Source organism: Electrophorus electricus, chromosome 10, assembly GCF_041902795.1.
Source record: "Electrophorus electricus isolate QZ-2024a chromosome 10, ASM4190279v1, whole genome shotgun sequence".
In the NCBI taxonomy this organism is placed as follows: domain Eukaryota; kingdom Metazoa; phylum Chordata; class Actinopteri; order Gymnotiformes; family Gymnotidae; genus Electrophorus; species Electrophorus electricus.
In genome coordinates, this window is record NC_137506.1 from 24,252,241 (window position 1) to 24,321,319 (window position 69,079).

General features: G+C 38.9%; 3 protein-coding genes across 7 annotated transcripts; 2 read left to right on the forward strand and 1 right to left on the reverse strand.

The window, feature by feature from the left end:
- Window positions 1-1,292: 1,292 nt before the first annotated feature.
- ccdc9b (coiled-coil domain containing 9B) lies at window positions 1,293-29,736 on the forward strand. 5 transcript variants are annotated; one of them, XR_014125488.1, is made up of 15 exons: window positions 1,293-1,549; window positions 10,793-10,900; window positions 12,634-12,738; window positions 13,633-13,776; window positions 14,209-14,358; window positions 16,961-17,035; window positions 20,493-20,677; window positions 23,072-23,121; window positions 23,419-23,472; window positions 24,042-24,138; window positions 24,812-24,845; window positions 25,240-25,891; window positions 26,226-26,380; window positions 26,596-26,678; window positions 28,378-29,736. XR_014125488.1 is itself a non-coding variant. In XM_081721196.1 (15 exons), exons 3-15 carry the CDS (start codon window positions 10,808-10,810, stop codon window positions 28,402-28,404), a joined length of 1,749 nt encoding a protein of 582 aa, XP_081577322.1. In that variant the 5' UTR covers window positions 1,293-1,549; window positions 3,607-3,752; window positions 10,793-10,807; the 3' UTR covers window positions 28,405-29,736. The 5 variants fall into 5 exon arrangements, 4 of the variants coding, with proteins under 4 accessions (XP_081577322.1, XP_035388716.1, XP_035388718.1 ...); XM_081721196.1 differs by lacking the exon at window positions 26,226-26,380 and adding an exon at window positions 3,607-3,752; XM_035532823.2 differs by lacking the exon at window positions 26,226-26,380.
- Window positions 29,737-33,655: 3,919 nt separating this feature from the next.
- Window positions 33,656-35,668, reverse strand: LOC113571361 (uncharacterized). The gene has a single exon (XM_027000244.3). The coding sequence runs from the start codon at window positions 35,249-35,251 to the stop codon at window positions 34,532-34,534; it is 720 nt and encodes a 239-aa protein (XP_026856045.2). The 5' UTR covers window positions 35,252-35,668; the 3' UTR covers window positions 33,656-34,531.
- A 2,956-nt stretch (window positions 35,669-38,624) lies between these two features.
- plcb2 (phospholipase C, beta 2) lies at window positions 38,625-58,514 on the forward strand. The gene is made up of 33 exons (XM_035532899.2): window positions 38,625-38,708; window positions 39,092-39,169; window positions 39,505-39,573; window positions 40,364-40,504; window positions 41,606-41,685; window positions 41,883-41,936; window positions 42,057-42,132; window positions 42,349-42,449; window positions 43,666-43,826; window positions 44,031-44,177; window positions 44,684-44,841; window positions 45,128-45,210; window positions 45,354-45,438; window positions 45,941-46,136; window positions 46,261-46,316; window positions 46,648-46,744; window positions 46,955-47,039; window positions 47,406-47,530; window positions 47,846-47,997; window positions 48,899-49,063; window positions 49,175-49,274; window positions 49,584-49,688; window positions 49,800-49,855; window positions 50,174-50,240; window positions 50,384-50,554; window positions 50,656-50,961; window positions 51,428-51,611; window positions 52,123-52,264; window positions 54,153-54,217; window positions 54,825-54,881; window positions 55,408-55,459; window positions 56,765-56,857; window positions 57,749-58,514. Exons 1-33 carry the CDS (start codon window positions 38,625-38,627, stop codon window positions 57,917-57,919), a joined length of 3,762 nt encoding a protein of 1,253 aa, XP_035388792.2. The 3' UTR covers window positions 57,920-58,514.
- Window positions 58,515-69,079: the final 10,565 nt, after the last annotated feature.

Sequence of the window (69,079 nt, forward strand, 5' to 3'; positions counted from 1 at the left end):
TATGCCCAGAGTTCTGTGTGTGTGTGTGTGTAACGTTGAAAAGCGAGGCAGGATTCAAAGACGACCCATATTCACAGGCGTTTATTTTTAAACGTAAAAAACTAAATGTAAAACACAAACAGGTAGACCACAAAAACAAGGCAAAAGCTAAAAATAAATAAATAAACAAAATTTAAAAAACAAAACAAAAAAAACATGACAAGGCAGCTAACAATAGCATACACAGGAAAATGACTGAACAGAACCTTAAATGTACTTATGGACCAATTAACAAGGAAGGGCCATTCATCTGTTAGCTAGCTAGCTATACAGCTAGTTACTTTATTACTTATTTCTTACAGTAATAGGATAAGAGTGAAGAATAGTCTATTGCTTTGATTAGGTGCCTAGGTCTACTAGGCCTACTTGCACGTGTACGACATCAGATAGATACGGCCCTGAATGTCTCAAGATGGCGTATTACATGCAGAATAGTGATTGAACAGCCGAATTGGAATTTTCCCATTGCCTTGACAGAGCTTTGTGTGAGAGCGGTCGGATACATTTCATGTAATTTAACAGGAACACATAAACGCCACAATATTATGAGCAAGAAAGCAGGTAAAATGAAAACCTCACGGGGTAAAGTCTTGTATAGTGATTTCAAAAGCGAAGACTTCAAAGACCAAAAAGATGCCGCCCCCCACTTCACGATAATGGATTGTTTTTCAAATCTTTACATCTATGAAAAGGATAACTTGGAGGTAAGTATGTGTTTCCTGAAGGGAATATATGCACGACTTTGTAGGTCGATTTTAACATACATTTGCTCTGGTTAAAATGATCTTTTTATCTAACCAGTTATTTAGCGATTAGCTGTATAAGCTGTTCTACATGCCAAGTTTAATTGAAATTTGTCATAGACATTTTGATCATTTTACACACTTTAGATAGCTAGCTACCTTTTTTTGAATAAAATATGACAAGTTGCTTTAAACGTCGTGTCTCAGAACAATTCGCAGCTTTGTCAGTGTGGGCCGACATTCTGTCTAAAAGCGGTCGAATATTCTTGAATGTTTGCACCCTTGACAGGCAACGCCTGTATTTTAAAATTACAGATAACCCTACATCTGTCATAAAAATAAGAAAAAGGACCCCCCTGAGAGGCTAGGGTGTTCTCCAGCAGAATGGAAGCAGGGAGAGGGTGGGGTGTACGAGGTTTATTTTAACTGCGAATAAGTGCTACAGAAGGGGGGGGGGGCTAGATGGAGCACGGTGGGAGGAGTGGCGAGAGAGTGAGAGAGAGAGAGAGAGTGAGAGAGAGAGTGAGAGAGAGAGGGGCATAAAGTATGAGTGATTGTGTGCGCGCGTGCAAGGGAGAAAGTGGGCCGTTGCTATAAAATTTGTTAGCAAGGGCGCTCTTGTGTTTGTTGGTGATCTTGGCTTATAGCCCGACAGCGTTTTATTTGTAATCGAGGCATGCTCACAGACTTCATGCAGCTCTCGGTGCCTTCTCGGCTTCCTTGTGTTTGGAAGGAACCCAGCTTTTGCCGCTGACATGGATAGAGCTGTGAGTGGCTTGGTTGGTCTCTCTTTCTCTCCTTTCCATCTCTCTGTCTCACTCTCTTGTTCTCTCTTGCTAGCTCCCTTTCTCCCTCCTCCTCTCCCTCTCTTTCTGTCTGTCACTCTTTTGTTTAGCTCTGGCTGTCATCTGCGTCTCCTTCTCCCTCCTCTTCTGACGCTCATGTCTCGCTCGGGCTTTCTCTCGCTCTCTCTCTCTGGTGTTCTCTTCTAGCTGTCCAGCTAAATATGGTTTCTTGGGGCAAGTGCAGCGCTGTGGTCAGCCCTACGCTAGCTGCCATCATGCCCTCACCACATGCGCAGTGGCGAGAGCGAATGTTTGCTGCCTAAGCTGGGGAGGAGGCCAGTGTAGGGAATCTGTCGTCAGCTGATCGTCTGTGCTGATATGTTTTGGCATTTGCTTTGTAAGATTCGGAAATGGTTTGGGGGTGGGGTGGGGAGCTGTGCTTGGATTATCATGTTCTCTGTTCCTGTTTCCACACTGGTGACTCGTTTTGGCATTGCCAGCAGGGCATTCTGCCCTTCTGTGTGTGTGTACACTGTGCCCAGTGTGCAGTGTGATGTTGTGTTTGGGTACCCTGACAACCGAAGCTGATGTTTCTCTGCCTGCTAAACACTCCCCTTCTCTAAGCCCCAGCCATGATGTAAAACCCTGTCTGTTGTCTGTGTTGATCTTTGAGCATTCATTGGCTATGCATCCCCCTCTCCTTTCCCATTTGCAATGAGCACTTTTTTCTGTCTCACTAGCGCTACTATTCAGGCCCCACATAATGTGCTCACTAAGATGTCAATTTGATTTACTATAGTAACAGCACCAAGAATACAGAGAATACTAAGAAATCTACATATTCCACATTTAGCATATCTTATTTCATTAACATCAACCAATCAAATCTTGGGTCCTCAAATTTAAGGCATTTCACAGAAGACAGATTAAGATTCCTATTAAAAGCTTGCAAGTGTAATATGTTAAAAAGTTGGTTTCAGCAGCTGTTGCCTTGTGCCCTTTTTCCCAGGTTGTGTTGGCAGACTCAGCCCTCCTAGTTTGTCTGCTGGTGTGCGTGTGTGTGATGTGACTCATTATTCTGCTTTGAGTGCAAAGTCACATGGATGAGTGAGGATTCTGTCATCCCTGACGTGACCAGCTGCTTTTTGTGCTGGTTTCCCCCACCTTGCCAGTCTCTCTTTCTTTTAGCCTCTTGTTTGCTGACTGGCAAATGAAGGGGCAGCTGCAACTGAGAGACTATCACCACAGGAGCTAATTGTGGCAAATATAGTAGGAATTCTTTCTCAGATGGTGTAATTGGCAAGCATTCTTGTCTTTGTTGCTATAAGAGCTTTTGCTCATGGCTGCCTATTAGTGTTTGGTGTCTAGATTACAGACAAATGTTATTTTGATATGAGGTGATGGGTCAAGGTGAAATATATGGACTCAGGCTGGATATTTGTTTAAGCATTCTTTGAAATTCTTTTCATTCTATATATTGTATATTGCAATATATATCAATATTGCAATCAGTTGTCAATTACTATGTTGAAAATCCAGGCTAATGAGTTCATTTGTTTTTTTTACTTGTATCTTGATGTTCCTTTTCCATCTTGAGAGTGGGGGATTTGCCTAAAAGAAACATGATGGAAAAACTTTTATAGTTACTAGGTCTATTCGTTATATAGTTCAGTATAGCATGAATACACTTATTTTCACTTAAAGCCTGGCTAATATAAAATATTATTAATATTCAGGATGCTTCCTGATTGACAAATTTGTCTCGCATGCCGTCGCTTCCATTTCACATGCCACTTTGGCTTTGATGATGGGAATGCAGTGGACACACCGATGCATCCTTCTCTCTCTGAGAGTGCAATACTGAAGCCCATCAATGTTGTAGAGCCTTGCTGAAGACTTTGGTACCCTGCCATGTCAGAATGAAATGCCATGTCTGTGCCTACAGAGAAGACCTGTGGTTAAGCTTTTTGCTGCTCTCTTTGCTAACCCTTTGTGAACAGTTATTTGGATCTTGAGTTCATTTTTTATTCTGTTTTTAGGACGTGCACTGGCAGGTCGATTGCTGCTTCCAGAGCAACCCTACTTCTCCACCAGCTCTTTTCCTGTAACATAATTAATGCTGATTTTAAGAGAACATATTAAAAATGATTAATACAAAGAAGGGCTAATAGCTACACACAATCATGTAAGTATGTTCTTATAAATATTTTGATGCCAATCAGCAACCTTAACAAACAATTGACAAAAGCATCAGTTTATTAATTTATTCAAAGTTCTAGTTACGGCTAGGGGATATGGCAAAAATATGATCAGTCAAACTTTGATTTTGCTGCCAGTTTGAAGAGACCGATAATGACTGAAGCCTAAGCATTCATTAGGTAGACTTTAGAATATTTTATTTGCAAAAATAGAACAATATAATGTAAACATTTTAACTGCAAGCATGCTTTATCTGCCTTGAAATAAAGTAACATTAAATAACATTATGTACTGCTTCTACATCTCTCAAATGTTTTAAAGGTAGAAATCTGTGTAAAAAAATGCAAACCTGCAAACCAGTAATTGGTACATCCGAACTTGTTATATCATTGAAACTGTGCTTGTTATAACCTTGTTCTTTTTTTTTAAATCACTTTTCATATGGGGTAATGGCTGCAAGAGATGATATGACTTATTGTTTTGGTACAACTCCACTAGCATTGGTAAAACATGGATGGGCAAACATTGGCTGCGTTTTCCACACTGTGGTCAGGGGGATGGAACCCTTTCAGGTGATAGAAAAGATTTGTTGTGTTTCCAGTCTTGGTTTGCACCAATTAGCAACATATTTTGCAAACTGTCTTGATATGTGCTTCATTACTTTTCAGATACCCAGACCACTTCCATATAACCGATGTTTAGAGGATGATATGAGTTCACTTTCACTTTCGTTCCAGTGGCTAGTTCCACTAATTTTTCCTAGTGTTCAGAGTTTTCTTCAGTACTGGTACCTCAAACAATGGTTGGTAGGAAATAGACATGCACTTTGATATGCAAGCCAAAACAGACTGACTGGCTGTTGTCACATTTATTTCTGCTGTGTGATAGGCTGTTGCATTTATGCTTATCAAGTAAAAATGTTAAAATCATGTCATCATATTATTGTCATAAATTTGATCAAAGTTCTTTTCCAAAAATATTGTTGCTCAGCACTATCTATAATCTCTCTAAATATTTAAACTATGACAAACAAGACTTCTAGCAGAATAGTCAGTAAGAATTCAAAATATAATTATAACAAATAACACCAGAATATTAACTTTAGCATGACTTAACAGAAACCTTGAAATTCAAGTCTGATAAACACTTTTTGTCTGCTCCATTCTGACACTAAAAGATGAAGCTAAAGTAGTTCAAAATAACAGCGGATGAGTTCTAAAGACTGCTATCTCAGCTTTTTGTGTTATTTGAGAATGTCATATTGCGTTATCACTATGCCGAAGATGCACTATGTGGACAAAAATATTGGGACACACCTCTGAATCATTGAATTTGTGATGCGTAGGAGGTTAAGCAGGATGCGGGGATGAGTCGTGTAAACAGGATCACACGTTTTAGTTATACACAATATTAAAGACGTAACTCTCAGGCTATCAAATCCAAACACCAACAACAGTATCACGTAAATGGTAGACTTTTATACACGCATACTAATGACACAACGAGGAGCAGGTTTGGAACCCGGGGGGGTACACCGACGAACACACACACACACACACACACACAGGGAGACATTTGGGAGGAGGGGCCGTACCGTGACAGAGCCCCTCCTCGATGGTGCGACTCCTGGTGCACCAGCCTATCGGGCTACGGCCCCAAAACCAACGCCAAATGGCAAGGCCAGAGGACCGAGTGACCCAACACGTGCCAGCGTGAGCAAGACAGAGGGGGGTAAGGACAGGGACCAGGACAACAACAGACACAGGGACGGACACACGCACAGGCACAGACACCAAGGGGGACAAAGCAACTGGGACAGACACAGTGACAGGGATGGGTACAAAATTACACAAGGGATTATTAAGGAGTCCAGGTATGCCAGTAAGAGCCCCTGGGCTGTCCCCCAGTCGTCGGCTGGGCTGAAGTCCAACCTGCCTGTGGGGGATCGCCCCTCGCCGATTTGGGAGGCGGTAACTTTTGCTGCCCTGTTTCAGGAGGTGCACCTGCTACTTTGCCCATCTCTGGGGTGGGCACTGGTGTCGCTTCCCTCTTGCCTCTATGAGGCAAGGGACACAAATTCCAGGGTTGTGTGCCCTAGTGAAGGGAGTTTCTTCCTCGGATAAGGTTGCCACTAGATGTTTTGCACAGGATGGCTTGTTTGCATCTAAGCGATACCTCCTGGGCAGAGCCTTGTGCAGTATCGTAGGTGCCGGAAGCTTGTCGTTTGTGGAGATGGCAGATTGAATGTCACTGTCAGTGGGAGGATCCCCATAGAGGACCTTCTCCACCTCCATTGGCGGATCGTCCACATAGTCAAACCCCAAGTCCGGCCGCAGACTGATGTTGCCGCACTAACCCTCTATCTCCACAATCCGCGTAACCCTTGTAGTAGTCCATGTAGGGGTCGTAGGACCCAGCGGAGTCCACTTCTGAGTGCCGATCCTCGTAGTCCGGCTGGGGTCTGTAGGACTCCGCAGAGTCTGATCCTGAACCATACTCAGGGCCCCCCCAAAATCGTCCAGTGGCTTCCTCTCCTGTTGTGGGAGTATGGAGTGAGGCCAAGATGAATGAAGGTCTCTTTGAGGACCTTGCGGAGTCCGTTCTCCAAGTACTGGACCTCATTGTACCAGTCCCGGTAGTCCGACATGGTTTCGTATAACTCCGCCGAATCCGCACCTGGATCACACTCAGGGTCCCCCCAAAATCCTCCAGTGGCACTCTCCCCTGTTGTGGGAGTCTGGAGTGTGCCCAAAAGTATGGAGGGCTTTCCTGCGATGGCTGTGGGAGGGTGTTTAGGTCCTTTCTTCTCCTTCCTTTTTTTTTTGCCTTTCATCCCAGGCATGCTTTTGGTGGTCGGTGTTTTTGTGACGCGTAGGAGGTTAAGCAGGATGCAGGGACGAGTTGCGTAAACAGGATCACACTTTTATTTACACACACGCATACTAATGACACAATGAGGAGCAGGTGTGAAACACGGGTGGCCACACTGACGAGCGCGCACGCACACACACACACGAACACACGGGGAGACGTTCAGGAGGACGGGCCATACCCTGACAGAATTCAGCTGTTTCATTCAGTTTCAGTTGCTACATGTGTATAAAATCAAGCACCTAGCCATACCGTCTGACTTTACAGACATTTGTTAAAGAATGGGTCATTCTGCAGAGCTCACTGAATTAGAGCGTGGTATTGTAATATTGTATTGCTATTGTAATAGGATGCCATCGTTGCAAAAGTTTCTGAAATTTCTTCCTTCCTAGATTTTGCACAATCAGCTGTGAGTGGTATTATTTAAAAGTGGAAGGGTTTAGGAACCACATAACCATGAAGTGGCAGGCCACATAAAGTTACAGAGTGGGGTCGGTGAGTGCTGATGCACACAGTGCGTAAGTGGGCTTTAACTGTTTTTCCGAAACTCCCCGGCATTAAACATCAGCACAAAAACTTTGTTACAGGAGCTTCATGATTTGGGATTCCATGGTTGAGCAGCTGCTTGTGAGCTTCATCTCACCAAGTACAATGCCAAGTGTGTAAAGCACACCGCTAATGGACCTGTTCTGGAAACCTGTTCTGTGGAGTGACAAATCACGCTTCTCTATCTGGCAGTCTGATGGATGAGTCTGGCTTTGGGGAATGCAGTCAGGCATGTAACATTCTCCTGGCATTGGCGCCAACTGTAAAGCTTGGTGGAGGAGGGATAATGCTATGGGGTTGTTTTTCAAGTGTTGGCCTAGGCCCCTTAGGTCTGGTAAAGGGAATCTTAATGTTTCATACCAAGACATTTTGGACAATTGTATGCTTCCAACATTATGGGAATAGTTTGGGGAAGGACCTTTTCTGTTCCAGCTTGACTACTTCCTTGGGGAACAAAGTGATGTCCATAAAGGCATGATTGGGTAAGTTTTTGGTGCGGAAGAATTTGACAGGGCTGCAAAGAGCCCTGACCTCCACCCCTGTGGGATGAACTAGAATGGAGATTGGGAGCCAGGCCCTCTCAGTATCTGACTTCACAAATGCTCATTTAGATGAATGGGCAAAAATTCCCAAAATCCTTTGGAGACGCACTCAAAAAATCTTGTGGAAAGCTTTCCCAGAAGATTAGAACATGTTAGAGCTGCAAAGGGTGGACAAATTCCATATTAATGCCTATAGGTTTAGAATGGGATATCATAAAAGTTAATGTAATATGTAGATGTGCCAATACCTTTTTCCAAATATTGTATATCTTTCAGCCCTAGTGTAGGTCCTAGTTAGCACTTCTCTGAGACTCTAGCTGTATCTTTACTACTAAAGCTGGACACGGTTTTAGAAGTTGGGCTGCATAATATGGTGAAAAATGTCATGATACAATTATACTACCAAACATAGTGACATGCTTAGCAATATGTTAAAAGCACTGTGGCAATCCCTTCAACTGATATGATAAAACATTTGACCTGAAATTTTTAGAAAAATTACTTGCGCATGTTGCTTCACGTGAAAGATGTGACTGTTTTGATGACTCAAGAACCCTCCTCAGCAAAATCTGAGATTGGGTCAGCATGCTCACAGCACACAAGAAATGCTTTAATGTGTTGCATAGATCGTTTGCATATCGTGGAAGCAAATATTGAGATATTGATTATCAGATGGTGTACAGTACAAAAAAGTGCATTAGACTTCTGCATCTGTGTGCTGGATGTGTATTTTGTAAGGATGAAGGATTGGTGTGAGCAGTGAGCAGAGGAGACTGATTGTTGTGTACTCCTCCAATGTGAGCTGGATTCCCAGTACATTTGCTTCTGCTCTTGAATTACCCCTTTCTCTGATCTGTGAGCTTGTAGTCCCTGCAGACACTGCCTCACACTGTGTAGGCATCCTTTCTCTGCTCCCCTTTAGCCACCTGACTAGCTTCTGGTCCTTCAAGCCAGTTTGAGTGTTTAAATGATAGCATTTTTAGGGCAAATATTTACAAATGGACATTACTTGCATGCTTATATCTATGATCACATGTAGTGTTGTTTTTTTCATGGCAAAAGTATTGCATAAATTGCTTTAAATAGAATGCTCTGTTCTAGCAGGCATGCTATAGAAAGGCTAAATTCTTTCATTTGTCACATCGTGAAAACTGAATTTCCCTCATTTTGTTAAAACAGAATTTTGAAGTAATATTTAAATATTGTTGAAATTTCAAAAGGCAATATCTACTCCCCAATCTATGCAGTCTACATATGAAATCTAAGCTGCAAAAACATGTTTGGAAATCACTGTTTCTGTGTCACGAGAACAAACTAATTTCTATATCTCTGCCTATTTAGTCTACAGAAGTTTAGCCCCACCCACATTGCAGTTCTAAGGCATGTTTCAGTATGAAGAGAGGTTGAAGAATGGTCTTGGAAAAATGAATTATGACTATTTTTGTACCATTAATCAACAAAAATGTAAGTGGACATCGAGGAAATACCATATATAAAATAATATGGGCCCAGTAACTATGGACATTGTTACATTAATACTCATTATGTAACAATGAGCTTATTATTTAGACTTTTCCTAAACTTTGTTTTAATAAAAAACCCAAGTACAGAAAAAAAGTACTTTTGTGCTGTTTTATAGCTTAACTACGCAGTTTTATAAGGTCACTTGACAAATATCACTTTGCAGTAATTTTGAAATAAAGTTTGTATTTAGAACCAAAATCATTTGTGTAGGATTGCCATTGTATATGGAAATGTGTTATTCAAATAAACTTTGCCTATGGTATAGTTGGAACTCTGCTTAATCATTAAATCTTTAAAATATCAAACACCAAATCAAATTTTGACCTCCCAAAATTGAATAAAAATTGCACTAAATCTGAAAATGTGAATTGTTACACCCTAGTAATTTTTAGTGTTATTCAGCCCAGTTTTAATCATTTTAGGCACAACAAAGTGTTGCAAAGTTTTCATACATGCTGTGATTTTTATTTCGATTGTGGTCTGCATTAACCACACATTACAAAGTGCTCAAATAATCTGAAGCTACAATTTAAACAAACTAAAGTTCTAAACTTTGTACTTTATTGATTAGTAGCCACCACTCTTGAAGCAACCATAGTGAAGAATTGTATGGAAATCACTAGTTGCATTTGCTGCTTGGGAACCTGTGATGCAGATGATCCATGGACATGAACTGTGGTCAGGTTGTTGCAGTGACGGTCACTTGGGCAGCATGAGCACCTCCTGTTCATTCAGTGTGGGGGAGGGGAGCTTCTGCAGACCATGCTTCCATGGGCAATCGCGCTGACATTAACAGAATTTTTGGGACGTAAGGTGATCATGTTGCATCGTGGAAACTGACCCCAGTAATGCAGTATCCACAAGCAGGGAGTTGCACAGTTGAGTATAAGGGTTGCACTACCCAGACTCCCATGCTCCAAGATAGCCTTGAAAGAATAGTCTGGTATATGGTATTCCTGGGGGTTGGGCTGTGGTGTGAGGTGGTGATATGTAGCTAAAACTACAGAAGCGTCAAACATGTTGTTACTGCAGGAAATGGGCCAGGAGGAAGTACAACAAATGTACATCATAGACTTGACTGAAATAACTTGCAGGTTTAAAATAAGTATTAGTTTTTTTCTTAGGTTTTTTTTGTTTGTTTGTTTTTTTTAATTAAAAAAAAAACTTCTGTAGTTCTTTAAAAACCATGTTTTTTTTGGAAGCATATAATTCTTACTATTTATTGTTGTAATTAATATCTTGTTCGCTGAATATAGTAATGTGCATTCTATTTTGATTTCTGTATCATTATAGCATCCTTCACTGATGTCATGGTGAACCCCAGAGGGTTAATAAAGTATACTGCCCAAGCTTGAGCTGGTACTTAGAGCCATTTTTAGGGTAACATAATGCAAACGTCAGATACACTCAGGCTGGTACTGTTTATGTGAAGGAGTTTCACATATTTATGTCCTGCAATCTATTTAAACTTTAAGTATTGTGGCTGCGCTATAACCAAAAATGGTTTGAGTTTGAAACGGGACTAAAACGATTTTGTCCCCAGAGCCCCACAGACACAATGCTGCTGAAGAAGGAACAGAAAGACGCTGAGCTGGACCGGAAGATTGAAGCTTTGCGCAAGAAGAATGAAGCCCTCATGAAGCGCTATCAGGTGAGGTCATTGGATTGGACTCCCTAGACTGTTAGCTACTCGCAAACTGTTTTGTTTCAGAATACACTAAATTTTACAAGGCTATTCTGGGCAATAACGTTAGATTAATGTTTTGATGAGACAGATAGCTGGTTGTGTTTTATGATGGAAAGTTTGCTATAGTCATATAGTTCTCCCTTCACAAAGAATTGTATAGAGTAAATGTGGGCCTGAGAATCAGAATGTGACCAATAACACTGCTCAACAATGGTTTTGCTTGCTGCAATAAATACCTGTTATTTATTTTTGCATGCTGAATCCATGTGTTTTCAGAATCACCTTTAGTTAGTTTTTGGTTCCAGTATACTCATATGTCATTATGTATAGTATGAAAAAGCAGTACCAAGGAAAGAGGATCCCAGTGTATGTGAGTGGAGTGTATCTGCAGAAAAGTGTTGTGTAATCACTCCATTCCACCTCCACTCCAGTTTTTTCTTATTCCTGCAGTCCCTACACTCCAACTCCGCTCCAGTGTATCCATTTCCCATTCTCCATTCCCTTTCAAGCCAGATAAAATGCTTCTGTTTTAATAAAGCAGTAAGCCACAAAAGGCCATGTTTTTCAGTGATTTGATCACAGATAAGGACGTTCTGGACACAAGTAACGTGTTATTGAAAACAGAAGTAGGCTGCAAAAGGCTTTGTTCATAAAATTGTTTAAGATCCCCCTCCCACTCCAACAATAATATTGTTGTTTTTCCTTTTGTGCATCCTACAGGGACACTTCCCAGTGCACAGAAAACTGTCGTGTTTAAGATATGTCTTGTTAAATTCCAGTTATTTGTGGTAGTGATTACCACACCGTGCTCATGTTGACCATTAGGAGTTTTAGACACTTTTATTTTTTTATCATTTACGTGGACTCTGTTAAAAATACCTAGACAGCTCCAATCTTGTTAAAATGTTAAGTGCAACTTAATTATGCGCTATTGTTACGTGTTGCCCTTAAGTGGTACTAGAGCCATCTTGGAGCAAGACAAAACCCCAGTGCTCTGACTTGTGACAGCTCGCTCCTCATTCCAGGCCAAACTGCATTGCTTTGCTCCCTGCTCCACATTCATGCCGCCCCTCTCGCATACTCTGGTGGATTCCCTCTATGGTAGCAGACTACTGCTTGACTACTGCTGGAGATGCTATGAGGCCAAATATAGGCAAAACTCATACACTGTACATTTTAGAAGTACATTTGTACACATTTTAAATGCAATAACAGCCTTATTTATGAATGTTACATTAATTATATGTAAAATTTAACTACATATCACTAAATCGCATGAGATAGAACATTTCTAAAAACAGCTTTGAATTTTTTTAAGGTCCACCTTTTATATAATTTTGTTGTACAGTCTAGTATAGTCAATGCTGTAATATAAGGCAAATTTACAAGGTTAGATCTTTATTGGTAATTGTTATTTTAATACATATTTTAATACATTTTAAATTGTGGCATGCCATTCAAAATTTCCCTTAATCCAGGAATGCTAAACCCCATCATGCTGCCATGTTGGTGAAAGCCAGAGGGCCCCAGGCATGTTGCTCAAGACTAGCTTTGTTTAATAGTTAGCACCTTTTAACATTTTGAAGCAAAGTATTTAACCCATGTCCAGGGCTACAGCTACTAGAGCCAATCTTTTTGGAAGCAGTCACACCTGGCTGTGTGCATTGGTTGACTCTCAGCTCCATTGTGTCTTGAAGGAGGTGGAGGAGGATAAGAAGCGGGCAGAGCAGGAGGGCATGGCTCTGCATAGCCGGAAAGGGAAAGTTGAAGACCTCATCATCACCATCAACAAGTCCCCAACAGTGAGTGGCCTGGTGCCCTTCTTCATTTGATGCTGACACCACCTCCCAGCCCCCAATTCATGATTCATGTGGTACTGTATTATGTATTGTTTTTATTTATTGTTTTATTCACTTTGTGTACTGAAATTGTTTACAGAGATTGTCTGCTTTTCCATGACGTTGTGGCCAACACTGTATGAAAGCTGGCAAAGATTACTCTAACTGGTTATCATTAACTTAGAATCAGTAGTATTTTTGAGTTACATGTTATTTTGAAGGGTTTTAATACTGTGAACAGCCAACTGCATGTCCTTATAGAGTATTCTGATTGAAATCTGGTAAACCTTTGCAATGTATTATGTTGCTGCCAAAATGCCTAGAGGGACAGCCTAGAAGACATTTTTACTCACTAACTGACTGAGTGCCATTGTTCAAATGCACATGCACAAGGCATCTTTGTGCATCTATGCAGTAGCTAACTTGCTGGGCATCTAGCTAGTTATTGGTGCACACAAAGTGATTAGCATTTTTTATATGAGTAGTTAACACCCCATAGTTGACATGTGCATAAACAAAAGATTCAAGGGAAAAAATGTATTGTTCATGTACAAGTAATTATTATTATTTATTTACATGGAGCCTTTCTCAGACTCAAGGATGCTTTACAGACAGATATCGGCTTTTACAAACACTCACCATCCATGTTTTTGGACTGTGGGAGGAAACTGGAGACCGCGAAGGAAACCCACACAGACACAGGGAGAACATGGAAACTCCCCCCAGATAGGGACTCAAACCCAAGACCATAGCGCTGAGAAGCAAATATGCTAACCACCAAACCTTGCCCTACTTTGTAATGGTTACAAAGTGGACTAATCAATTCCTCTTTTTTTCCCCTATTCTCTTGTGGCGAAGGAAAAGCGTGTGGTGACCAAGAAGGGCTCAGGGGGCACAAGCCCCAAAAGCCCACAGGAGCAGGGAGAAACAGGGTCTGCCATTTTCAGTGCTGGCCGGGGCAAACGGAGGCAGCTGCTCGTTACAACGTCAGGAAACACCAAGGCAAGTCCTGAACTGTGTGTGTGACATATGCCTGAATTAGCAATGCAGTTTTCAAGCTTTGATATGGGAACCATGAGATGAGTAAGTGTCCTCATGCTGTGAAATGGTTTAGTTGGCAGTTGCCATAGGTACCTGTTTCTTTTGAGACTGAGTCAGGTTTAGCCTGTGGATTGGTTTCTGGAATAGGCTGGATTTTATAGTTCATTTGAATTGCTATATGAAGGTTGTGAAACAGCTTGTGTAAAACCGCTCCATTCATGTAGCGAAGGAAATTCATGCATGTGGCACAACAGACTACAATTGATGGAAATCCTTAAAATTCCCTAATTGTACTAAAATAACATACTTAAAAATGTTGTGATAAGTTTGAGTATCTTTCATTTGGTGTGAAGTGAAGTCTGTGAAGGTCTGAGACCTGCCCTGTTGTCTCAGGGGAAGAGGGTGGTCAGTGAGAGAGTGGACAAGAGTGGTCCTACAAGCCCAGTGGGCACCAAGCTCCCTATTGAGGACAAGGAAGGCCTGGCAGAAACTACTGCAGGTGGATGGCATAGCCTAAGCACCAAAGGAGGCACACAAGCCCAGGTGTGTGTGTGTGTGTGTGTGTGTGTGTGTGTGTGTGTGTGTGTGTGTGTGTGTGTGTGTGATTTTTTTTTTTTTTTATATATAATCTGCATAGACATTATGTTCTGGCATGCTGCTGTTTAACAGTATTATGTAGTTTAGTGCTAGGTCAATTCAGTTCATTTTTATTGTGGTTGTACATGTACACCGATGTACAGTATAAGGTAGAATGAGGACAATATTCAGGATCATACAGCAGACATACCAACATCAAGCGCTCTGCTGTGAGAATGAGTTGCTGTAAGATTAGATGCTTTCTGTGAACTGCCTTATTGTTCTTGAAGCTGCTAAGAGCCATATGCACAGGCCTTGTATGTTTTGCCCTCGCCTGAAACTTTGGGCCCGTGCAAGATACGGTGATAATACTGTGCATCCATGCACTGCAGGGCACACTCACATCAAAGGAAGCCTTTCCCATGGTCTCTATGGTACAGCCACGCTTCAGTCCTAGCAAGAGTCAGTGGTCCTGTTGTTGCAGCCTCTGTTGGGTACAGTACTCTGTCAGCCCCTTGGTACCATTACCTTTGGAGACACATTGTAAACAAGTCCATATGGATAAATCTCAGTTTTGCTCCCTCTCCACTTAACTCCAAACTTGCCCCCTTTTTTTAAATTCCCACTGCCTTCCTTCACATTGACTTGCGTACTCAGCTTTCTTTGTCTCAGACCCTGTTGTGCTGAATAGCTTCTAGACATGAAGGAATGTCCTGCACCCCACAGTCTCAAGAAACCCAGACTGTTGCACTTGGGGGGAGGGTCTGCTGAGACTAACCATTCTCAGTGCCACCTGTGCTTTTCAGAATTCAGCAGAGCTAATGTCTATTCAGAACCATGAAATAACCATGATTCAGCTGTTCCAAGTATTCCACTAAAAATGTAGTACTTTTGTACCACGAAGTCTACTCCTTTTATCTTTCTGTCCTCAGTCCATTAGTTGGTACCTTTTGCGACATCTGTTATATCAAAATTAATTTTGAAATGAGATCAATACCAATGTGTTTGAAGTTTTTAGTGGCCGTTATCACAATTGATAGATGGGTTCTTACTTGTTTGTATGCATTCTGCTTTGACTTGCAGCAAATCCAAGCATTTTCTTGGCATTGTTTTTCTGTAGCATTGCACAGCAGGGTGTGCTGGTTTGGACTGTAGATTTCTGTCTTGCTGATGAGAGACTCCATTAATACTAGTGGGAGTGAAGCTGAGTCACAAACGAGCGAGGCTCCCTGAATTCCTGAGCTACGTCACCAAATCGTTGGGAGCAGATCACTGCAGGATGACTCTGGTGATGGTCGTGCTGCAGTGTGTCAGTGCAGACCAGATGCTTGAGAGGTGCCATTGCTTCCGCTTCGTCTGGGACTGAGTGCATGGGACAAATGCGATTCACATACTCCCAGTGTGTAGGCTAGACGCAACCACAAAGAGGAGAGAAAAGGAAGGCAGCTTGCTCTCTGATTCAGCACCTGCTCATCATGCTCTCTGTTCTTAATCTCCTGTCTCTCTCTCTCTCTCAATGGCATTGCTTCCTGACATAATCAACAGTAGGTTTTTAATCTAATTAACATTTAGCTGTCTTTGTTCTGAAAGGCCAAATTATGCAGCAGCTGAGAGGAGAGGAGAGGTGGGGTTCCAGAATTGGCTGGCTAAGAGGCTAAACATGTCTCAGTTTGCATGTTTGTGCTCTGTGCATGTGTGCACTCACAAGCATGTGTATTTATTTGTCCCCAAGCAGTGAGTCTGACATTCTCTCTCTTTCAATTTGTCACTCTCTCGTCTGTCTCTGTGTTTTATCTCTCCTCAAACAGTCTGACACCTTTCGTTTGCTTTGTGTGTGTTTATGGGTATAGTTAACATAGATAAACCATATATTGTTCCTAGTAGATCAGCTACAGTATTGTGTCTATAAATATTTTCCCCAACTATTGTTTCCTGAAATGAAAGGAGAATGCTATTGTTGATGAAGTAAGCCTTTTCTAAAGAGACTGGTTTTGTCCAGGTGAGGGCAGTATAACCCTTTATCCACACGTGCCCTTTATGTAATATTTACTTTTGTTATTTTTATATTTTTCCATAGAAACACAGACAAACATGCAATGTTGTAAAATCATTCTTGACTTTTTTAAATGTGTATTCACTTCAAGTGAACTTTATTTAACGACTATGTGGAACACTATTCTGTTTGGTCAGTCAGGGCATTCTAAGGTGTATGCAGGTTTGCTTTTTTTCCCCTTTTTTCTTAGTGGATGCTTAACCAGATAATAAAATGCGTTCAGTACTGATCTTTGTGTCAGGTCGTTGAGTTTTAATTTTTTTCCTTTTCCCCTGGTAAGTAGCCGTGTAATATGTAGGATAATGTAGAGTGTTTTAATGTCAAATAAAACACCTCCAGGGTTGATCAAACTTGACTGCTTAGAGGAAGTAAGCTGTAACTAGGCCATTGATCATGATCTCTGGGTTTGTTATTATAATGACAAATTGGCTTTACATTGTCTCTTAGCTGTTATATGTTTGTTTCTACAGCAGTTGTTTCTCTTATGTTTCTATGTTTCTTTCTCTCTGTCTCAAGGCTGGGAGGAAATCCGAACAAAAGAGTCACACTGAGGCCAGTTATGGACTTGGCGAGTATGATCCCTATCCTCAGGTGAGCTGTTCCTTTCTCTCCATCCCTCTCTTACGCTCTCTGTCTCCTTTCTTTGTTGCCTTTCTATTCCACCTCTGTCTGCCATCTTCCTGTCTCTCCAAGTTTACCACTAGTATAATGCCATTCAGAAAGGTTGCTTCGAGTGCTAATGTCACCCTAATGTTTCTACTCTTTATAAAAAAGAGGTACATATTTTTTTGTGATGGTGATGTATGTCTTGGCAGTAGCAGAAACCAAAAGACCTTATGCCGCAATTTGATATTGGCCAGTACTAGTTCTACCACTTAAAATTAAAAGAGCAATGCAAAGTTTTTAATTACTGGCCAGGGGCAGGTATGAGAATGACCTTAAATTATAGAAAATATTACTTAAACAGTACCACTAGGAAGGTTTTGCCCAACATAACTGCCCATGTTATAAGGGTTTGAGGATTTAGGTCTCCTTCTAGGGAAATGTTTCCCATGAATAAAGCTGTCTCTGCCCATTTTGGTTGATCTGTGCATGTTCCTCTGTTACTCAGTACTTGCTGAGAACACATCCACCATGCAGTGGTTTATAAATTACATTTGGTCACGTGTTATGACATTTTAGGATTTAAAATTTCTACCACATGTAACATGGACAGCTGAATTAGCTTCCGAACTGGAGAATAGAAATGGAGAGTGTAGTCTGAAATGGTCCTCCTATAAGTTTCTTCAGCATCATTTACACTTAACTATCACTTTTTCAACATATTTATGCTTTCAAGAAGAGTTTATAAACAAGACAAAAATGTACCATATGCAGTTAGCTTCAAGAGTGGGGTAAGCAGTGGAGGCCCCTGGTCTAGCACCAAACCATCACAAGCGTATGAAACATCAACCTCATGTGGACTGATATTTAAAAGGAATTATTTTCTTGTAAGTGACTGATTACTAGAAGTAACAATATTAATTGATTTCTGAATGGTTTGATTGGCTATCCCAAAGCCCTTTGAAGATGATGAGCCCACACAGTAAAGACAAGCTGAGGAAAACTTTACTGACTCCATACCCTTTTGGATAATTTCAATTTTGGAAATTTCATTCACTTTATGATCAAGACCAGGTCATTTACAAGTGTCAACAATGTACCATCTTACCAATAGCCTGTTTAATTGCCATTTTGAAAAAAAGGGTGATTTGCATGTAAATTTGCATATTAATTTATAATATTTTACATCTTGTGTGCAAGGTATATCAAACAGATGATGTGGAGATTTGAGCACAGCAAAATTATTTTTAGTCAGTTGTAATGAATCCTATAAATAATGATAGCATTTGAATATGGAACATATTCATTGCTTGCGGACATTCATAACTTACTGAGGCAGAGATATGTTCGTCAGCTTATGTGATTAAAGATACTTGCTTTTCTTTATGATGTTATGAGCTTAGTTTATGTTTTTTGGGCACTGTTCTAATCAAATACAATTACAGCTGTACTGGATTTAGTCCAAAACTGGAAAAGGCACTGATCCAAAACCATATATCGAAGGTGAATTGATTTAAATAAGACAAAATGGCATTTTAGCACTGTTCACTGCCATAGAACCATGACAAACAGTGATTTGTTTTAAGTCCATTACATAAAAAACGATGACATTTCCTGTTTGGCTGTGAAGTACAGGAAGTTTGGGGAAAGAAGAAAGAATATCCAAACAAGTAAAGCACTCTCCCTCTCTAAATTCATGAAGTTAATTAATATATGGCTTTAGTGTATTCAAATCCCAGGAAAAAATGCTGTTTGCCATTAGCCTGCTGAGTTGGTGGACTGGGAATTTTGAATAAGAAGCTGGAGAATAAGCTGTAGACTTCAATTATTTATTTGGCTAGAAAGAATAACTATCTTACAATTGTTATCATATTACATTTCTATTGGTTTTAAATGAAGATACACTCATAGTACAGTATCCTCTCTGCTCACATAGTGCCTGGTGTGTAGCGGGTAGAACAGCGATTTATCACTGAAATTCACAAGAACAACAATTACAAGGTCAATATTAAGTTCATGTGATATTACTGTTGTGTTCAATAATGAAAGAAATGCAGATGATCTATAGTGTAAATTTCAGCAGCCATGCTAAGCAGAGAGACAATGTGATGGGGGGGGGGGGGGGGTACAGTACAGCTGAGAACCAAGAGCATGATGACAAAGGCAAGAAATGTTCTCACTAAGAGAGACACTGACTATATGCCAGTGGAAGGAAGGAAAAATATAAAATGCTTTAGTCTTGTAAACACAGATTTTTTTTTAAAATAGTGTTATTTATATTTCTGTCAAATATATGAAATTATAATGTCAGATTGGATCAGTATTAATATCAACATTCAAATGCAAGATATTGGTATCAGGTCCATACAGAAAAGTTGGTATCATGTCATCCCTATCTGAAACCATAATGTACATTTCTTCTCAAAATGATTATGGCACAGAAGGAGTTTCAATTGACAACTGAGCAGTAGGTATGATTTTAGAGATGGCTGGAATTAATCTATTTTTAACATGACACTGCAAATTATTTTATTAGCTTAATATGATTTCTTGTAAATTCATGTCGTACCAGCTTTTTTCCCTTCTAAATCAACAAATAAGCATTATGGCACAGGACCAAGTTGAGGGTGTGAACTGCATAGTGGAACATACACTTTTCATGCAGACAGGGAAGTGTGAGAGATTGCTAACCCAGAGGCCTATCCCCTGAGAGGAGGACACCGGACTGTCATGCGTGCCATGTTGCTGACTGTACCTAGAGGATTGCTTCCTCTCAGCCTTCACCTGATTTTACGTCAGAAAATACCTCATACTTTAAAGGCACAGGGAACCTAAATTTGCCAATCTTTTCTTCTTCTAGGTTAGACTTTGTAACTTCTACATAGATGTTATCACAATTTATGCCTTTTCTGTGAAATTGGGTGTCCCAACAACTCAAGCCTGGCTTTTGTAAATACATTTTTATCATTTTACGCTCTGTTCACTGGAATTGATTTTTTGTAGTCTAATCTGCCTTATTTGTTCATCACAATCACCATATATATTAGACTGCAATGAGGTGACTATTTATGGTTGCATTGACAAAAGTGCCAACAGTTACGGTCAAAATCACAACTGTGCCAGCCCTGCCAATGTATTAGGCCAGATTTCCTTTGTTTGTTTATAATGTGTGTGTGTGTGAATTCCCATCACTGTCTTAATCAGGTATTTTCTTGTTTGCAAGAACATGAGCCTCATTCCTGCAAATGTTCCCCCTTTGGCAGTTTGCTTATTTATCTGATGATGAATCCAAATGAGAAGCAACCTCCACTAGAATTTTGGCCTCTTGATTTTTTTTTGTTGTTGTTGTTGTTTTAATGTGTTTATTTATTTATTTTTGATTCCTGAAAATTGTGCGTCTTGTGGGGCATGCATGACTGCTGGCTTACTCTTCACTCAATTTTAGTCAACAGATGGCCCCGATACTGTGGGCAGTGCTGACCTTGACGTGGCCACGTCCCGTGAAGGGCAACTGGAGTATTTGCGCTGGAAGAAGGAGCGTGATGAAATCGATAAAGAGCGCGTGGCCCGCCACCGGAATTCCCAAGGACAATGGAGGAGGGCCTGGGACATGGACAAACCAGAGCTTATGTAAGCTGCTGCTCTCACTGCCCTGTGCATGATGCATGCCCTCTGTGCCCTTTGTGTGCCTTGCCTTGGCTTGGGCATTCATTTGAGTTTCATTGAGCTTGTTTGCTTGATTCCTTTTTTTTCTTTGCCTGTTGAGCAGTTTCTGTTGCCATGCCTAGTTGCCTCTTTAAATAGTGATAAATTGCTGTTTTGTGGAAACTGACTTGAGTCTTTCTTGTGTGCTAGTGACTTCTTGGCTTTGCTCATGCTAAAAATGGCATCAAAAACTAACAAAAAAATATTTCATGGCTAACGTGCTAGGATTTTCCAGGTGCATGCAGGTTTTATAAACTATGTGTTTTCTGCAAAGGCATTACTAATCCAGTCAACAAGACTTGAAATGTGATTCATTAAAGCAGATTTTAAAAAGAAAAACACACAAAAATAGAATAAATGAAAAAATTAGAAAGATGAGTGCCTCTAATCTGACACACCTTTTTTTGTTGTTGTTGTTTGAAATAATGCACAGATTCCAAATGGTGTACTCACTGACTTTCAGCTCTTGAGCTGTTAGCCACGGTTGTTAGTCTTTTTGTTTGTTTGTTTTTGGTCCATGCTCATGCAGACATCACTGCAGAGCTACCTGTTTAGTTTTGGGGGGTTTTTAAGCATGAAAGCATGATTACGCATGATAGTTGTTATTCTTCACTTTAGCTGAAACACAGACATTTTAAAGCACTTCAGACAGACTTCAGTTTTGTCAGTTCACTTGGGATGAAATTTTACATCAGGAGTGTTCCACAGTTGTGGAAAGTTCAGATGGTTTTTGTTGCTTCTTTCTTTCTTTCTTTTTTTGACCGTGTTTTGGCTAAATCTTTTTTGACCGTTTTGATTTCTGAGTGTAGTTGTGTAGAAATCCCCTAGTGACTGTTGATATTATTATATGACAGTAAGTTTGAGGGAGCAAATTTGAAGCAAGTTTTATGAAATGTCTGTTAATGTAAGAATAATAACAAAGTTGGCTAACCTTTTAGAAAATACACATTTAAATAAATGAGCCCTTGCAATAAAAAAAAAAAAATACATATCCATAGACTGTTCTTCTGCATTCTACAAAACAAAAACAATAATGCAATAATGCTTTATAAGTTTTATTTTAATATGCCCACATGACTGAAGTAAAGTAAGTCCAAATAAAACATATTTAGCATTTTAATGAAATTTTAATGTAAAGGTTTTACAAAAATTGAAAAAGTAAAATAACTGATTATACAAAAAGGGGAAATGGCTGATGTTTTTTGTTTTTTTTATTGCAAGGACTCAGTTGTCACCCCTGGAATATCTATCTACCTAGTGTAGCAAGAACAAGAGTGGCAAAGTCTTTCAGATCAAAACGCTTAACCCATCAAATACAATTGTTCCATCAAAAGCTGAAGGATGAAAAAATTAATATTTTGTATACCCAAAATTGTGCAGTTTAAAATGGAGGAAAACCATGGGTTATCAACATAATGAGTTAAAGGAGAAACCAGCGAGAAATGTAAGGGGTACCAGGTATGTTTCGATCTCTGTTGTGCAGTATATTATAGCAACTTTGATGATAGAAACTAAACCCTTGCATCACTCATACCTCATACTTCATTTTTATTTGAAAACTTTTTAGAACACTCTTTCTTAGTCATGCAATGACTAACTTGACTGTCTGGCAAGTAGAACTTGGGAGACCATTATGGGCTTTGGGACAAAATCAGGTCCACAGCAAAATATATTGCAGCTGGACTTCCAGCCTTCTATGGCCACCATTTAATTCCTCACCATTTCATCACTTTATGGACAGGTCAGAGCCCTGGCTTCTAGTCTGTTTCTGTGGTCCGTGAGTCTACAGTAGGGTTTTTTTTTTTTGTGTGTGTGTAGATATGAGAATGTGGAAGGTCTACTGTGCAATAAGTGCTGTTCCAGTGTTTAACACTCCCATGTCTGGACGTTCTCAACAGAACAGCATTTGACATACTAAAATGATTCCCTTCTGAAAAAGACATTGAGCATGAGCCTATTTTTAGAGTGGCTTAGAATGCCTTGCCTTATTTGGGATTGTTTGTAAACCCACAGTGAACTGAAGGGAGCATGAAATTGAGGCATGAAATGTTTGAGTACTGCATACACACAGAGGATGACTGTTGAATGATTAACAGTATTATCAAAATATTATATTTTTTAGAAGAGGCTTTCTAATATGCTTCCATAGAAAGATACCATCCAAAATGAGAAAACTAAGTGGACAAATTTCACATAGGCCTTTATGTGAACATCTGAATTTTGTGTTGCACTTGTGTATTAGCAGTGTGACACCTACTTGCACACATTATTGATTGACCTGGTCCACCTGGATTGCCTGTCAACAAATTCTCTTTACAGGTTTTCTGAGAAAGTGCAAGGGACACCAAAGAGAGGAACACAGAACAGAGGTGAGAGCATTGATATGAAATCAGTCTTTAGGAAACTAAACATTTTTTGATGGTTGAAACGGGTCCACTTGCAAAAGACAAGATATGGGGGATCGGGAAAGGGAGTATAGAAGTAGGGGTCTTTCTCACTTTTTTTCAAAACCATTTAATTTACTGATTTTTATCTCTTGTGCAAAGAAAGCCATAGTATGCAATATTGTTTGTTTTGAAGGAGGGTGATCACACAAAATACTTGAGAATTTTATACGTTACTTAAGTCTTCATTTATTAATTAATAACTGTTCTCTGGAATACCAGGAGGTAGAAAACCAAGAGGGGGGCATTTAAGATCCTTGGCAGCAGAATCTCGAGGTAGGCAAATCTTATGCCCAATCTACAAATTATTTCATTTTTTTACTTTCAACCCATGTGCCCTGCTGGCATCTTTGCTAACTATCTTATAATCTCATAATGGCCACTGCCCTTTCATCTGACTCCACCTACACATGTTTATAATCTCCTACTGGTCCCTGCCCTTTCATCTGACTCCACCTACACATATTTATAATCTCCTACTGGTCCCTGCCCTTTCATCTGACTCCACCTATGCATGTTTATTGTGGTATGTTTAAATGAAATTTGAAAGTGTTCATGATACATGGGGACTATTATTAAAACATGTTTTGTTTCCTAACACTTACTAAAAGATCATTTGTCTTTCTTTGTGATGTTCTTGTGTGAACTGCAGTGACCATGCATAAGCCACAGGTCAGAAGGAAGTAGAACACAGCATCTTGTCTTATTTCATGTAACATCAACCACATGTGTAAAATTATAAAATCCCATGCTTTTAAAATTTGTAATTTCAATTATATTTGTCACTGAAATGGAATGCTCTGTCATGATGTTAATGTTACATGCTGCATTGTCATATTATTAAGGTCACCCAGTTAGACAACATGATAAGAGAGGGAAGAATGTTCCTGTGGTTGGCAGCAAAGCAAAAGGAAAGGATCGTCTGACGGGCAGAGCCCGGAGGTGGGAGAAGCTGTGTAACACACATTTAGTCCTGGACTGCTTTTTCGTGCTTCCAATATTACTTTAATAATATTGTAATAGAAATTCTGATCAGTAAGCTAATAATTTTCTACCCAAGGCTGCTTAATGTTTCCATAAATACTTTCTTAGTTTTCAACAAATTTGGACACACTAAATATGCATAGCTACATTAGTCTTGGTAAGTAGACAACTTGGCTAAATATTAAATTAGATAATTAGCTAAAATGAATAGATTCCTAAAATATTTTCACTTTTATCCTATAAAGGTCCATTAGTGGTGCTTCCTAAAGAGTTGGTCTCAATAACTGTACAATCATGAGTGCATACTCGTACAAAACACTGACTAAATACTACATTTCTGTTGTATCATGTTGTCTGTTCATGTCCACTGAAACTGAAAGATGAGTGACGGGTGTTATTTAATGTTTGCATGTTAGTTGCAATATTGGCCTTGTAAAGAATGTTGTAGTATTTAGTAATTTTGAAAATCTTTTTCAAAAGTAGAAGTGTGTCTCCTTAGTTTATCTAAATTACAGGCTGTTATTCCCTTATGTCTTCCTATTCTTTAGTAGTATATGCGATTGGTTTGTTACTGCAGTACTTGATACAGCTGTTAAAAAGTATACAGATATATATTTTGTCTTTTTTTCAGATGGGATGCCAAAACAGAAGAGGAGCAATTACAGGTTAGTTTTGTACTGAAAAAGTAAATAACTGAATACCATTTTCAGTTATACAAAAGTTTAATAAATACCATCACTTGAGTGATGTCATCACTTAACTCATCAATATGAGATGCCCACAAAGTGGGCATATTAAAATTAAACCTAGTACTCATATTGAGTTTCACATAGCAAAATGTTTATAGCACACAAAGTAATAATGGCCACATTACATTTTTTGTAAGGTAAAATTGTGTAGAACTAGTGATTAAGGGAAATGTAGTTCGCTTTATAGGAATAGTCCTACAGTACTTTTGAAACCCTGAAGTGATTATTCTGTAATTCTACAATTCTATAATGATGTGATGGTTCTATAATAAGTAGAGTAAACCTGATCTGTTATGAACTGAATCTCCAGGCATGTTCTGAGACCAGTTTAGAAGAGTTTTTGGAGGAGCTGGATGCTCTTTGTCATCCTGAGGTTGACAGCAGCACTCCAGATGCTGATGCCCTGGAAGCAAAGCCTGGTGTGTCTGAGACAGTTGCAACCAACAGCCTTGTCTCTACAGATGCAAAACCAGTGTTTCAACATATTCCTACAGCATCAGCCAACTCGGAGACCTTGAGCTCCAAAAGCGCTGAGAAGAAGGTCCGCTTTTTGGAAGACATCATTCAGTTAGCGTGCGAGAAGAGCAACAACACTGACACAACAGAGACCAAGGCTTGTTCTTTAAAGAACACCTTACAGGCCAAATCAGCTCCTGCAGAGGGGGATACACAGCAGGCCTCCGAGTACCACCAGGAAAGTGTTAAAAAATCCCAGGAACAAGATGTCATAAGCATGCTCTTCACTGCTGTCCAAACAAAAACACCAGGTCAGGAAGATGCCCAGGAGACTAGTGTTAAAGAACTTGTACAACCACCTCAGGGCTTCCAAAAGGAAGTAACTGGGAACCACTCTAAAGGATCACCCTGTTATACCCTCAGTTCTCAGAATGGTAGCCATGCTTCTGCTTCCACTGAACAAGAACTACTTCACCCTCTGAAAAATAACACCTCCAGAAGTACTGGTACGAGAGCATCCATGTTTAGCTGTAGCCTTCTATAGTTATTGATTGAAAAGTCTGATAGGAGGTAATTTTGCATTGGCTTTGTAGACTATTTTAACTTAAATAAGCCAAAACGTGTATGTTCTGTTCTATATTGGGTATCAAAAGCTGGAAATGTGATTTTTGTGTTTCCTAACTTCAGGTTTCCTAGTTAAAGAAATATTTTAGCATTTTTCAGCCTGCCACTGATATACTTTTTTGCCAAGAATTAAACATTTTAAATTTAAAATTAATCTGATATTGGCATTTCTGCAAATAGTTATAACTGTCTGTGCATGTGTATTTATTTTTACAGCATTGGCAGAACACTTACAGTACTAGAAGTTTAGTACTGTAGAGTGTATGCTTCCTGGGATTCAAATTTTAGTGTTCATCATTGATAAAATTGCTTTTCATTGTTTAAGTATAAGAAACTGGCTGATAATCAACTGACCTTACACTACAAATAAGGTAAATGTAGAATAGGTTAAAAAAAAAGGAAAATTCTTAAATTAGAAGATATTTGTTCTAGACCTTTTTTAAAACTAAAAATATATTTTAGCATACTGTGTGGAATTGCATTGTAGAATTGGCCAATGTCAGGACTAAGGTGTACCAAGATGCATAGCATGGTAGGGTTTGTGTGTTTCTTCTTTGCAATGAGAACATTGCACTCTCCTTTACAGAGGAGCTGATTGACTCCAGTCTCTCAGTCTTGAGTTTGAAGCCTGAAGAGCCTGTCCCTGACCACAGCACTAGCACTGATAAGGTAGGAGAAAATTTCAAATGATGAAATGGACGTGTAGATGGGTAAAATCAAAGACACTCTATTGTAATGATGTGCATGTACACAGTTGTAGGTGAACTCGGGCAATAGGTATCACCTAGAAGATGTACCACTGAACTAGAACCAGGCTTCCTTATGTGGAGCATGGTTCAAATTCATTTTCTTTTTTAGTCATGAAGAGGCTTGATTTAGTGAAGCTTTGACTGCTTGCTGATCAGAATTAGTCATTTGACTTGCAAATCAGAAGTGTCCCTGACTTATGTGGCTGAGCAGTCCACTGAAGCTCCAGTAGAGAGTTCAAGTGATTCAGCAAGAGGTTTAGAAATGGCATGGTACATGATAAATGGTTCACTTCTTTCTACATCAAAAAGGCTTGTACTGGTGCGAAATAAAGAACGTATTGGAGTTGCTACATCGGTTTCCTATGCCAGATGCTTAGGTTCAGCACTTTCAGAATTATTTAAGTGAATCCCCACTTTGTATGATAAAGGTTTGCGTCTTTTGTTCTCTAGCATATTAGCAGGAACATACTTGGTTCCATTTTTTTACTGCATTTATCATAAGCAGATCTCATAAAGAATGACATTAATAGCTTTGGATTGCCTTAAATATTAGCATGTATAATTGAAGAAGTGATAATCTTATATGTAATTAAGAAATTATAAAGTAATTAATTTTACCAAAATCTTACCCCAGTTTTAATGTATTTAATGTTTCATTTGCATCAGACTGTGAAGTAGCATGAAATAAAGATGAGCAACTCTTAAGGAATACATGGGTGATTAGTAGTATTGTGCAAATGAGGTAGATGCATATAGGGAATCAACGATTTCCATGCACTTGACTAGAAACACAGGTGTACAGGTAGAAACTGTGGCCCATCTGATGTCTTGACCACATTCTCATAGCCATTCAGCAGCTCTTCATTGTAAGTTGTTGAACAAAGTACTGGAATTGGCTGGATATTTTTGGTTGGCAGACTAATCTCAACCCAGCAGCTCTGACAAATGAGGTCCAAACCCTGAGAAACTGCTGGTGTCATCCTACTGCTGTTCCATCGAGAGTCTGCTGAGCTACTGCATCTCTACTTGGTTCTTAAGACGCTCCTCACTGGACTAGAGTGCTCCAGAGGGTTATTTTCATTTCCCAAAAAATTATCGGCTGCCTACTTCTCTTCCATGAGGACATTTTATAGCTCTCACTGCCTTCACAGTGCCATCAACATCCTTAAAGACTTATCCCACCCAAGACATCACCTGTATAACTGGTTGCCCTATGAAAAGCACTACAAATCCATTTAATCAAGGACAGACAGACTCAAAAATAGTTTTTAAACCAGAGCCATCATTTCAGTGAAGTGTGCCCAACCTTGAGCATTGCTTTTACTTCTCTGCACTTTTTAGGATGCAGTGTGTTCAAGATTCTCAGGATGCAATAATGTGCAATATTCTAAGTTTATTATATTTTTTTGTTTGTTTTATTTATTAGTTTAACTATTTTCTTTTCCTTCTTTCTTCTGCATCTAATTTCATTGTAATTTGTGCAGTGACTCTAAAAGGAATTCAGAAATTCAAGTGTAAAGACTTGATATAGTTATATGCATCAATACATTAATTAATTTTTGTAAAGTTTCAGGGGTATATATTGTGATCTAATGTTTCTTTCTTCTTTCCTCACCCAGGCCAGAGAGAATGGGAAAATAGTTTAAATGGAGCTTTGCTTTGTATTAACACCTGGGCCGAGACTTGGAGTTTAACCAAAATTTGCAAAAGGCTGTGCTGAAATCTGAACGCTGAAATTTCTGTGTTGAAATTTAAACGTTCTGTGTGGAACTAATGCAAGGTTATCACAACTTTTGTTTTACCTACGGTAACACATTTTGCTAAATTATAGGACATGGGTAACTTGAATATTGTTTTCACCGAAAACAGAAAATGAGAATGGGTGATGAGAGAAAAGCATCTGAAAGTAATGCTATTATATCTTGCTTTGAAATTGTTTTTCATACCTTCAGAGATAAATCTGAACCATATTTGTTTACCCTGATTACCTTTTGTTATATGTGGCTACACCCAAAAAACCTAACATTAACTGGGTTTTGGGATTTCATGAATTTTAAATAAAGCACATTAGACTAAAAGCACTATACAGCATATTGAATGTTTAACTTAAATTTTCTTTGTGGAGTTCTGGCATTGCGTGTATGCAGTTGCAATACACAATTTTTTGAACTGGTAGTAAATCAGATCTTCCCTGTATGCTTGGTTCGAATTGTATACAATTTTACACACAGTATACCGGTACCTAGACAAACATATAAATGAAATGTTCATTTGCTGTGGGAGCCTCCTCAACTATCAGTTACATTTATTTTTGTATGTTCATGTGTTTTTGGACTTGGAATTTTGAGTGACAGTTTGAGCAATGTTTACTGCTTTCAATGATTATTAAAAGCACTTTATTTTGTATGAATGTTAGAACAATTTTGAGAGCTATCACACCTTTATGTCCAGAAGTAACTTAAGCTTCAACAGCCTTGTTTAAAATAGATTTTGTAATTGCACATGTTCTAAGATAGGCCTGGAATGATGCACTTGTTACAGTATCCACTGATGATTCATATTTTGATTATAGATTTGCAATAGGCTACTCCAATAAGATAAATGATTAAACAACTGTTCATAAACAAAATAAAGATTAAAATCATTTGGAATACATTTCAATGGGACAGATATGATAGTTTTACCATACCATATAAATATTTATCTATCTATTATACATCTGTGATATTTCAGCTTTTTTAATGTGACATTACATTTACAGGCCCATTCTGATCATTTAGTATTTGTAAAACTATCAGTAGGTTTTTTTGAGTGTCTTAACTTAAATTTTAACATAAATCATCAGTATTTAGTTTGAACATAAATTTAATGACTAATATTTTAAATATTGCTGTAATTAGTATTTGATACCATTTGTCCTGTTGTGTTCACTCAGATTTGAAATGTAGTGCACTGCATAATAAAGAGACTTTGGCTGACCTGTTTGCACTTGATCTTATTAACAAATATTTATTAAAGTATTTTTACATTGATTTATACTTTGATATTTATTTGGTTATGTATCATATGTATTTTGACTTGTAATGAAGTAATTAAAAAAAAGAATCATAGTTAATTCTCTTAGTCATAAGTAAATGGAGCTAGGCAACAACAAAATGATAAACACCTCTTTTACTGTTTTTACGTATTGCACGTATAATGATGACATAATTTGAATGTCATCAGAAACAATGCAAATATCTAAATATATATTCACATAATTTGTTAGCCATGTTTTGTTTTGTTTGTCATGTTTTATTGTCAGGTGACCTGATATGCCTTATATTGGTTCAGCAGGTAGGCATTCAAAAAGTGAAAATAGGTCTGTTTTATTGATCTCTGTGTGGTAACGTGGGTTCTATAGCAGCAAACAACCTGTGTGTTTTGGGCAGGAACTGTATAATGCAGCATTCAAATTATGAAAGCGGTTCAGAGTAGCAGTTAGGAGAGAAGCAGTCTTGTAGCTCAGTCTGCAGTTCTTAAATCAAATTGTGTGAAATTGGAGGGTGGGAGTTGAAAAAGTGAAATCCATGGTGAGGGTACATCATTATTAGCATCCCTTAAAACTGAATGAAAGTACAAATGGCATTAAAATCATTAGATGCTTTGAAAGGATGTTCAAAAGAATAATCCTATGTGAAAAGCAACAGATGTGGAAATAAAATGAGACTCAATAACTTTTTTGTGATGGTTGCTGCAGTTTTTTGTTTTTTTTTTCTTTTTTCTCATTCCCCCCCCCCCCCCCCCCCCATATATATATATATATATATATATATATATATATAGTACCAAATTTAAGGAATGACATCAAATAAAATATATGTATAAATGTATTTTACATTTACAGCATTTAGCTGATACAAGTACCTTAACGACTGAGCTATCACTGCCCTAGCTTTAGCTTGCAGTTGCTGTATTTGTTTATTAATAATGTGTCTCTTTTGTCTAATTGTGTTAGAGGAGTATAGATTTGCTATGAAACAAGTGCACCAGTGAGAAGATTAATGCACAGAAGTTAATATTCTGTACAAAATAATGTACGCAGAGAAAAGGTGGTTTGAAAATGGATGCCTGCCATTTAGTATTGGCTGTGTTAAGGGGCTTCCATTTGGGATTAGTCTCTTATTAATCTTGAATGATCCATCCCCCGGGCCTGTTGCTCTGGAAATAGCTCCCTATGCCTTATGAACAGTGCTTTCCCTTCTGTTACTCTTTTAATTACATTTTCCAACAGGCCCTCTCTGGGGCAGCTTTATCCTCAGGGATGCTGTGTTCCACATCTAGGTCACATGACTAGGTGCAGCTGTTGCCTTGGTCATGTATGCTACAGTGCTGATTGTAGTGGGACAAAAAAAAAAATGCTCCATATCTCTGTAAGGATAGAAGGTTACATGGATAGACTCACATTATGGTGTGTAGAAGGTATATGGGCATGTGAGATTTAACATGCAGCACAGAAAATTCCATATGTGTGTGTTTCAACAGATATACAGGAAGATGTATTCACATGTCAGAATAAGATTCACTTTATTCCAAATATGTTACACATACAAGTAATGGTGAGTGCATCTATGCATGACATGTATGGGAGGAGACTGCCAGCCAACAACAGGAGCTTGTGAATTTCATGCAGTTTCTAAACTGACAATGTATTTGTATTAGCTTCATCTGAATACGGAGAGGTCTCTATAAGTGGAATGTCTGCCTCCATATCAGATTTTCTCCTTAATCCCCAAATGCCAATCCAGCAAGAATCTTTTTCAAAAGGACTGAATTACAAATATATATTTGAGATGCCATTATCCTCTCTACAACATCAGATTGATTTTATGTTCAAACTTAAAGCATCAGGGTCTTGGAAAAGGTAATAAAGTAATGAAGGTAGCTTTAGTCTTTTAGATATCCTAAGTTAAAAAGCTTTGTGTTCACATCTTCACTTTGCTACATGTAGCAGTCATTAGATGTCTATTTTCTTTAAGAAGTACATTTAAAGCTTTTGGAAATTATTGTTTGGCTTCACATAGTAGCACTTACAAACTGCAACTTTGACAAATTTAAGACATACTGTTCTTAAGAGAAATCAATACAGTGTTCTCAAGAACTGTTACTCACAGCATCACCTATTACTTGATTACCTGCAACATTCCATCCTAGGGAGTTCCAGCTCCACTGAAATATTGCAAGGACTTGCAGGCTTAGTTGTCTAGTAGCTTCATAAATAGACTCCATAGATCTGCTTAAATTAATGAGGGGCCAAACATTTCTAGAGACTGTTCACCACTGAACTCTCTGTACTCAGTTTCTTCAGCTGCATTACATTCTAAAATGGTTTCCAATTCTCTTGATAATTATCACAGTCTATTAGTTGCACCTGGGTCCCGCTCTGAAATCATGCACTAAGGTTTGCATAAAGGACTACAGGCACTTCTATACTTGAGAGTGCCCTATGCTATAATTTCTGGTAACAGATGCACTGAGAGTTGGAAAGGGGTGTGTCTGTGGTCCATGTGTGGCTACAGCACTTTTTGACCTTCACCACTGGTCCCAGTTCTCTTTCATCTTTCATTCAGGCAACTAATGCAGCTATTTCATATCCTGCTGAAAGACCTATTATAACGCCATAGCTTTAATTTTCTCTCTCCTTGTTCAGAGCTGTATGGTAATAATGCCTATGACTTCACAATTTGACAATGAAGGGTAATGAGACAAAAACACACAGTTAGAGTCATGAACAGTATGCCTTTCTCTCTTTAATAATATACAGATTCAATGTTTACTTATTTTGTGGTGTTATGTTGTCTCAGTAGTGACTTTCATATTAAAATTGCTTCACTAATTAAAGCTAAAGTGATCAATTGACATGAGAATCAATACATTTTAATTACTTGAAGTACATCTAAACGGTTGTTATTGATGCTGATGATTACTCAGTTAAAAGGCAGTTGGATCAAAGAAGCAGACTGGGACACCTTGTATGGAACACTGTTTTTTATCACCATAGCTACTGTATACTTTACATAGAGGTAAAGTATACAACGGATGTTTTGACTTACTTGTTTTTAATTTAAGCTATCCCCACTCTCAACCCCCTCTTTATGTTTACATTTGCGAAACTGAATTTGATATTTGCCATCAGCACACCAAAGCAGTGGTATGGTGAAGAGAGCTGTAGCTGAAAATAGAGCAGAAGTAACGCGCTTCTCTGTTCTTGTGTTTAACTTAAGAGCGATAAATCGATAGCCCTCCTTCACGCGCTGCTTTGCTGCCAAAACGGTGGAGAGCCAGTAGGTCGGGAGAGAGGGAGCTTGAAATGACTCAGAAGATGAACGAGCTCTAAACGCTGGATCCTGATAGAGGACCATAAACACTACGCCCGTACACACAGACTCACACATAGAGGAAATACAGGGCTGCGGATCTGAGAGGAATTGGCAAGCAGCGTCCAGCAATAAAATACTTTTTTTCAAAACTCTAATTTTTCTTGATAATTCAGTTTACCACAGTCTGCATAGTGTAGACTCCAAGCAGACGTGTCTGATTATTTACCTTAATAATTAAGTGCAAATAGCTTATGTTATATCTTTATTTTTATTTGTGCCTTTTTTGGAAACATAATTTGAGCCCTGAGTTAAAATGACTTGGATATTCGTAAAATTATTAGGGATGATGTGTTCAAAGTTAGTTTTAGATGTAGTGCCGATTATATATAATTATAAACGTTTTCACACGTTCTTCTCCCTAACTTTATGCCCGATGTGTTTTCCACGTGCATATTTGGTGTTTTACCCCCCCACCCCCCCCCCCCCACCCCCATCAACCAGGGTTTCCAGAATCTGTCCTTATTTGGCCAGCCCCAAATACTTGTTTAATGACTTTCTTTATTTTACTCTTTACCTTTGTGTAACATTGTCTTAGTAGCAATTGCTGTATTGCTGTAACAGTTATGCTTCGTTAAAACAAAACAAAAAAAAACGCCTTAGTAATATTCAATAATAAAATGTTTTCTCACAAAATAGAGGAACAGTGTATTTTTACAAGGGCGTTTATTAGCCTTTGTGGTGATATATGTACCTAGGATACATTATTTTCGTAAAAAGTATCTATGCTGAAAGTTCAAGGCCAGGGCGTGTGCCCTATGTACATTACCAAATACACAATACATTTACATTAATATTTGCACGTACCTGAGCAGAACTCAACAAGGGTTCCTATGAATTAGGAATCCCGATTAATTAGTAGGCTATACGGATGTGATCCGTTAAAATGCAACGTAAATGCTTTTCCTTTTACGTTTTAACAACCTGGCAGAAAAACAATCTGTCCTAAAAACGTAATGTTTTCTGTTTGCAATTCAAATAAATACGTCTTACATGTATTTAGCTATACTCTTTAAGAATTTGCAAGCACATAAACGTGATTTCAGAATTTTATGCTTCATATGATGCCAATTACAGCTGATTAGATTTGACTTCAAGTGTAGCATACATAAAATTGGTGCCATGTGTCTAATAAGGCAAAACAATAAATGAGAGATTACATTTTGACGGTTTATGTTACATGGAAATATTTAAAGAGTGGAACACTATCCAAGCCTTTGCTAAGCAGTATCATAAACTTGGTGTCCATGCACCAATCCTGTAGGTTTGTTATTCCACATGCGCTTACATCATCCGCGTCCTCAGAAGTCGCGACCCGTCCTGCTGTGTATCCAACAGTTAGCCCATTCCATCCTTTCTAGTCCTCTCCATGCTGGTCTGTGGCAGGGGCTGCGGGGGCCGTCGGCTGAGCCTGCGTGGACAAACGCAAGGCTTCCGCCAGTGCTTTCACGGATTCGCGATTTTCACTTTTTGCATCACGACGATGCGTAACGGTGTCTGCGTTTTGATCATACATGCTGTCGCTGGCACCGTAATGCGTCAAGTGTCTGTGGTTGTCCCTGGAAGACCCTATTCCAACAGCATCTTGTCTCTCGTTTTCAGTAGTTGTGTAACTGATAGCAGCTTCGTACAGATCCCCGGGTTGCGGATGCCCGTTTTCTGACAGAAGCGCCGGTGAAAGCTCAGTCGTTCTCTTGTTCCTGCTGTCCCGTTGAGAGGGCTTGCTCTGTGCGAAATTCGACGTCGTCACATTAAAACTGAAGTCTATTTGTGTGAAATTGGTGTTTGTGCCGTTAATGCTCGTCGATATATTTGTGGAGATGTTGGTGGTTTCTGTGACCTCATCCGGCACCCCGGGTCTCCCAGCCGGAGGGGAAGCGACCGTGGGCTTCCATATTAGACTATAGTAAATAGCCAGTATTATTGCCGCAAGGGATACAGATAAAACATACGCAAAAACGGTGGCTAGCCTTACCCACTTTTTGTTGGTCTTCGCAGCCATCTTAGCTTTTTTGTCCCCTGTGTAGGTGGCTGGTTTGCCCCTTTCCATATTGGGCATGAAGTCCCTCTCCCGCATGTTGCCCCGGTTTTTTCCTCGATGCTCCACCACCCCGTCCGTCTTGATGGGTTTTGGTGAGCCACAATCTGAGAACAAAATATTTAAAAAAAAAACGTAAAGACAGAAAAGGAGCACCGAACACTTCGGCCTGTTTGGCTGCTCTGCGGCTAAATTGATTTCCTTTCGTCCATTTCGCTTCTTGAAAGGTCCGCGGTATCTTAGAAATCCATTATAGTATTGCAGCTTATCATGGACGCCCGCCCAAGACTTCCGTTGCTTTTCAGCATCCAACCAGCGATTTCCACAAGCGCAAATGTCAAGGGAGCGATCGGGCTCGCAAATGTATCTGACGAGATCCGAAATGCCATTTACCAGAACGATTAGACTAGATCATATAGTGCTGTTCTTACTCACAAGCTGAAGAGGCTTGCTCAGCTAAAAATACAGTAGAGGGGGCGGGCAAGGGCTCTTAAAGGGACGGCTATTGCAGAATGGGTATTAAGTAATGACGGGAACAACGTGGAAAAGGGCGATGATCCTCCTGGTGCTTAAGAGAATGTGAGATGTTCAGAACGGTCTGATCACAAACGGTTATTAGAACTGAATATCTGAACGAAGTCGGGCACAATAAACTAGATACAAGTGAATTCAAATTTTCTTATTTATTTTTATTTTATTTATTTTTTTGCTGCGTAAGCCATCTACTGTTTAGGTCGTTGTTTAGTATGGTGCCGTAAATGATTGAAACCCACGCAGAAGACCGGTTCAGAATTAATACACTGTGCCAGTCACCAATAGTGAGCAAATGTCAAGGGTATTGTGTGTCTGCAGTACAGGTGTGTATGTGCATGTGTCGAATCAGTTCAGCACCTTGGAGAGCAGCATACAACTGAGGCAGATGATAGCTCTATTCTGTGGTGACTTTTGATAAATATTTTACATCCTCAAATATGTAAGTGATATTTTATATCAGTGTTTTTCAGCTGTTATCGCACTCTGTACGATGCACTTGATTTGCTTTTCATGTTTATTTAATAGCATGCCTAACATTGATTCAGTACCACCCCCACCCAACACTGGGGCAATATTTAGATGAAAGACTTCATGCCCCATATGGAAAGGGGCAAACTACTCACAAAGAAGAAAGAAAGAGATAATTATATCTGCTACAATGATCCCTTTACTTCGGCAGCCTATATGTTTGCTCACATTATTTTATTAAGTTGTATTTCAGATCAAAGTTAACGTCCAAACCAACTTCTATTAACCATTCACAGCTCTTTTTTGACTCAAAAGATACAGCTATATTTTAGCTGACATTCAGCTTTTGTCTGCTTTCAGAAATACAGCCAGTCAGGCTGAGTGCACTACATATTCTCAGTGGGATTAATCAGATTTGAGAGTGCTTCACTTCAGTCAGATGCAGAGCCAGCAATTTGGCCTCAAGAATGTGTAACCTGCCATGTCTTCCCCATGTGTTTCAAACGTAAATGCAAGTTTCAAACTTTAATGATACAAGCAATTGTCAAACCTAAATGATACAGTGAACAAGTCATGGTAAGTGGCATGCTTTAGACTTATACAAGAAAAATATTCAGACTACTTCCAGTAGATGGCCAATAACATGCTAAGGAACTTTATGTGTTACTATGCGATCTCTTCTTCCACTAACAGTTGTAACGGTACGCTCCCCTATCCCACACATCACATGGTACAGCCCACCACGTGCTATGGGACTCATACTTTTTGACTCTGTTAACTTTGACTGCCTCCTTATCTGTGACCACGCCCCCCCCCCTTGTCATCTCATACCTGAACCTTTTTGTTCACATCATGTATGTATGTATATAAACCCCTGTGTGTGTGTGTGTGTGTGTGTGTGTGTGTGTGTGTGTGTGTGTGTGTGTGTGTGTGTGCGTGTGTGTGTGTGTGTGTGTGTGTGTGTGTGTGTTTAGTTGGTTGTCGATTATTGTAGGTGTTAGTGTAAGTATTCAATTTCTTGCTCAGGTTTCTGTTTTATACTCATGTTTATGTTAACATGCTTGTTTCTTGTTCATCGTATTCGTGCTGCACTGATTGTTATGTGTAGGGAATGTATGGTTTATCATTTGTCTTTTGTGTAAATAAATGTTTGTCTGTGTCAAGAGATGTTTGTGCATCCTGCTCCTTGCCCTGTGGGACTCTGGTTGGTATAGTTTTGGTTGGCATATCATGTTGTGGTTCACACAAATAATGTAGTTAAAAACAATAAACATGATGCAATAATAGATACAAATATAATATTATGATTATGCTAAAAATCCAAACTCCTCAATTTAATAGTAAATATATTAGTAAATATATAGTAAAGATATCAGGTTTTACATCAGCATTCAAACCTTTGCATTCTGTTATTTAAAGGATGCCAATCTTTGCTTTGTAATAAGTAGTTGTATAGATATTTAATGTACCATAGACTGTAAAGCAATGGAAAATATATTGACAAATCATGTAATATATCTGATCTGTAAGTACACTAAAGACATGAATATCTCTAATCTTTTGGAATATAAGTCTTCAAGCTGTATGGCTTAAAACATAAGTGTGAGTGGTTGAGTAATTTTTCTTGCTCTCCATGAGAAGCCTGAGGTTTTCTAACACCTGTCTTCAGAATTTACATTAGCTTTTGTTGGGCTAGTTGTCATTTGACTATTACCCAAATTACTTGAAGTCTAATGTCTGTACTAAAACCTGTTAAAATATATTAGTCAGTTTCAGTACTATTGCATTGTTCAAGTATAAGCTTATTTCAGTCTATGATATGTGATATATTTGGAGGAACAGAGGCCAATGTTCTGGAAAAATATCTCACAAATTAAGATTAGTCCTACAATAAGAAGGTTTGCAATGGAGAATCCCTATTGGTAGTATAATGTCGTCCAAGGGTGTTTTTTATCTACAAATTGTTAATCATATTCCCATAATTATGAGATGTGTGTGTATAACAGACAATTTAATACATTCCACCTTTAAAAGCATAGGTGTGAAAACTAAAATATAAGTAAATTGTCCAAAGTTTATTCTCATGAGAAGTTCATTTATGTTCATAACCCACAATACAGGTATCATCATCATCACCATCATCATCATTAATTTATGTATGTTTCAGCTATAAGTGTTACACAATTAAAATACAATAAAACGAAAGCAAAACCAATATTTTCCATTTAATTAAATTAAAGCTCTTATAAACCATCCAGAAATGTTCCTGTTCTCGATTACAGCTAGGTCCTCCTCCCTCATTTGCAATGCATATTGAATGCATGGTGATTTTAGTAGAGTCATCTCAAGGTCTACTGCTGTCACTGTGTATGTCATCTCTGAGGCCCCACAGTGAGCTGCCAAAACCAGGATGATCAGGAAAAGGTACACTCTGAAAGAGCCTGAGGTCAAAGACTATCTGATCAAAGGAGAGAGGTTCATAAAATGGAAGGAGGTAAGAATTCAAACATTCCTTTTCATGATATGCCACTCTGAGGAACATGGTCAGCAGCAGGCAGCATACCTTTGTGCACAGTTTGTGCATTTATCATAGGATAGTACTAGTGTTGTGCTCTTTGTGCTGTGTTCTGTTACAATGCTGTCTAGAAGCTATGTAGGTCAGTTTCAGTACTTGTGAACTTTTCCTGCAGTTTTCCATTTTCCATTTTCAAAGCTGGAAGGGTTCTGATATGTAAATGGAAACTGCACCCTACAAAGTTGGAAGTATTAGACAGTATAGACTTTATGCTGTTGTTTTAGAGATTTATGTAGGACCATAATTCACTATACTACATTTTATATTACTATTTATTAAATCATGATATAATCTCATTTAAGGACTCTACACGTACTACACCAGTTATAATGAAAATTGATCCTAAAGGATTCTACCTCTACTGGATCAACCAGAGTAAGGTAAGCAGTAACAGCTGTTTTATCCATATTAGATTTACAGCTTATAGTGCTTAAGCACAGCAAATCTCTCTCTCTCTCTCTCTCTCTCTCTCTCTCTCTGTCTCTCTCTCTCGCCCCCTCTTGCCCTCTCTTGCCCGCTCTTGCTCTCTCTTGCTCTCTCTCTCATCCTCTCTGCCTGTACAAGGAGCAGCATTTTCATGCTGTGTTAAAATTTAACTTTTACTTTGTCTTTTATCATCAAACACTTCAATTCATATATGCATTTTGTTTAATTATGTCTGTGATCAAATCACTGCTAATAATTATTAGTCTGTTTGTGTTTCTCTTTATTGTAGGAAATAGAATTCTTGGATATTGCAACCATACGGGACACAAGAACAGGAAAATATGCAAAACTCCCAAAAGTAATTGGGATATTTTCTCAATTATACAAATATTCTTTAACATGCTCATTGCTTACAGAACCCAATAGCTTCTCATTGAAAAATTTGTCGAGCAAACAATGGCATTCAGAATTTCAATATCATCATCTAATGTAGTGGAGATATTACTCATACACATACATATAAATGTACATGTGCCAGCATCCTCCAACACACACACATGAGTAACCGAGAGGAAGAGAAAGAGTGGGAGAAAGAGAGAGATCTATTGACCATATCATAGATGAGAAAAGTAATTAACTTTGACATTTGGAGTATCACCTGCTAAGAAATGGTAATGAGTATTTATGGGAGCCTGCAAGAGACAGCAGTGAGGAGATGAAATAAATACAAAATTTTATCTGATAGCTTAATTGAATGTTCTTTATTGATTATATGGTTTAGCTACATTGGGATAAAAGAGCTGTGTGCACTGATAAAGTGTATGACCTGTGCATTTTTCCTAGGACAAAACCTCTCACACACACACACATGCAAACAGCTGGGGTCTCTGATGCTGTTTAGAATTTGCATTAGGACAGATTTGCTTGTTCAGCTTGGATTGTACTCACAAATGCCTGTGTATGGAAAGTAGAGGCAAGGGCATTTAAAGTTTTGATGCACGGAGCCAGTGAGTTAGTCATTTCGGAACAGTATTTGTTTGATTGAGAATTACATTTAAAAAAATACTATGAAATAAGTGTGTTTTCTACTCACTGGTTATATATATATGTTAAATGGACATATCTGGAATGTTGTTTTCTGTCAACAGCAGCCAAAAGTTCGTAATGTGTTCAATATGGACTTCCCTGACAGCAATCATTTAGCCAGAACCTTAACAATAGTGTCCGGTCCTGACACTGTCAATCTTATGTACCACAACTTCTTTGCCAGCAAAGAGAAAATAGTACAGGTAAGACATTTCTATCATTTCTGCCTTTCATGGGCCGAACACTTTCTTAACAGATTAATTTTATTGCTAAACACAAATAAAGAATCATATGGATTGGGGAGAGCTAGTTTAGTATAACTAAACTCTGCAAACTGTGCTGATTTTAAAATATATGGTCTTCTGTGAAAATATCTCCTAAAATGTAGTCTAGATGGCATTTAATAATAATAATAATAATAATAATAATAATAATAATAATAATAATAATAATAAAAATCCATGTTATAGTATCATGCTTCTTATAGTGACATTGTAAACTTTGCTCTGCCTACTGAGAGTACTGATCTCGAGACTTGTGTGATGATTTCTAAACATATACAATAATGGATCAGTATGATAACTTGTCAGCTGTAATTCAGTCTTATTTGAGGCAATATTTCTGACATGTAAAAGCTTATTTCAAATTCTCAAGCCAGAACACTATTCAAGTGTTCTGCTGTTTATTAGCTTGCACCAAAGCCATGCAGACTTCCTAAATTCATTTTAATCTCTCCAATCACTCCAGTTAGTACCTGAGCCACAAATGTGTGCCACACATTTATGAGTTCTGACACTCCATACAAAGCAGCTCTGGTGGTTGAAGCTAGGCAAATGCAGTTTATGAGTTTACAACTACAATATCCTGTTCATGCATGCAGATCCATTACGTCCATATGTTGCAACATGTCTTTGAAGGAGTAGTTCAACCTGCTACAAGTACTGTGGCTAATGAGAGACAGCAGTGATGGTTGGCATGGCATCAAATTACTCCTCTGAAGTGCAAGTTTGTCTCATGCCCTCTGGTGGACACTTGAAGAGTAGTGATATAATATTGCTAAAGAGCAAGTCTTCCATTGTCAAATTTGCTCTGCCTACTGAGAGTACTACTCTTTAACTTTGTGTGATGACTTCTAAACAGATACGTTAATGGATCAGCATATTAACTCATCAGTTCTCTCATTATTTCACAGTCAGGGAGGTCTTGAACAAGGAAATACAATAAACAAGTGACACAGTAGATGACAGCCTCAGAAACTAATATCAGTGCTGTGCCTCTATGTTTCCTCTGTCTCTCTGGTGTAGAACTGGGCAGATGAAATCTTGGCAATTGCCTACAACTCTAAGAGGGCCAATATCTGCAGACAAGATTTCCTGGACAAAGTGTGAGACATAAAGTGGATGTGGTTTTGTTTTGCTATAAAAGCATTATGATCCAGTTGCATTTGCTCTGTTAACAAGTTCTTGCACTTGTATTTAAAAGAGAGAGAGTGCTTCTGTGCAGTTTTATTACTGACTGTTACAATATCAGATTGTAAGATTACAATGTCTTTCATTTAATCTGCTTGTCTGTTTGGTACAGGTATGTTCGTCTCTCACTGCATACCAACAAAGATGGCAAGATACCAGTCAAACAGTAAGAAACAGAAAATATATTGTTTTTTATGATAGTTTTGTCATGTTGTAGTATATGTTGTATTGGGTTTTATGTTGTGTAGACTGCTGTGTCTCTAAAAAGCCAACCATTGCACTGTAGTATCCATAAGATGTTTCCTGCTGACAAGAAAAGGGTGGAGAACGCACTGGCATCTGCACACCTTCCCAAGGGAAAGGTGAGAACTACATGGGTGTAAGGGAGTCATTTTAATTACATTTTTTTGTGTGTGTATTCAGTGATCACCAATTTGTAATAATGCACAAGAAATATTGAGTAATATTAACTGCATTAATACTCACCTTGTACCAAGTGCATAAGCTATATCTGCATGTTTATAATGTGTAGAGGTGGGGAGATGGCATACATGTTACAAATGTTTGTATCTTTCTAGTTTGATTCTATAAAGCCTGACGCGTTCACTGAAGCTGCATTCAAAACCTTCTTGTCAAATCTGTGTCCAAGGCCAGATATCTATGAAATCTTCACCTCCTAGTGAGTATGTCATTTTACTCCATGTTATGTAATACTCATTGCCTGAAAAAACACCTTTATCTGTATGTTATCTGCAGCATTCCCTGGGAAATGTACATTTATTGTAATGTGCGCCTGAGTGCCGAAGGGCGTGGAGCAGGACGCACAGACTCCCTCAAGTTTGTGAGACATTTAATGATATTCAACGGGGCACTCACACATAACAAAACAGTTAACATAAACACACATAAACAGTATTACACAAAGTGACCGTTTAACACAGACTAACTACACATCGACAAAGACTAACTTACATAAGCACACTACCTCAACAATGACCAACACACTTCACACTTTGATAAGGGTTTATATACATATAGACAAGATGAGGTGCAGGTGTGTGTAGGCGTGGCCACAAACAAAAGATCCTCCCACTGCACGTGGCGGGCCAAACCACGTCCTTCCAGAGGACACGAAAGTGTACACATAAACACAAACATACAGCACTGCAATGCCCAGTGCCCACCCAGTACCAGGCGGGCCGGGTGCCGCCAGCAAGGGAGACTTCGCAGCGAGAGGGAGAAAGGCAGCCTCACTGCTTCTCTCAGGGTAGTCCGGTACACTCTCAACAATGCTGCGCCTGTAAACATAAAAGGCGCAACCACAAACAAACAATAGCGCCCACACATAAATACATATACTGCGCTGTGATGAGGGGCCCACCTTCCGTGCAGGTGCCTTAATGTGTCCGAGGTCTCAATGGACACGCAGGGGTGCACGTCCGCCCTGGTATCAGACGTACTACCCTCCAACAGTCCTCTCACCTGCCACTCTAGGACTGTCCTACACATCGACGAAGACTAACTTACATAAGCATGTTACCTCAACAATGACCAATACACTGCACACTTTGACAAGGGTTTATATACATATAGACAAGACGAGGTTCAGGTGTGTGCAGGCGTGGCCACAAACAAAAGACCCTCCCTCTGTATGTGGCGGGCCAAACCACGTGACTCACGAGAGGCGAGTGTTCCTTGACATTTATGATACTGTTTTGGGCATAATTTTAAGGTGGCATTACCACAATTTCACACAAAAAACACAACACGTTTGACTAGGAACATCCCAGCTTGTTTGTGTTTCACAGAGAAAACTGAATATATTCTTGGCACAGACAATTAGTATTGGCTGCAGATACCCTGTAATCATTTTGCTTGATTGCATTATAATTTAGCTCTTCCAAGCCCTACATGACAAAGGAGAACTTTTCCAAGTTCCTTTATGAGAAGCAGCGTGACTCACGGCTCAATGAAGAGCTTTATCCACCGCTACGGCCCGACCAGGTGAAGGCCCTCATCGACAAGTATGAGGCGTGCTCCCCTAACGCCAACCGAGGTGAGTCATTAGCTCCTGTGAGCTATCTCAACACTAGTAACTATACTGAAAGATGACATTTGGAGTGTATCACCTCACATCATCATTTTCATACACTGTATTTGAATCACAGTTTGAGAAAATTGTTTGTTTATGTCTATGAATAGTGTATATTTCTTATATAAAAAAACTCTAAATAAAGAGATTTATGCTGCTCTGTTCCAGGCCAGATATCCCCTGAGGGATTTCTCCTCTACTTAATGGGGTGTGAGACATCGCCTGTGATGTTAGACAAACTGGCCCAGTGTCATGATATGAACCAGCCTATTCCCAACTATTACATCAAATCCTCTCACAACACCTATCTCACTGGTAATATGATTCAAATATTTTATATTTTTCTTGTAAACCAAACACGTGTAGAAATTAAAAATTAGGATGTGCTTTGAGAAGTCAGCCAATGAAGCCTGTGATGATGATGTTCATGTATGTCAGTGAGGGCTGCAACATCCCTGATAATGTCTGACATTGTATCAACTATAAAACTCCATTGTTCTTTGAACATTGTCCACCAGCAAAATCTGTTTTAGGTGATAGAGCCCAATTAAATAGATTACCATTACTCTTTAGTTTTTCTTAATTAATTTATTCATCTTTAATTCATTCATTCTGTATTCAGTCTCTTTTGTACACTTCAGCATTTTGATATGTCATTTGTAGACTCTGTGCAAATTGTGCTAATTCTATTCTGTGAATATTACAGAGCCTTCAAATGACTAAGTGGTCCTTTCAACAATTCTTCATCCGTGTGTGTGTGTGTGTGTGTGTGTGTGTGTGTGTGTGTGTGTGTGTGTGTGTGTGTGTGTGTGCGTGCACAGCTGGCCAGTTCTCTGGTGTCTCCTCTCCAGAGATGTACCGCCAGTGTCTACTTGCTGGCTGCCGCTGTCTGGAGCTGGACTGTTGGAAGGGCAAACCACCGGAGGAGGAGCCAGTCATCACCCACGGCTTCACCATGACAACCGAGATCCTTTTCAAGGTCAAATTTCCTCTAATCAGGGCAGCAGCTGTAATTGTGAGATAACATCCTTACAAGGAGTTTGTGATGATGTTAGCACAGGCAAAATATGTTAGTGTCAGTATGTTGAATGTTCCTTTACATTATATGTACAACAAGCAAACCAGTTCAGTCAACTGAGTCAATTGAAGAAAAGAAAAACAGATTAATTGGTTACAGTAAAGGTGCTTTAAGGTACTTCTAGAAAGTGTGTCTCATAAAACAGTTGGTGAGTGTATAGTTGTCTCAAATACTTCATATGTTTTAGGATGTGATTGAAGCTATTGCAGAGAGTGCATTCAAAACATCAAAGTATCCAGTCATTCTCTCCTTTGAGAACCATGTGGATTCGTAAGACACTTTTGCTATACACCACACTGTCTTCATCTCTTTGCACTGCACTGTAGATTTCTTTTTTTTTGAGGGGGGGGGGGGCACACATGGTATAAATCATCTCTGTATCTCTGTTCACTGGGGTTTTTTTTTATTCTTAGAGTAAAGCAGCAGGAGAAAATGGCTAATTACTGTAAGACAATATTTGGAGATGCTCTACTCACTGAACCCCTGGAGAAGTATCCAGTAAGTGATTATGTGTGAAGAGTCTAGTGCTTAGGATCCATGCAGAGTAAACACTGAGTTACCACTGAATGTAAACACTGAGTTAACATTGAGTTAACACTGAAATTAAATACTAAAAAAGTCAGTCAATTGAACTAAGGACAGTGGTTCCAAATGAATTGTTTCTTTAGCAGTGCCTTAAACATTTGCATTATTTAAATAACACGGCAGTATATAATTACATTCAATATTAGTTTAATAGTAATTATTCATTTATGAATAGCTTATATAATCATAAAAACATTATATTATTAAAGTGAACACATGATCTCATTTATTATATTCAACAGACTTTTAATATAACTACATAAGACTGGAGAGTCACTTTGAATATCAATTTGGCTACTGGATATACTACTGTACATACCTAGTAAATAATTTATGATGATATTTAAATTTGCGGTTATATTGGATTTTGTTGTGTGAGAGAGTTGTTTTGGTTTGTATTGGGCATTGCTCGTAGCTGAAGCCAGGCCAGCAGATTCCAAGTCCTGCTACGCTGATGGGAAAGATCCTGATCAAGAACAAAAAAAACAGCACACCAGAGCCCAAAGCAGACCAGGCTAATGTAAAGAAAGCACCTGGTCAGGATCAGCAGCAGGGTTCTGGCAACCCAGCTGATCCCAGCCAAACCGCCCCTGCTAACCAGGAGGGTCAGGGTGAGAATGCAGCACCCTAAGCACGGGACATCATTTCACCTGAACGGCAAAGATAACTGCATGCACAGTCAACAGTGTCATTGTGTTCTGTGTCTTTGGAAAGGAGAGCTGGCCATGGAGTCAGAGGAGCCAGAGGAGCAGGAGGAGCAGGATGAGGAGAAGATGAAGAACTCCGATGAGGTACACATATATAATACCTTTTCTCTACTGGTAATTCCATACACCAGATGCGCCCAGTTCCACTCCTGGAGAACTGCAACCTTGCAAAGTTTAGTTGCAACCCTAATCTAACACACTTGATCCAGTTACTAGGATTTTAGTGGTATCTATTAGAGCCAGGTGTACATCTGGCAGTTGGCCACCCATGCCACACATTAACTTACAGTTTTTGGGTTGTACATGATGCTCTGGCTATCCAAAGCCTGTTGTCATTTTAATTTGTTGTTCATTCATGAATCAAAATTGAAGCAATTAGATTATATTCCATTTTAATTTGTTTCCTCATTGTTAGGGAACTGCTGGACAGGAAGTAACAGCCTATGAAGAGATGTCTGCGCTGGTCAACTATATACAGCCAAACAAATTCATCTCTTTTGATAATGCTAAGAGTGAGCCCTGTCTGACTTGTTTTAATTTGATGCATAAATGTTCTAGTCTAATGCAGCTCCAGGGTTGCTGACCTTTTGTTTAGACCTTAAGTTCCTTATTTCAAACCATAAATAGCCTCACCTTAAATTATTTCAATATGTGGAACTACTGCAGTGATTAGGCTTCCTTTGGGATTTCATTCATGGTTTTCTGTATATTTCCAAGTATAGAAAAGAACAAGAGTTATGTGATCTCCTCTTTTGTGGAAACCAAAGCAGAGAGTCTGATGAGCAAAACTGCTGTGGAGTTTGTAGAGTATCCTTTCAGCTCTTGAATCACCAACACTGGAAGAAAAATATAAGGATAAAGGATAAGGATAACGCAAATGTAAAAATCAACTCTAAAATAGCATTCAGAATACAGGAAGTTTAAATAGCACTCATTAGCTATAACGTCAGTGTTCTCATTGTTTTGATTTAATCACTAACCAGTCAAACAGCTTCCTTGTGATAAATGATGAAACAAAAATCAGATGGGACATGAAATCAGCTGTGTTGATCTCACACTTCAGTTACAGCCTCCTCTTTCAGATTAGTCACTGACAGAAGTTTGATGTATATGTTTATGTTTTTGTAGTTTTTACATAAGTGTGTCAGGAACTTCCTTTACTGCGTATTCCAGATATAACAAGAGGCAGATGAGCCGTATTTATCCAAAGGGAACGCGCATGGACTCCTCCAACTACAACCCTCAGCCCTTTTGGAACGTAGGATGCCAGATGGTGGCGCTAAACTACCAAACCATGGGTAACAGCCTTTCTTATTTATTGGCTTGATATTTAACTCATGCGGTAGTTTTACTCAGACAATCATGATTACACATGACGTATGTAAGTCTAATCCAGTCTAGATTTTGGAAAGCATTCGTATATATGGTATATAACGATTGCCTGCTATCATATTAATAATAATAATAATAATAATAATAATAATAATAATAATAATAATAATGGACGTTAAATTGTACTGCCATTACAATTCAAAAGATGTCTTTTGTTGAGGACACCAACTATCATAGGCCCAGTAATTTCCATTAATTAACTGGATGTGTTTGACTTGTAGATTTCCCCATGCAACTGAACATGGCGCTGTTCGAGTTTAATGGGAGAACAGGGTACCTTCTCAAACATGACCTGCTGCGGAGAAACGACAAGACGTTTGACCCCTTCACAGATAGGTTTGACACCATTGTGGCCAACACTCTCATGATAAAGGTAAGTCATACTTAACAGAGCACCCAGTGTACCCAACACACAATAGAGGCTGCGATGAGCATTATGTAGATCTTGTTAGTGTTTGTGTGTGTGTATGTGTGTGTGTATGTGTGCACGTGCGCATGTGTGTGTGTCTTTCTACTTCTGGGACTTAACTGAAAGCATTGCCAAGTACAAATTTCTAATTTAGATGATTTGACTCTCTGTCAGACCCTTCAGTGAAAAATGGCTTCATGTATTTTTCATACATGTACAGTAATGTTCAAAGGTCTTAGGCCATGATTAGATTTGTTGTTTTAGCAATGGTATAATGACCATAAATAATTATTTCTCAGTCTCTATAGTAGAATATGACCAGAAAATACAGGAAATTTGCGTGCAACAAAAAAATCCCCCCCAGCTGTAATAGGCTACAGTGGCAAGTATTTAGTGTGAACTCCCCTAATACTGAGCAATAGCAGGAACTTGGCTCTATTAAACCTAAATGGAATGGAATGTGAAGGGGATAATACTTCAGTTCAGTCTCCCCAAAATAGTTCAGGATGTACTTACTACCAAGGGAGGTCACACTAAATACTGACTTTTACATGTAGATGCCATTTTGTTCAGATTTTTTTTGTGTGTGTGCCTGTGTGTGTGTGTGTGTGTGTGTGTGTGTGTGTGTGTGTGTGTGTGTGTGTGTGTGTGTGCTTATTTCCTGTATTGTCAGTTTGTATCTTAATAAAGAGACTGAGAAATAATAATATATGGTCATTACCGTTATCATAAACAACAAATCTAATGGTGGCCTAAGACCTTTGCTCTGTACTGTATAATTGTAAGATGTTTTCATGTGCATTTAGGGTGTGTCCATGTTTTTTATGTACATTTTCAACACTTCCCTCATTCCATATGCATAAAGGTCTACTCAGGCCAGTTCCTCTCTGATAAAAATGTGAAAACAGCAGCGGAGGTGGAACTCATAGGTTTGCCTGGGGATTCCAAACGCAAGTACCGCACCAAACTGTCGCCCACTGCTAACCCCATCAACCCTGTGTGGAATGAGGAGTCATTTGTGTTTGAGAAGGTGTGTGACACATCTAGGATACCCAAGTGGTGAGATGTTATCAGTGCAGAAAACTTTGACATGGTTTGTTTTTTCTGAGCATATGTTTAAGTTCTTGCAGTTTGTCAACAGATTCTGTTGCCAGAAATGGCATCTCTCCGGATAGTAGCCTATGAGGAAGGAGGAAAATTTCTTGGTCACAGAATCATACCTGTTGATGCAATCCAATCAGGTAATTTAAAAGGGCTGTGTATGTCACAGTGGTAAATATGTGCCCAAATATGTTTGTGTGTGTGTGTGTGTTTGGTGTCTGCTGTTATGTATACTTGAATATTATTTAGAATGTAAATATTGCTGTAAGGGTGTTTATAACATATACACAATATGTATAAATCTATGTGCTAAAAACAATTGGTGTGTGCTTGTGTACCTGTGTGTGTGTGTGTGTGTGTGTGTGTGTGTGTGTGTGTGTGTGTGTGTGTGTGTGTGTGTGTGTGTGTGTGTGTGTGTGTGTGTGTGTGTGTGTGAGAGAGTTCTCCAGGATTCCACCATATTTGCCTGCGTTCAGAGAGTAACATGCCTCTGACTCTACCATCTTTGTTTGTCTACATTGAGGTGAAGGACTACATCCCTGCTGCTTTTGCTGGTATTGCCATTTCTCTACTGAAACTAAGGTTTCCCTCTGCAACATTCTTTTGGGTTCTTACAAGCCTTATCATTCAGGGTTGTAATTCTATGTACATGCTTTGATTCCCAGATTTCACAGATGCTCTCTTTAATCCTGTAAAGTCTTCAAAGCCAGCAAAACAGGAGGCAAGTTTTTAAATACAGTACAGTTGCACAGAAAACTGGGCCCATCCACCTAGCCTTGACAACATACCCAGTGGATTGTAATTTATCCACATGACTTTAAAGGATATACATACACTTTCTCAAGAGTACTTAGTTGTTTGCTAAAGTTTGAAAAATGGTAGCTGTAAAGTACCTATTAATAAATGTTATCTATTAAGTAAATAATCTAAAAAAAAAAAAAACTTGAGCCATCAAGTCATCAGTAATGGGAATGATCTAAAAATAATTAAGATGTTGCAATATATTTATCCGAGTGCTCTGAATCTCGTATGCTTCCAGAGTGCCACTTATGTAAGCCCATATGAGTTGCCTCTTGCATCTGCTCCTGGGTCTCTTCCTGTAACAAGTAAGTCAAATACCCAAATATTTTCTCTTTGGAGTATGATCTATAATGCCCTGCTTGGAAAAAATAAAAATAAAAAAATTTAATAGTCTTTTTTTTCTGTAGCAATTTTTGTGATGCGCGTGATGTAAATAATTGTCCAGCAGAGGGCGATATTAATCCTACAGCTCAAAACGGAACGTCTGCCGCTGACACGGGCATCTCTGACACAGAGTCACTGGTCTCAGAGCCCACCGCCCTAGCAAAGCTTGGCTTAGATGAAAAACCAGCACTGTGTAATCAAGAAGCAGACCCTCCTGCACCACCTTCTTCTGGAGGTAAGGGGTACTCATGAACAAAATGTATTTGCCATAGGTGGATGTTGGATATTATGATCCTAACACAGGTGACCAACTAGTATGATCTGATTATGAACCAGATTCTTCTGAGGTCCAACCTAATTCTGTGGACCCTAGAACCTCAGAGGAGCCTCTGGAAGTAAATTCTGCACTGTGTAGAATACCTGAGACAAAAACATCAACACAACGTCCCCCGGATTCCTGCAATATGCCTGATGAAGAAGTGGAGCCAGAACCAGCATCAGACATTGAACCAGCTGCCAGTGTGGAGCAGGACTCCATGATAGAGTCAGGTTCTGTAACTGATGCAGAATCAGCTGTAGCCACTGAGGAAGTCCCTGTTTCAGCCCAAAGTTCAGATACTTCCATGGTCTTGGATTCAGAGGGTATGGCCTCCTAATTCTGCACAAGGGATTGCAGGATCATTAGCAGGATCATTTATATCACAGGCTATCACAAGCTATCAGAGATGTAAACTAATGCAGAATGAGCTGTATTGTTACAGTGTTGTTTACTGGTGCACAATAGCCTTTTTTTTACATGTACACTGACTGTCAAACATAGTATGACAAATGCATGGTTTCAAAAGGTATTTGCTCTAAATTACTTTAAAAAGCCTCTCTTACTCTCTTATTTACCAACCTTTTTTCTTTGTCTCTCTCTCACACTAAATCTCTCTGTCATGCACACATTCACATATACACACACACAAAAACAAAAAATATATATATAAAAAAATTATATATATATATATATATATATATATATATATATATATATATATATATATATACACACACACACACACACACACTCACATATATATATATATATATATATATAAACACACAGCTCCATGCTCTGTTACCTGTGAGGAACTGCTGCAGCACAAGAGCTTCGTGAAGGTTACCAAGAGGCAGGAGAAAGAGATGAAAGACCTGGAAAAGAAGTTCCAGAGGAAGAGCGAGGAACTTACTCAGAAATATAGTGACCTCTTCAAATCTCTCAAGAAGAAGTCCTCACTCAAGAAGAAAGAGTAAACATGAAGCCAACTACTGTTGTTTTTTGGTCCTATATCTTTTAGGTCCTATATGTTCTCTGAATATGTACTCTATGGACCACAAAAGGTTCTTTAGAGCTCTGAATTTGTAAACTCTTTTGCATACACTTGTGTTCTATTTGGGGTACCTCAATGGATATGGCCAAAATTTCAAGTCTTTGTTATAAATCTTAGATAAATAAAATGTTTAAATTATTATGCAAAGAGTAAGTCCTAATCCTAAAATATAGCATCATTCCAAAGAAAAGTTTCAAGTTCCCAATGCATAAATGGGACACATTTGAATAACCAGTGCCCTCTCTTCAACCAATCAAACTTATATGTAGGATTTAAGATCTACAGGAAAGTAAATAAAATAGAAATGTTTGTCTAGGTGTGGATAAATAAAACACACAAGCATTTATATACATTTTGCAGTATATCATAAAAATTGATGCTCATAGGTCAGCCTTTATTAGTTACTAAATATGCATTGTTTGCTGTGCAGGGCAGATACTGAAGGTGTGGATGCAGTGCCCAAAGCAGAGCAAATCACTGAGCTCAAACAGAGGCTGCAGACAGAGCTTCGGGCCCTATGGGTGGAACAATATGATCAGCTAAAAAAGAAGAAAGAGCAATTTGCCACTGAGGTACCAAACCTGCTTTCTTTCTCTGCCTCACTAAAACTATGATTATTTGGGATATATTATCTGTATTCTGGTGGCTTTCCAGAAATGTAAAGAGTCTGTAAATTTAAAAATGCAAATTTATATGAATAATTTCTGAATAATGAAAAACTAAATAGTTAATGGGTGCCCAGTCCATTGAGGTCAACTATGTGGCTCTCTGAACCCTGGATAGCCACAGTACTGCAGTTTTTCTTGTTTTAACACATTAGATCAAGCTCATGAAGGACTTAATAACTAGTTGATGAGTTGTGTCAGGCTTTTCAGTATCACAGGACCAGATTTAGTGACTCTTGGCCTTGAGGCAGCTCAAGTACAACACCTGTAGTACAACACCTGAATGCACTAATTAGCAAAATGTCTTTGGAGATCTCATTAGTGAAACCAAGCAGAGTGTTGTGCATGAACCGAGTTCAACCTACCAGCTAATTACCAAGTCCCAAGCTCAATCAAGTGTGATTGTGCATAGAAACCATTAAACTGTGCATTAATAGGAGCCTCCAAAACTAGAGTTTAATACCTATGCCTTGGGCATTACCAGTGTTATAATCACATCATCCTTCAACTTGGCCATGGCTCGTACTCCTGGTGTGCTACATGGAGATGGCTTTCTCAGCCTAGGTTGGATTTATGCTCATAAGGATTAGGGCTCACACCAGACTCTGCCCCTCCCCTTCCCCCAAACACTACACTCCAAACCAAGACCTGTGACTAATTACAGATTCCAGTTCATTGCCAAAGATATTTTTTGAAATCACTGCTATAGATGTGAGAGCTAGCCAAGTGAGGCAGTGGTTTTAACATAAATTCCTATCCCTCATGTTGAAAGAAAAATTTCATATTTTTTACATTATGTAATAGAGCTGGAAAGAAGCTCCTGTCACACATAGCAACTGAGCAGAATCCTCAGGGAGTGCAGAAGCACTTGGTACATCTTTTTTTTTTCACTTCAGTGCCGGCTAACTCGGTTCAGTAACCAGTAATTAAACCTGAAATAGTTTGTCCATGATACTGAAGTGGGAGAATATCTTCACCTGCACATGAGCTAGGATCCATTTTTCCCTGGCCCTACATATAATTAACATTCCAGTTAGCCAATCTCAATGCAGTATCATCACATGTTAACTACGCCCATTGGTATTATGCTTCATCCTCAGGTCATCTGAGACATGTTTCTCACCATCAGAGCCCAAGCTCTGACACCGTCCACCACCCCCACCCCCCAATTTATGAAATCATCATCAATGAGGTTTAGTCGGGCCTCTTTTCTGGATTTTAATACACATGCACTTGCACATTGCCCACAGTCACTTCCACATGGGCCAAACCAAACAGTAGTGCTAACACATTCCTCTCCACAGTGGGTCTTCTTTTCTTCTCAATTTCCACAACACAATAAAATGCTTAGATATGCTTGCTTATTATATGCTTAAGGCATGAACAGACAGATTTGTGTTGGGGTAAATGTATTCATTTTTGTTTATTAATAGTATGTGATTAATTATTGTGTATTACATATACATAATTCAACATTGTGAAAAAAAATATCAAGTACACAGAGTAATTATGAACTGCAAGAGCTAGTTTAGACATTATTAATCTACTAGTTTGCAATTACAAGTCAGCAGTGAGATACTTTGAGTCAGCAGTGGGATATTGATTGCTATCACAGCAAGTCAGTGGCAAAAACATAATCATGGGTGTTTGTGATAGAATGGCAGAAGTTACGTTCTCCGTTCTCTTTCTCCTTTAATATATGGCAGAGTGACTGTGCCCAGACAGGGCAGCTGGTGTGTCCTTGGTGTGTAAGTGCAACTTCCTGTGTTCTGTTTTTCTGTGTCCTGTGTTAAAGCGTTTGGCAAAGCTGCTAGAGATGGCTACAGAAAGACACTCTAGTGAACTGAAGGCACTGAACAGGTTTGTGTGCATGTATGTGTGTGTGTGTGTGTGTGTGTGTGTGTGTGTGTGTGTGTGTGTGTGTGTGTGTGTGTGTGTGTGTGTGTGTGTGTGTGTGTGCATGTGCGTGTGCATGCACGTGTCTGTGTGTGTAGCTGTGTGGGTGTACATGTGTGTGTGCCCTTGACCTTTTCTGAGAGACAAAAATACAGAAATGAGTGATGAGTCACTTTGTGTTGCAGGCTATTTAGCTTTCCCATTCTCCTAATGGATTGCAGTGCAAGGTGTGTGTGTATTTGTGTGGGTGGGTGGGTGTGCATGTGCGCTCACACTATTTTCTTTTATGCTGAAAATATTGTGATTATGAATCTGTGGTTTTTGTTGTAGCCACATAATACTGATGTATTTTGCCTGTACTTGCCTGTACTGTTGATTGTGTGCCTTCATTTAGCTGCTCATGCTGCTTTGCTTTCTCTTGAGTTGGACTGGATATATTTGTAAATGCTAGCTAGTGCTTCCAGTCAAATTCAAGTGTATGTATATGTGAGAGACAGAGAGAGCGAGAAAGTGTGTTCAGTCAGTTTCTGACTGATAGAGTTCTGTAACAGTCATGCTTTCCTATTTTCAGTGAAAATAAAGAGGGTAAAAAGAAAGAATCAAAGCAGTCAGGTTCCAAGAAGAGCAGGTAACACACACACACACACACACACACACACACACACACACACACAGAAAAAAAAAAATCGTTATAACAAGTATTTTGTTTTCGTTTTGGATGCAAAGATGTCCAGGCCAAACAGTATCACCCATTACTGAACAGTAATGAAAGTGGCAGGAATATACTTGCTTTTCTGCTCCTCATAAAGGGGGATCAAAGCATATTTTTGTCTTTTTACAGCAGACAGCAGGGCTTACATGTGGGGCTCTTGTTTGCACTCTTCACGTCTTTCTCTGAATAATTAATATACGCACTTGATTCACATATTTCGCTTATTTGCATGGGTCAAGGCCTTCTTTAAGGCTGTTATGAAGTCCAGTGTGCAATGCATGACTCCCTAGTCCCACCGTAGGCTGCAAAAGCATACTGAAACATGACAGTGTGCCTTCAAAGTCCTTTGTGTGTGAGCCACCTCAAAGTGAGTCACACATTGCTTTGTTTTATTGTAACACTGTTGCGCACTGACCTAAGCCTGCTGCCCTGTGTATTCCAGGCTGAAGAGTAGCATGAGCATGGACCAACTCGACAAGGACAATGATGGCCAGGTAAACCATGCTGTCCAAGCAAAGGAAGTTACGGGTGGTGGGATGGGGGGGTGTTGGGGATGTCTGACAGATGGGAAGAAAGAGCATAAGAGAAGATGAGAGCATGGATGAGTGGGAGAGTAAGCTGTAGAGCTAACAAGTGGTCGGACCAGTAACCATGGCTACTGTAGAGAGCTTGTAGACAAAAAAGCCTTGGATTTGTTACACATGTATGCATACATGCACCCCCACACACACATACATGAGGACACCCTGACTGAAGAGTGGTTCTCTCTTAGTCATGCTGTTTACAGCTGGTGGGGACAGTGAGCATGTGGGACCTGACTAATTCTCCTTCACATATTGGCTCATCAAAATTCATTCAGTGTTTTTGTGTCATCAAGCCATCACTAGCAAATCTGGAGTGTCAGAACAATATGGTGCCTGCATTGTCAAAGAAGAAAGTTTGAAGGAATTCATCTAGCTTATAGCCTGAAATTAGACTTGGTGGAGTTTTCTGAAAAGAGCACATGTAAGACAACAGAACGTACGGGGGCGGATTTCAAAGTGTCTCATTGTCACATGCCATGGGAATTTGTCTCATTTCAGATTTTTTAAAATTCAAACATCCACAGAGGGTCAATATCTTTAACAGTGCAGATTTGTTCAGTTCTTGCAGTAAGCTTTTACAGTTTCTTGGCTTCTACTAAGACGTTGTGCTAAGACGTTGCTCGCGAGTAGTGCATGAATAGTGGACATGTCCCCCCCTTCATATCGCTATTCATCTCATTCCTGTATATGCACACAAATCCTCTTGTTCCAGTGATGTATCTGGGTTCTGATATGTCAGATGTTGGAGTTTTTGCAGAAATGCCCATGTGTGGTCATGGGTTTGCGTGTGTGCATGCCTGCATCAGCCAAGGATAGAAATTTTCCTCAAAAGGTGCATTCTGTGCATCTCCAGAACTTCCTGAACTAAAAAGAAATCACTGCATCCCTCACATACTGTTAGTGTGTGATGTTTGTGCTTTTTCTGCGGATGCCAGTGTGTGTTTTGTCACTATGGGATGTTTAATTTGTTCTTTTTGTCCTTCAAAAATTGATCCTTGTATTAAAGTGGGCAGTTATTGCTACTGCTTTACTCAAATATATTTGCATTCATCAGCAAATAAATAGATGCGTGCACACACTCATTTACATGTCATATAATTCACACTCAGTTGCATAAATGTAAATACATTCAATTATATAAGCCTAAGTGTGAGAAATATGTATCCAGTATGAATCATGTGGAAAGGTTAATCTAACTGGTTCTTTACCACTCAGTCTATAGGCAGTGGTAGAGATTCAGCACAGGAAAAGAGCCTAAGGAAGAAGCAGACTGCCACTCTGGCTGACATCAGGCTAGTGACCAGCCAGGTAACCTGCATCTACACAGTCTCATCTCCGTTCCCTTTAATTGTGAGTTGAATCACATGGAGTGTGCATTTGTAAGGGATATTCATTATTTGGCCTATCTTGACTACTCTAAAAGCTTGTCCTGTTGTTGAATTAGAAGCAGTTGTTGAATTTTCTGCCTGCCATAGTTAGGGTGTTGACCTCATTGCCTATGCTGACGTGATCCCATATGGAAAGATTAAAGTCAAAAAAGTAAATCTCACATTTAATGCACATTGGATCAGATTACTGCTCTTTCTGTCCTTGAAGTATTCGTAATCGATGATAGCATTCATACACAGTTCACCCAAACATTACAGTGGCTACTCAAGAACTTAATTCAAGGTAAATATATGTGCATTTCTTTCTGATATTAAAATGTTGTGTGGGACAACCAAATTTCAGCACCACAGGGTCACTCTTGACTGTATATTTTTAAGTGGCCAACCACTTTTAAACCTGTAATGAAACCGACACGTACAAACTCCAGGAACACTTCTATGCCCAATACAACCAACTTAACACCTTTAGCCATGCCACTACCACATCAGTGTCCATGCCCCAAACAATACTGCATCACTAGTGGACCTGCAGTCAGAATCTGACCAGTGATGAATGGGTAGAGTGTGGCTAACAACAGTCAATAATTGTACAGCAAGTCATTGTACTTCTAAAAATTAATTAGGTGTATCTAATACATCAGTCAATGAGTGTAGTCAAAGCATCTGTTTTGAATAAGGTGGCTGGTGACTGTATCTAATTATATATATTATTTAATATTAAATATTAGGCATTCTAATCGTGCATCTGACATAAAGCAAAACCAGTGAATAAGCTTTAACCTCCCACCTTTTCACCACTGTGCACCTTCAGCTGAATCAGGAAGCTGTGTCAGATCATGTTAAGAAGATGTGGGCTCTGCCATGTGACCTCCGGGAGGCAGTCAACAGCTGTGTGAGCCCTCACTTCCCTGAGCAGGTGGACAAGATCGGGGAATCCAGGCCAGAGCATGGAGGACACTATGGCCATGTCTTCCTTGGCTGAAGTCCGGGTAGTTATTTGGCTGCTACAGGCCCAGTGGTCCAGGATCTCATGGTAGAGTACACTGATCTTTCAGTAACTTATTTTTATCTTCCTTTTTGTTCACCATGCAAAATGTTAATATAGTCTTTAAATGAATTGTCTCTTTGGATGTGAAATGGTTTTCCCCAGACGTTTGTGGTGGTAGCTGTGGGTAGTTTTGTATGCAGTGTCTCCAATATGTATGAGAGGTGGAGGGGTGGAGTCCTGGTTACAAGCTCAATACCTGTAGTGCTGTTATGTTACAGGAATGTGAATTTTATTTTTAACATATATGAAGTGTTTGTTACAGAATAGTTCTATGGCCTCCTTATAGCTTCTGTCACAGGGACATAGTTTTATGGTCTTTGTTTATAGTATGACTGTTACAGATATCTATGGTCTCAGATTAGCTCCTCCAGAGCCACTGTCACAGGGGCATAGTTCTAGCGTCTAGGGTTGTTTAGGACCACTATACATTTGTATGCTATCAGTCTGGAAATGAAATTTGTATCACCCTAATTAATATTATTAAACTAAACAAGAACACTTAGGTATGAATTATAATGTGTTTATTTAGTAATCTTTTGGGTTTATGTAAAAATGTAAGAAATATTAGGTTTACAAAGAATAAAATATGTGTTTCATTTATTTTTGTTGAATTTAATTCTGATATGTGTAAAAGAAAATCATTGATAAAATACTGAAATGTATCTGTTCCTTGACAGTACTGGGTACATTAAGTGTAATATCATAGAAGTGTGGTTTTCATAGCAGAAGTGAGGTTTCATTATGAACCCATAAGAGATTAAAGTTGTAAACATCAGAATCCACATTTTATAACTATAATCCTTTAATGCTTCTATCGGATCACCATCTCCTCCAATAAATGACACATTTATGAGTGCTAACTGGCAGAAGACTGCCGTTCTGATTTTCTCAGGACACATATTGAGTGCAGACACTGTGTTAGTTCATCACATTTCAAACTGGACTCACTCTTTGAAATCACTCCACACACCTACTCATGAACTCTGTCTTTCAGCCAGGCAATTATTAATCTATCTTGTTGAAACTGTGCCCTGGATAAGATGGACTTGGCTTGAATATCACCAGCCATAATAAAAACAAAGATACACTGGGAAGATAGGTGGCATTATCAACAATATCTCTCATTTTCGGATGCAAGAACAAAGGAAAATTATTGTTATAAGATTAGTGGCAGAAAGTAGACTGGGAGCAAGTGGCATGCAGTCTCTATAAAGGTATTGCCAAAATATACAAACACCAAATAGAGGCAGAGTAGAAGAGAGGTGCCCCCAGAGTCCTGTGGCACAGGCCCCACCGAACCGACTGTGTGAAGACCTTAGAAACACACTTGGCAGATTCAGCTCTAATTTTCCTTAATTACCACTATTATGGTTCCAGAAATGGTTCCCTAAAATGGCTCCCTCACTTTAAATTGATGAGATGAGTGAAGAGCTTTGGCATACATGAGCAGACCTGAATATCTGAAGGTAGTCTCTTGGTAGTCTCTTGGCTGGGTAAGAAGCAAAACAAATATCAATATAATCTCTGTCCTATAGCCAATGCTGTGGTAATAATCCTACTTGGCTATTGGTACTTTGTAAATTACATGCTATGAGTGAGGCAAACAATAAGATGCAGCAAAACAGGGACAATACAGCCTGATAAGTAGTTAATAAAGTACAATTAAGTAAAATGAAACAAGCATGGAAAAACTCTTTAAAAGTAATCTGCCAGAATTAGCTGTGGAACAACTACAAAAGTAAAATTCAATTCAATTCAATTCAGTGCAGCTTTACAAAAATTTCCATGGCACCCAGAAACAGTTTTTGAAGTGTAAAGCACCACTGTCACCAAACCTATATGCACCATGTGATCCAAGTTTGCATTCCTTAATAGGAAATAAGTGCAGTAAGTGCAGGAGTAAGCCAGTGCAGTATTGATAATATCAACTTAATATGGTAAAACTTATTTTCTGGTTTTTGTAAGCTGCCACGTTCTGGACTAACTCAAACTCTTACTAAACATCTAGTTATCAGGGCATTACAATAGTCCAACCTTCAGGAAATTAAATAATTTCCTAGTTTTTTGGCATCATGTATGGATTTCATAGATTTGCAATATATCGAAGATGAAGGACAGATACCTATAATTATTACATATGTATATTAAAGAACAGGTCAGGATTGGTTTTGATGCCAAGGCTTTTCACAGTTCCTATATATATATATATATGTGTATGTGTGTGTGTGTGTGTGTGTGTGTGTGTGTGTGTGTGTGTGTGTGTGTGTGTGTGTGTGTGTGTGTGTTCGTTCGTCCGTATGGCCACGCCCTCCCTGTGTTTCCCACCTGTTCCTCATTGTGTATCGTTAGTGCGCATATATATATATAAGTCTCGTGTTTAAGTGTGAATGTTGTTGATGTTTGAACCCTGTTAGCCTGCGAGCCACGTAGTTGTCCTTGTTTTGTGTTTCAATAAATGTGTCATTGTGTTGTACACGACTAGTCCCCGGATCCTGCTCTGCCTCCTCGCATTACAGTGTGTGTGTGTGTGTGTGTGTGTGTGTATTTATATATATATATTTATTTATTACATACATTATTTATTATATATAAATCTTCAGATTGTTATATTTCATATTTATATTTGTTTATTCTTATTCATTTTTAGTTTGTTTAGTTTAATTTAGATTTTGTTTATTTTTACTCTTCTACTTGAGTAGTAAGGTTTAATAGGGAAGGTAAATAGACAAAAAGCCAGAATGCATTTTGCTGTTTGTACATGGAATAATAACCAGTACTGAATTAACAGCATTCATGTAAATCAAGGTTGACACAAATATACAGCAAAAGAAATAAACACTGTAGTTGGTTAAGGTGCTTGACTTATAATCACATGGTTGCCAGTTCAAGCCACACCACTCTTGGGCCCCTGAGCAAGGCTCTTAACCCTCAAATGCTCAAAGTTGTACTCAGCCGTGATTGTAAGTCGCTTTGGATAAAATGTAAATGTAATCTAAATGGGTTAATAAACACTGGGGAGTTTTCTGTTGGAACCTGGGTGTTTTGTTGTAATGGCATTAATTGGTTTCATTCTCTTACTTCCGTTAAGCATAACTGGTACGCATAACATAAGACAAATTAACTAGGAATACAAGATCCAATAAAATGTTAATGTTACAGTCCACACAGTCCTATTGTGCTCATTTGAGATTTTCTAGGCTTTTCTGCAGGTATTTTCAGTCTTAGTTGTGTTGAGAGGTTTCTGACCTATCTCCTTCTCAGCAGGTGAAATAAATGCACACTTGATTAGATATTGTGCTAAAGTGCCATTATTCCAGCCAAGGTAAAGCAAATAAAACAAATAAAACCAAACACTCTGCACTTTTGCTTTATGCTGGGCTTTTCATTTTTATTCACATCTCCTTGAACATGATGCACATCTAGTGATCTTTTTACAATCTTTGCTCTCCTGCACTTGCTAATCAGCACCTATCAAAGTGATTGCATATATTTTTCTCAGCCCTGCCCCAATAATGCTTGCTCCCCAGCACTCGTTTCTTTAGCAGCCTGGCCAACATGTGACTGCTATGTCCTTACACAGTATGATGAGTGCGAGGGGATGAGTCATTTGCCATGAATCACTTTCTTATTGAATCTTCCAGGGACATCTCTGCATCTCACCAGGCTGGTGGCAATGGAGTCTCCCTGTCCTGTTGTAGTACTCAGGTTCACTGTGGTAAAAAATGGGCTAATGAGGTCTGGATGTTTGAGTGAAGGGGTAAGGAAGGGAAGTAACAGGGAAGAAGAAGGTTCAACATAAAATCCAAATGCTCCTAGAGTATCTGCTTGATAGATAGATAGATAGATAGATAGATAGATAGATAGATAGATAGATAGATAGATAGATAGATAGATAGATAGATAGATAGATAGATAGATAGATAGATAGATAGATAGATAGATAGATAGATAGATAGATAGATAATGGTGCATAGAACATTTCAGACTGTTAACAATAAACAAAACAAACAAATAATATAGTGGATTTTGATATAATGCCAATATCAGTCCTGAGCAAAAAGGAATCTGTATAAATACCCAGTGATGCTTTTATCTATAAAGATTGTCCAGGCAATAAAGCTCTTGCTAACTCTGCTTATGTTCCTAACACTATTGTTTCATAATTTTTCACAATCAAAATCATATTTCAGTACAGTCATAAGTACGAAAGCTTACTTTCACACCTTTCTGATGTCGTCATGTCTACACACTGTTTGTTGCTGTTATTAGACTCTGTAATGACTGACAGCATGCAATCATGCACTTTTACTAATGATCCAGCTCTTTAAAATATGCACATACCAGCTGTTCAGACTTTTACATTAGCTTATTAATTAATGACAAGTGTTGCTGGCTGTTCCTGTTTGAACGTTGTCTTGACCCTAGAATATTAAATTACCACACCAGAACGGCGCATGCTCTGAGAGCCGCATAAGGGCATGTAGAGCAAGCTGCCTGCAAGTGTGGGAGCAGGGCCGGGCTGCAGGTCCTCTTGCAGCATGTCATGTGTTTTTTTGGATGCATGCCGCCTCACCCTGCCGGATGGCCATGTGCTCTGAAACGTGGGGTGTGGTGCAGCAAGGGATTAGTAAACCACTCCCCTGTCAGGCACCGCTCCTGGGGTGCTGTCATCATGCAGTCATCTCGAACGCCTCCTGATTCTGGGATGCTCCGTCCCATACTGGAGCCTGTGAATGGTGAGGGGACTGGACAGGGCATAGCAGTGCAGATGGCACCAGGCTCACTCTCAACTGGTAGGTTCGTTGGGTGCACCAGTACCCACGAGCTGTGCGGACAATGTTGATATGTTCCATGGATTCTGATTGTTAGTTAATATGATAGAGCTTGAGACTCCAATAGTCATAGCCTGTCCAGAAGAAAGCCTCATGGCCTCAGGGAACAGAAAAATAGGCTCCAGTTGCACAAGGCAAGTCATTAGAGTGCATAATCGAGTTCACTGCTAACCCGGGTTGAAGCAGATTAGAATGCCTTGTTCCCCACTGATCCACATATAATGCCTTTTATTCTGGTCAATCAGGTGAGGTGAGGTACAGCTGGGAGCACTGACTCACCAGCCCTTCTGAGCACCTCCTTTAAACACAAAAGATCTCTTGCTTTTGAAGCCTCTCCACCTACCAGAGCCTCCTTTCACCAACCCTAAGCATTCCCTGCTTCTCTTCGAGCACTCCTCCCTATCACTGCCCAATGTCCACAACCACCAAATCCCCTCCCCTGCATAATCCCCACAATTGGCCAATCCCCACCACTGCCAATCCCCACAACCATCCAATTCCCACCTCTGCCCAATCCCCACGACTACGTGATCCCTATCACTGCCCAATACACTTTTGTAGTTTTTGTTTTTTTAGAGTTTGACTTTTTTTTCTGTTCATAATAGCCTTTTTCTGTCAATTGAAATTAACACCCACCGGTCCTACTATAAAGGAAACAGTAGTGGTGACCTCATAGAAACTGTACTCTCTGTGAAACTCCTTTCAGTTCAATGTCATTCCTCATAAGTGCAAACAAACCAATCTATGCCCCTTAGTGAGTGTGATCTCACCAAAATGGAACAAATTAAACCATGCTAGAGACATCATTTAATTCCATAAAAGTCATACGTGAGTAGGTTGTACAAATTCATGATTCACCATCATTAGACCACATTCCAAGTGCTAGTTTTAGTTTTTGTCGATGTGTCATCATTTTTTAAAACTTCATTTTGCTCACATTTCAGGAAAAATTAGAAACCTGCAGTACTAGTCAGCCATTCATCACATATTTTCATGTTCGTTTCTTTTGAAATTGACAATTTGAAATATTTCGTGTTCATTCATATGTTCTGTTCAGAAGCAAAATATAATAAAAATTCAGGGCTGTTTTCTCCAGCCAGGATTTTAATTCTTTGCTTAGAGCTCTTTCACATTATGAAAATGAGTGTCAGGCTATATTAACGAACAAACGGATGTGCTCAGACTGCTTGAGTGGCTCTTGAGAAGCAGCCATTGAATCACACCATGGCAAGGGTCCTGCTGCTCCAAAAATTCAATTAGAGACTGAAATATTACCAACAGCATGTAATCATCTTGCTCCATGACAACGGCATTGCTGAAAGATCTAAAAATATCAGTTTGTTGGTGGTCACTATATGTTTTTTTTTTTCCTCCAGAGAACTGGAAAGGCAAGTAACAAGGCTGATAGACCTGTGGATGCTAAAAATTCCTTAAAATATATAGATATTAAATATAGATATAGATTATAGATGCTGGTAACCAACAGGTATTTATCATTGCAAAGCTGATAAGTACAAATGCATCAATCTTGAAACTGTGAAATTTCCTGGAGCTAAAACTTCAGCTCTGGGTGAATAATGGCCATGTTTCTGCACAGAGAAATACAATGTGCTGTAATCTGATCAGTTAAAAGATAATTGGAAGTAAACTGGAAATCACAATACATTTTTTTTTCTATAACCATTCAAAAGCATCTTCTGATTTAGCTTTCCCTTGTTATGCTCATCTCCTACCTGTTCATTTCCAGCTGCATCACCACCTTCATTTTCCGTAAAAACAAATTAGTGTCCCATAGGTATAAAAACAAAACAAGCTGAGAAGCACAACAAGGCTTGGATCACTTGATGTATAATGATATAACATGTCTGCATCTATAAATGGCAAAGACACGAGTTCAGCACCATCAAGAGCCATGTGAGAAAACATGAGGGTAGGAGGCCTTAGAACACGTCCATCATCAAGAAGCCATGCGATTCTCTTCAGTGATGCAAGGCTGCGGGCGGTGCTTTCAGACTCTTCCAATGGGTCCTTTGGTTTCAGGGCAAAATTGATATTCTTGGAGTTTCAAGAGAGGCATCCAAGTAGGAGAGATTTCTAAGTTTGAATGAGGCAGCTGACAGAATGTCATTGTTTCTAACAAATTGTTATGTAATGACCTTATAATGTCTCCTGTATTCAATAATTCATAAGTTATGAATGTTGACCTTACATTGAGTTAATAAACCTCCTAGATTTTTGTTCTTATCTGCAGATCTCTTAGAGCTTTGTCCTATATTAGCTCACCCAATCCAGTAGTGCCTGTTGAAATGATGGTTCATTAAGATTCCTGATAGAACTATCTTCTCCCCTCTTTCTGTGACTGGACCAAAGGCATTTGATGTTACCACCCCAGCAGAGTCCAACGAAACAGTCCAACTATTAGCACAGCTGTTCAAGAAGAACTGAGCATACCTTGGCCTAGCGTAGGCATGCGAGGAATACATCTGTTATGCCACCGTGCAATTTACTGAGCTGTCAGCGGGCATAGCCGAGAGGAGAGGGGGCGGCCCGTGGCTGGCAGACTGTCGGGTGTCAGGGAGGGGATTGCGGCTGCCCAGGTTTTTGTTTCAGAGCAACCTAAACAACCCAGCCGCAGGAGAATTTCAATTACCGGTCTACCTGATGTCACATCTCAAGGAGATGGGCACAAGTGGAGTGTTCACAATCACATTGGCTCTTTTTTTTTTTTTTCCAGTTTTTTTGGATGTGCAGGAACAAAGCTACTGTTTCTGCTGATGTGAATTAGATCAGTTACCAGATGTTTTTGTTTGCAGGTAAAATATTAAATAAGCTAGTTGTGCTGAATAGATATTTATGCAAATTATGATATTACATACAAGCCATATGGGCTTTGCTTAATCCAGTGTCACAAAGTTGTGTAATATTTTGCAAGTGGTCCACGCATCTTTTGGTCTCACCGAGGCAAATAATTTTCATGCAGGTGCACATAAACATAACATTTGCCTAAGATGCAACTAGTTTCCTTATTACCTGTTATTTGTATGGAAACAAACACTGGAGGCACAGACAGATTAGTCTTGCTTTGCTAGTTAATAAGGCTGAGCATCTTTGCATACAGTCATGGGTATTAGGTATAAATTTGCTTTAATGCCAAGTCATGTAAACAGCATTTGAAGGAATATTGGCCATTTTCAGGTTGTATGGGCATGTAAACATTCACTAAATATAGAGCAATGACTCACAAAAAGATTCTAAAGAAAATAATAATAATTATGTAATAATGTACATGGTATTTCTTAACCTGTACCCAGAAAATGATTTGTGATGTACCATAATTTGGACAAAACTACACAGAAGTGACACACATTCCACTTTAATTCTGCTTTGTTTTTCTCATTAAGTCTGTCTCTCCCTGATTACATAAGAAAACAAAATTCACTGGAAAAAAAAACAGTAATGTTCATCATTGATGAATGTTCCAAATTTAGACAATGCTTCAAAATCTGGGATATTGGCCATTTATCATGGCACTATCTACTTAAAGGTTTATAGTTAAATGAATTGCTTTGAAAATGATTGCCTAAAAGTGTTTCTGTAAGATCTGTAAGTCTCCATTTTCAGACTGTGAATGTATTGGAAATGTACTAAACCAAACTAGAGCCTAGAATTTATGTGTTCATTTTAATCTCCAGACAAATAAGTCAGTATTTTTAAATATGTCGACAAAATCTAGTCACTAGTCACATGTAATTGGGTCAACAAGGTGGGCAACATTTAGAAAAATTTATATAAATCTCTCCTCCAAATGTCTCTGCAGAAAAGCTATCTTTTAGATTGGCAGTGGATGACACTCCTTTTCTAATTACCTTTTTGCATATAGATGGGGAGTGGGCATAGTCAATTTGTAGGTTTAAAGTGAAAAGAAAGTTTTTGAAAAACTTTATTCACAGCCTATGCCATCATCTGTGGTATATACAGTTTGATGTACTCAGATGCTAGTTTATCACTTTAGAGAAATCTTATATCTGAAGGCCATTCATGTAAATGTTTTATAACATGTTACAAAATATATAATCATACTTCTGTAAAGTAAAAGTAAAAGTAAACATTTAGTGAAAATATTTTCAGAATAGTAAGTGAAAATCAATACATTTCATTTCCCTAATTTCATCTAATCTAATCTAATCTAATCTAATCTAATCTAATCTAATCTAATCTAATGTTTTTGCAACTACCATATATTAACCATATATTAATGTTTAATTTACATGCATTACACATATATTAAATTACACAAACATGTATTTTATCAGTTTCAGTATTTCTTCATTTTACAACTCTTAACAGGAAATGATGTATATAAATAACAATATGTTTTTAAACCTAATACATTTGCATTCTGATTGAATATTTCCTAACTAAATTGAGAGAGTTTTGTTTTAATAATAGATATGTTTAAAAAGATGGCCTTTTTCAAAAACATCTCTTCAGCATCATACACAAGTGACACCAGTTTGAGTTAGTGCCATAAATTTCAGCACTGAGTAAATTTAATAGCAGTTTTGATTTGCTTTTTAATGCAGAAGCTTTTGTATAACAAGCGAGCCGTTGGGAAAAAAAAAAAAAAAAGTCCACTGTTACTGTTTTCTGCATTCTACAAAATAATAACAATAATATAAAGCATTATGGCAAGTTTTATTTTTAAATGCCCACATGAATGAAGTAAGGTAAGTCTAAATAAAATTTATTTAGCATTGTAAAGTCATTGTAATATAAAAGTTGTATAAAATCAAAAACTCAAATAACCAATTACTCAAAAAGGGGAAATTGCTAATGTATGATTTTTCGTTACAATGGCTCAAGTATAGTATAATACAATATATTTTCAAATGCCTTTCTTCAGTATACCAGTTTACTAAATTTTGCCGTGGTGCACACTGTGATCAGTTTTTATTTTGCATACTTGACTTGCACAAGCAGAATTCTTGGAAACCTCTGTCTCGTTGGTGCAATGGCATTGAGTATCTCTTCATATCGTTTTAGTTTTGCAGCAGGGATGCATTAGCCTGAGATGATTGTAGAAAGCTTAGTTCCGGCATGCACGGTGTGTGGTGGTTCAGGATTGCAGCCTGCGCGTTGGCGAGTGCTAGTGACACCTGAATTAGGGAAAATGTCTAGTGTAGCAGAGCCAATTGTGTGCTGCCAATAGTTGGCTAAGGAATACAAAATGACACCAATACTGTAGGCAATGTTTCTGGTACCAAGTGTTACATAACGATACCAGACTATGATAAAATGAGGAGGTATGTTATCTGCAACGAAAAACATGAATTTTGCCTACAGGCTTCAGTTTGAGCACTGGAAGATTTAACAGAAAATAAAAATAAATAGCCTGAATAAATAGACTCCTTCTTATGTGGTCTACTAGTCTCTGTCTGAATATTATGAAATGGTTTACTATTAATCATGACTCATTTGTATCTTCTCATTATTCCTCCAGATAATCCCATTTCCAGCAAGTGACTTTCACATGTATGAAAACAGTACGCAAAAGTTACAAGAGAACAAAACCACTCAGAGCTGAGTCAGTGTTAAACTGATGGAGTGTTCTTCTTCTTGTGTTACTGTCCTACAGTCCCAGGGTCTTTCTTTGAGGACGTGCATGCTGCTACAATAGCGATGTCCAGCTGCCGTTGCCAATCTACGGCATACAAAACTTCCGCTGAACTCAAGCTGTCACCTGCCACATATCACATCACAATAGCGAGGAATCAGAGACGAAGAGGAAGCAGAGAGAGAGAAAGAGGGAGAGAGAAAGAGTGAGAATGGGAGAGAGTGGAAGGGAGAGAGAAAAGGAGAACATGAGAGTTAGAAAGAGAGGGAAAGTAAGGGAGATTTACCTTACTGTTGTATCAGCTATTTAAAGCAGTTTCAAACAAACACCTTAGTGCGTCTATACACAGGATTACATAGCAAAAAAAAAAAATGGAATATGGTATCACTGCAAACAGCCCAAATAAATTCTGACAACTCACTGTCATGACAAGAAATAAAGATTTATCCTAAAGCAGGCAGTGAAATTTATATGACCTGTATACTACAATCACCTTTAGGCTTACCTGTATTAAGTGGGAACATGCGTGCTTAATGTGTCATTATGAAACTTTAATGAATTAATCAGGTGTTCTCTGGTTCTCTGGTGACCATGGCTTTCCTGGTCTTTTTTTTTGGGGGGGGGGGGTTACCTTTTGTTCCATAGAGA

Bases quoted from the DNA above. Each gene is read 5' to 3' on its own strand.
- plcb2 (XM_035532899.2), top strand. From the start codon at position 38,625: ATGATCAGGAAAAGGTACACTCTGAAAGAGCCTGAGGTCAAAGACTAT. The intron at 50,962-51,427 runs GTATGGCCTCCT...ATAAACACACAG, and splicing joins CATGGTCTTGGATTCAGAGG to CTCCATGCTCTGTTACCTGT. The intron at 55,460-56,764 runs GTAAACCATGCT...TTTACCACTCAG, and splicing joins ACAAGGACAATGATGGCCAG to TCTATAGGCAGTGGTAGAGA.
- ccdc9b (XM_035532823.2), top strand. The intron at 10,901-12,633 runs GTGAGGTCATTG...TGTGTCTTGAAG, and splicing joins CCCTCATGAAGCGCTATCAG to GAGGTGGAGGAGGATAAGAA. The intron at 20,678-23,071 runs GTAAGCTGCTGC...TTCTCTTTACAG, and splicing joins ATGGACAAACCAGAGCTTAT to GTTTTCTGAGAAAGTGCAAG.
- LOC113571361 (XM_027000244.3), bottom strand. From the start codon at position 35,251: ATGCGGGAGAGGGACTTCATGCCCAATATGGAAAGGGGCAAACCAGCC.